Source organism: Aegilops tauschii, chromosome 2 (assembly GCF_002575655.3).
Source record: "Aegilops tauschii subsp. strangulata cultivar AL8/78 chromosome 2, Aet v6.0, whole genome shotgun sequence".
Taxonomy (NCBI): Eukaryota; Viridiplantae; Streptophyta; class Magnoliopsida; order Poales; family Poaceae; genus Aegilops; species Aegilops tauschii.
Window position 1 is genome coordinate 191,652,926 of NC_053036.3, and position 72,089 is coordinate 191,725,014.

The window sequence follows — 72,089 nt, forward strand, 5'->3', positions numbered from 1 at the left end:
GTAGGGGGTCCCGAACTGTGCGTCTAAGGCGGATGGTAACAGGAGGCGGGGGACACGATGTTTACCCAGTTTCGGGCCCTCTCGATGGAGGTAATACCCTACTTCCTGCTTGATTGATCTTGATGATATGAGTATTACAAGAGTTGATCTACCACGAGATCGTAGAGGCTAAACCCTAGAAGCTAGCCTATGGTATGATTGTTGTTGTCCTACGGACTAAACCCTCCGGTTTATATAGACACCAGAGGGGGCTAGGGTTACACAGAGTCGGTTACAAGGGAGGAGATCTACATATCCGTATTGCCAAGCTTGCCTTCCACGCCAAGGAAAGTCCCATCCGGACACGGGACGAAGTCTTCAATCTTGTATCTTCATACACTACTGGAATCAGCTAATTTGCCATCTGCCAGATCTTTGCCGTCTGCTAGCTGACGGCAAAGAAGCTCTTTGCCATCAGCTACACATAAACAGACGGCAAAGAAAAGGCTGACGGCAAAGAAGCTCTTTGCCATCTGCCAGGTCTTTGCCGTCTACCAGCGGACGGCAAAGAATCTTTGCCGTCCGCTGGTGGACGGCAAAGAGTGTGGTGGCCCCCACCCCCCGCTCGTTTGAAAAAATCCTAACGGCCCACCTCTTTGCCATCCGCTAGCGGACGGCAAAGAGGCAGAAAGGCGGACGGCAAAGGCTGGCGGACGGCAAAGAGGGCACTTGCCTAACGGCAGGTACCCCCGCCCGTTACTCACTTCGTCCTCGCCTCGCCCTTCTCCTCCCACCCCGCCGCCGCCGCCGCCGCCCGCCGCGCGCCGCCGCCACGTCGCCCCCGCCGCCCCACCGCCCCCGTCGCCCCCCCGCCCCGGCCCCCCCGCCGCCCCGCGCCCCACCGCCGCCACGGCCCCCCGCCGTCCCGGCCCCCCGCCGCCTCCTCCACTGCCCCGCCCCGGCCCCCCCGCCCCCCATCCCCCCGCCGCCCCCGGCCCCCCGCCGGCCGGGCCCCCGCCGCCCCACCTCCTCCACCGCCCCGCCCCGGCCCCCTGCCGGCCGGGCCCCCGCCGCCCCGCCCCGGCCCTCCGTCGCCGGCCCCCGCCCCGGCCCTCCGTCGCCGGCCCCGCCCCAGCCCTCCCCCACAGTGAGCCCCTCCTCCCTTTTTTCTGTTTTTTGTTTTTTTTTCTTTTTTTTTCTTTTTTTTCTGTTTAAGTTTAGGTTTAATTAGTTTAAATAGTTTAGTTTTAATTAGTTTAGGTTTTTAGTTTAGGTTAGTTTAGGTTTAGGTTAAGTAGAAGGGGGAAGAAGAAGAAGAAGAAGAAGAAGAGGAGGAGGAGGAGGAGGAGGAGGAGGAGGAGAAGGAGAAGGAGAAGGAGAAGGAGAAGAAGAAGAAGAAGAAGAAGAAGAAGAAGAAGAAGAAGAAGAAGAAGAAGAAGAAGAAGAAGAAGAAGAAGAAGAAGAAGAAGAAGAAGAGGAGGAGGAGGAGGAGGAGGAGGAGGAGGAGCAGAAAGAAGAAGAAGAAGAAGAAGAAAAGAAGAAGAAGAAGAAGAAGAAGAAGAAGAAGAAGAAGAAGAAGAAGAAGAAGAAGAAGAAGAAGAAGAAGAAGAAGAAGAAGAAGAAGAAGAAGAAGAAGAAGAAGAAGAAGAAGAAGAAGAAGAAGAAGAAGAAGAAGAAGAAGAAGAAGAAGAAGAAGAAGAAGAAGAAGAAGAGGAGGAGGAGGAGGAGGAGGAGGAGGAGGAGAAGAAGAAGAAGAAGAAGAAGAAGAAGAAGAAGAAGAAGAAGAAGAAGAAGAAGAAGAAGAAGAAGAAGAAGAAGAAGAAGAAGAAGAAGAAGAAGAGGAGGAGGAGGAGGAGGAGGAGGAGGAGGAGAAAGAAGAAGAAGAAGAAGAAGAAGAAGAAGAAGAAGAAGAAGAAGAAGAAGAAGAAGAAGAAGAAGAAGAAGAAGAAGAAGAAGAAGAGGAGGAGGAGGAGGAGACACCCCGAAGCCCCGACCCCGAAACAGCACCCCGACCCCGACACGGCACCCCGACACCTACATGACACCCCGACCCCCGACACGACACCCCCGACACCCCGACCCCGACCCCGACACCCCGACCCCGAGCCTGACCCGACACCCCGACCCCGACACCGACACGGCACCCCGACCCCGACCCGGCACCCCGACCCCCGACACCGACACGACACCCCGACCCCCGACACGACACCCCCGACACCCCGACCCCGAGACCCCGACCCCGACCCCGACCCCGACACCCCGACCCCGAGCCTGACCCGACACCCCGACCCCGACACCGACACGGCACCCCGACCCCGACCCGGCACCCCGACCCGACACCCCAACCCCGAGACCCCGACCCCGACACGGCACCCCGAGACCGACACGACACCCCGACCCCGACACGGCACCCCGAGACCGACACGACACCCCGACCCCCGACACCCCGACACCCCGACCCCGAGACCCCGACCTCGACCCCGACCCCGACACCCCGACCCCGAGCCTGACCCGACACCCCGACCCCGACACCGACACGGCACCCCGACCCCGACCCGGCACCCCGACCCGACACCCCGACCCCGAGACCCCGACCCTGAAAAGGTGTGCTTTGGCCTTCCAGAAGCCGACGGGGTCATATATTTGTGAATTATTAGTTAGGTCATATATCTTTCGATTTTGTTATGAAAAACATCATATATAATTGTGTTGATCGGGTAGTTTTAAATGTGCAGTTGTTTCATCGCTGCGAGGTTTGGTGTTCGACGACCTCGCCGTGCGTTTGACGAGCTCTGCCCCTTCGTTCGTGGGTGAGCACAAATGACATGTCCTCCTCCCCCATTAATTATTTGATCTATTCCGATGAAACTTGATAGCTAGATATATATGTGTCTTGAATCATCAGTATGCGTAACCAATATGTGTCTCCCGTTCGAAAGCGTCATAGTTATAAATATGCATGCATTTGCATATTTATAACCTTGATTCTTTCGAATTGTCCAACGCTATCCATGGACAGCCCGAGTATGTTTAGATTGGGTTCGTTTTCCCATATGCTTTGCTCCGGATCCGACGCATAAATTTCGTCAGTGCCTCCCCTGTTGTTCTCCGGGTACACATCCTCTCTGTTTATTGCAGAGACGTGTATCAGGAGAACAGCGGGGAGGTGCTGCCGAAATTTTGCGTAGGATCCGGGGCATAGCATGGGAAAATGAACCCAATCTAAACATACTCGGGTGGGATTAGGACCTATCATTACCTATTAGAGTGTAGGTTGCATGGACGTAATAAAATTGACAAAGTAGATCAACTGATGAATACATACATGGTGAATTATATATATATATTTGTTGTGTGTCTAGTAGCTCTGAAAGTCAAGATGAGTGATCGTGCGTGGATGTACACCGGTCACACTGGTCAGAACAAATGGAGCACTGAATGGTTCACAAAAACCAAGGGGTTTGTGCGAGCCGCATTTGCAAATGGCCAGAGGAAAACCTGGTGCCCCTGTTTACGGTGCGGCAATTGGGAAAAGAGGACAGAGGCTGAAATGGGCAAACACCTGCAGAAGAGTGGTTTTACGCCCGATTATACGGTGTGGACATTTCATGGTGAGTCTGCCCAACGTGACCGAGCTGAGGTGGATCGTCGTCGCACCGACGAGCATGGTACCGGTATGGAAAACATGGTGCAAGACTTTGATGATGCTCGGGATTCGGACGAGGAGATGGAGGAATCTGCAAAGGCCTTCAATGAAATGTTGGAGTCTTCAAAACGTCCGCTCCATGAGCACACTGAGCTTTGTCAGTTGGATGCCATCTCACAAGTAATGGCTCTGAAGGCTCAGTTCAACTTGGGCAGAGAATGCTACGATGCAATGATGACAGTATTTGGACGCTTTCTACCCAAAGGCCATGTAATGCCTGCAAACCTGTACCAGTCGGACAAAATCCTCCGTGCACTGAAGATGCCCTATGATAAGATACATGCCTGTGAGAAAGGATGTGTCTTGTTTAGGCTTGACTATGCGGACTTGAACTGTTGTCCCATTTGCAAGTCTTCCAGGTATGTTGTGGTAGACAACGGTATGGGTGAGAAGACACAGACCAAAATCCCCGTTAGTGTTCTTCGGTATATGCCAATCGTACCAAGACTTCAACGTCTTTTCATGGTCGAAGAGACGGCCAGACAGATGACATGGCACAAAACGGGCAAAAGAACCGAACTAGATGCAGATGGGAATCTGATGATTGTACACACATCGGATGGTGTTGCGTGGAAAAAGTTTGATGAATTACATGGTGACAAAGCGGCAGATCCGAGGCATCCTCGAGTCGGCATCAGCACGGATGGGTTCAGTGTGTTTGGTATGACGGCAGCCCAATACAGTTGTTGGCCCGTATTTGTCTTTCCACTCAATCTCCCCCCCGGACAGATTATGCAAAGAAAGAACATTTTCCTGACGTTGATAATTCCAGGGCCCAACTATCCGGGGAAAAATATGAATGTGTACATGCAACCGCTTAAGGACGAATTGCAAGAAGCCTGGGATAATGGGTTCAAGACATACGATGCCTATAGCAAACGGAACTTCATAATGCGTGTCTGGTACATGTACTCGACGCATGACTTGCCGGCGTATGCGCTATTCGTTGGCTGGTGTGTGCGTGGAAGGTTCTCGTGCCCCACATGCAAGGGAGCTCTTGAGTTTCGTTGGCTTCAGGCCGGTCGCAAGTTTTCTTGCTTCGACATGCATAGAGAGTTCCTGAATCCTCGCCATAAGTTCAGGAAAGACAAGAAGAACTTCATCAGAGGTAGAGTTGTCAAAAACTCTGCACCACATGCATTGACAGGCCAACAGACCCTGGATCAGTTAAACGCTCTCGAGCCAGATCCCGAGCGTCCAGGGTACTTCAAGGGGTATAATTCTAAGCACGCCTGGACTCACAAAACATGCTTATGGGATCTGCCTTACTTCAAAGACCTCCTTTGCCCACACAACATCGACGTGATGCACACTGAGAAGAATATCGCCGAGGCACTTTTTGGTACATTGTTCGGCATAGATGGGAAGTCAAAGGATAATACTAAGGCTAGAGTCGATCTGGAGGCGCTATGTGATAGGCCGTTACAAAACATGAAAGAACCGAAAGGAAAGCAGAACTGGACGAAGCCAAAGGCATGGTTCAATCTTGGAAGGCCGGCTATGAGGGAAATTATCTTGTGGGTGAAAATGCAGTTGATGTTCCCCGATGGGTATGCAGCGAATCTACAGAGGGGAGCCAGTCTTGATAAATTGAAGATATTTGGTCTCAAGAGTCATGATTGGCACATATGGATTGAGCGGGTAATGCTGGTGATGTTGCGTGGCTTCATCCCTGAGGATGAATGGCTAGTACTGGCAGAACTCAGCTATTTCTTCCGTGTTCTTTGTGCGAAAGAACTATCGCCTAGCGTGCTAGAAGAAATGGAAGAGTTGGCGCCGGAGTTGATCTGCAAGTTAGAGAAGATCTTTCCACCGGGCTTCTTTAATCCAATGCAACATTTGATTTTGCATCTCCCGACCGAGGCAAGATTGGGGGGGCCCGTGCAAAATCGTTGGTGCTACCCAACTGAGAGGATGCAGAAGACGCTTCGACAAAAATGTAAAAATAAACGTAGAATTGAAGCATCGATGGCTGAGGCATTCATCACTGAGGAGGCGGCAAACTTCGTGACAGCACACTACGAAGCCAAAAATCGTCATTTGCATAATCCGAAGCCTCGGTACAATGCTGACGACCCTAAAAAGGGTGGATCCAACCTCAGCCTATTCAAAGGGAATCTCGCACCAGCCAGTGTTTCAAATCCAGTATCTTTGGATAACGAACAATGGCGGACCATTTCGTTGTGTATCTTCAACAACCTGATAGAAGTGCGGCCGTACATCGAGTAAGTTCTCGGTACATAGTTTCGCAACTTCTATTTCCTTTGAACTGCTCTTATTCCTGGATATTTCATACAGTCGATACGTCGCCTTATTCTCGTATGGAGCGGTGATCCAAAAGGATTCTGTCGAAGAGTATGAGCTTCTCGCAAAGCAAGGTGGCGGCTATCCCGGTTTCATCTCTTGGTTCAAACAAACGGTAATTTCTATTAGACTTGTAGGCTAATTTGTAGGCGGCTATCCCGGTTTCATTCGCTAATTTGTGCGTAATGCAACAATCCTTTCATATTAAACTTGTAGGCTAATTCAGAGTCTATGGACGCCGAATTGAGACAAGTCGCTAATGGTTTTGACTATAAGGTCCGTTCATTTGACAAATACGACATCAACGGGTATCGCTTTCGTACCTATGGCAAAGAGCTATCTATGGCCGACCGAAAGTCTACAAATTGTTGTGTATCTGCTATCGGCGAAGGAGGTACCGAGTATTATGGGAGAGTTGAAGCAATTTATGAACTTCTATTCTATGGTGAAAACCCACCGAATGTCGTAGTCTTCAAATGTTATTGGTTTCAGCCGAAGGAGACTAGAAGAACTCATGAACATATAAGGCTAGTTGAAATCAACCAAAGCACCCATTTAGATGTTCCTGATGTCTATATTACGGCTCAACAGGCGACCCAAGTATTCTATCTACCGCGGGCCTGCCAAACTAATCCAAATCTGAAAGGTTGGGATGTCGTTTATGAAGTGCCGCCACGTGCTAGACTATCTCCCCCAAAGGAAGAGGATTATGAACCTCACATTAACCCAGACACATATGAAGGAGAATTCTTCCAAGAGACACGTCTTTCCAAAAAGCGTTTCAAGAACCGCTATACTTCACCCCAAAACATTGAAGTAGACAGTGACAGTGAATCCGACATCACCCCAGAGGAGGAACAAGAAGAGCCGGAACAAGAAGAGGTTACTGCTGCGGATGACCTGTCATTGCTTGACCGATTACGTCAAGGTGGCCTTGCACATGTTGATGCCACTGAACCCTATGAGCCCGTCATTGATTATAGTGATGATGATGATTATGCATTTATTGATGATACTGATCGAGATTATTAGTAGTGTCAGGTATTAAATTTTTTAATGTTGTACTTGATGATGATACACTTAAGTGATACACATATTATTATTCATGTCGGTCTTTTTTTTATGTTGTACTAATTTCGTTTACTGTTTGTCATGGCAGGTGTTGAAAGATGGTGGGCGCTGGTCGGGAGCGCGCCAAGGCCCCTTCTTCCTCGGCGCGTGGTCTGAGGTCTTCGATTCCAGACGTACCTCTTCGCCGAGCGTTGCTGGACAGTATGTCCACACCGCCGGGCCCTTCTTCGTCCACCGCGGTGCCCAGCAGGGGACGAGGTAGGAAGAGAGGAGGTGGGGCACGTGGTCGCGGGAGAGGAGGTAGGGTGACTGCTAGGGAGCCTTCCTCGCCGCCACCCCCAGCTGTTTCACCCGAGCACGTGACTGCTAGGGTGGACTCGTCCGAGGAGGAGGCTACACGGACTCCGGTCCACGAGCCTCCGGTCCACGGGTCTTGGGCCCACGAGCCTCGGGTCGACTGGCCTTCGGCCCACGAGAGTTCGGCCCACGAGACCCCGGAGGAGCACACGTCCGGATGGGGTACCTGGCCGGATCAGCCCGAGGAGCCGAGTGGCCATGCTGATGATGGCGGGGAGCCGACTGATCTTGAGGAGGAGGGTGGCACCGTCTACCAGCGTGGTGCTACACGGCTCCCGTCCGTGCCGGCGACCCGCGAGCAGAGGTGGTTGATCTTCCCTGATGGGGAGAGGTACGTAAGTGCATTTAATATTTTTGTACCTTCTGCATTCACGTTTCTTCAAATAACTAATGCGTTGGCCTTGTCATGCTGCAGGGGTTGGGACCACCATCATAGTGTCCGTCGGCCCAACTCCGTCCTTGGAGTTCTTTGCCGGCAAAACTTCCCGGGGTTTGTCACGTTGCCTGGTGAGGGTCGGCTTCCAGAGCTTGGGTTGAGCTGGGAGCACTACGTGGCTGCCCCGGCCCCGCCGGATGTCATTATCGACGGTGTCGTGTGCGACACGAGGGCAGACATGGTGATCAGGACGTTCTGGGTAATTTCTCCTTTACACATTTCAAAATCTTCAACTAGCTAGTTATTAATTGTACTAATCAATATTGTCTCATTTGATTGCAGACATTCTACAGGTGTGAGGAGGGATACGAGGAGGAGTGCGCAAATGTTATCGAGAACGTCTGCAAGCGCCTACTCCAGAACTTACGGCACGAGGCTCGGGTGCAGGCTGTTCGAGACTACTACGCCTTGCGTGGTATCAAGAAGACCAAGCCGGCGTGCCGCGATAAGTTCCTGAGTAAGGAGCAGTACATGAAGGTAATTCTTAAGGCCTTCTACTTAAGTTCCTTCATTTAGTAATTCTTAGCCGTAGCGCTCAAGTTTCTATTTGCTAACTTAGGCGCCTCCGAGATGGTGTGCGGATCGGATGGATTGTTGGGAGGTGTTGGTCGATGAGTGGTGCTCACAAGAATGGCTAGCCCTCCACAACCAGGCCAAGGACAAACGTGCCCAAATGGAAGGTGTGCCACACCATCAAGGCAGCTCCAACTTATATCAGTTCGGGCGCAACTGGGTATGTGGTTTGCTTCATGATTCATGCAATTCATTCATCATGCTAGCTTGAGCCCTTTAGTTACTAATTTTCATTGTTTCTCTCTTTCAGGCACGCCACAATAAGGCGGATAAGGTGCCAGAGGTGTACGACCTGTATGCCATGGCCCACACTGGCTCTTACAAGAAAGTCAAGGCTTTCTCTCAGTCTGACCTCGATGATGCAAACAACTTCACCAACATCTCCTCCCACAACAAGCTCGTGAGATATAGAGATGAGGGGAAGGCGAGGAAAGGGGAGGACTTTAACCCGAGCCAGGGTCCCATTGATCCAGAGCTGGTGATGATATCTGGTGGCGGGAGGTCCCATGGCTCCATAGCCATTGGAGATGGACTTATCCGTTGTCCTAGCACTCTCCCGGAGATCAAGGCGCGCTAGTCGAGCTCCGCTCCTGAGATAAGGCCTCGTGAACGGCCAGTGCAACTCGCCATCAAGGTTAGTGATACGTACTCAGCTATCTTTCTCCATTACATTGTGTGCGCTTCCATCAATGATTACAAATGGTCATGTGAGTGGTGTTGCAGGCTGCTATACAGAGTGAGAGAGATAGAACGGAGAAACTTCTGGCGGAGGCGGCGGAGAGGCAGCGGGAGTTGGAGGAGAGGACGACAAAGATGATGGAGGAGGAGAGGGCACGGAATGACATGCAGGCAAGGGCCATGTACGAGCTCCTTGTGGTAAGTTTCTTCTGCAGATTACTTGCTAGTCTTAACATTTGAGTCTCATTACTAACTAGTATGACTCTGTTCTGAAAACCAAATGTGCAGTCTGTGTGCGAGAAGTCCGGTCAGCCCGCTCCACCGATGCCAGTGATTGCTCCTGGGAGCACGGTGAGTTTAGTTTGAATGGACATTACTTGGTAGTCTTAACATTTGAGTGTCGTAATGCTAACGAGACATTGGAAATGATCTTTGGTGCAGCTTAACTCCAGAAACGCATCGCACGATCCTTCTCCAGGTAGCGGCACTAGCCACCCCGCTCCTACACCTCCCTGATCACGGTAAGTTTCTCTAGTGTTTTGCTTAACAAATGCATAAAGACCTAGACTTAGCTTTATTTCCTCCAATATGCTTACCATAATGACCTAGAGTTAGCTTATTTTCCTCCAAAATGACCCATTTTACCTAGGTTAGCTTATAAATGATGCAGTTCATCCAAATTAGCTCAAAAATGACCCATTTTACCTACATTAGCTCCTAAATGATCCATTTTACCTATGTTAGCTTTAAAATGGCCCATTTCACCTAGGTTAACTCCAAAATGACCCATCTTACCTAGGTTATCTCATAAACGATCCATTTCAACTAATTTAGCTCATAAACGATCCATTTGACCTAAGTGAGCTAAAAAACGATCCATTTCACCTAAATTAGCTCTTAAATGGTCCATTTCACGTAAGTTAGCTCAAAAAGATCCATTTCAACTAAATTAGCTCTAAAATGACCCATTTTACGTAGATGAGCTCCTAAATGATCCATTTTACCTACGTTAGCTTTAAAATGACCCATTTCACCTAGGTTAGCTCCAAAATGACCCATTTCACCTAGGTTAGCTCCAAAATGACCCATTTCACCTAGGTTAGCTCCAAAATGACCCATTTCACCTTACTTAGCTCAAAAACGATGCCCTTCACCTTAGTTAGCTCATAAACGACCCATTTCAACTAAGTTAGCTCATAAATGATCCATTTCAACTAAGTTAGCTCATAAACAACCCATTTCAACTTATTTAGCTCATATATGATCCATTTCACCTAAGTTAGCTCATAAATGACAGATACTTCTTGTTCTAGTCTTCTTCTTGTTCTAGTCTTCTTCTTGTTCTAGTCTTCTTCTTGTTCTAGTCACCTATTTCTAACTTTCTTATTTACCATTTTGCAGATTTCATTCACTTGATGGAAGCTAGCTTGCTATGATGGAGTGCCTTTGATGAAACTTTGCATTGTATCTAGCTTGCTATCTTCATGACACTTTGCATTGTAATATATATATGGATGGAACAATGTGAATGGATGGAACTTCCTTATGTATGAACAATGTGTATGGATGAAACTGATGTGATATGTGATATGTGCTGGATATGTGATATGTGATATGTGCTGGATATGTGATATGTGCTAGATATGTGTTGGATATGAAACTTATATATGTGATATGTGCTGCAAATTGTGGGATTTAATAAAAAACAGAAAAAACAGACAATATGCAGGCTCTTTGCCGTCTGCCACCGACGGCAAAGCACCTTTGCCGTCTGCCGCGGACGGCAAAGAAGCCACGTGGCAGCCAACTGTGCTTCCTGGGAGCTGATCCATTTGGTCAGTTTGCCTACAGTGGCAGACGGCAAAGACTTTGCCGTCCGTGGCAGACGGCAAAGAACCTGCACTTTGCCATCAGTGGCAGACGGCAAAGAACCTGCCATCTAGTGACGTGTACATGACATCATAAGGCGGACGGCAAAGACCAAAGGCTCTTTGCCGTCTGCGGCGGACGGCAAAGGTCTGCCGTTAGCCACTTAACGGACTGACAGCGCAATTATTGCCGTCCGCCCTCTTTGCCGTCCGCCGCGGACGGCAAAGAGCCTTTGCCGTCTGCCGCCAGTAAGCAGACGGCAAAGCAGCTGTTTACCGTAGCCTTCTTTGCCGGAGCCTTTTGCCGTCCGCCTTTCGAGCCTTTGCCGTCCGCCATGGCAGACGGCAAAGTAGCTGTTTCCTGTAGTGATAATCCAACAGTCCGGCTAAGGTATATAGTCCGGCTGTCCGAGGACCCCCCTAATCCAGGACTCCCTCAACGTGCACTTGCGGTAGCTCGTTTGATAGCTCATTCTTTAGTTCAATTGCGGATCCTCATTTCGAACATGGTCATTCTTTTGTGTAGGACGATGGATGCTCATTTTGGTTTTGGGAAGGCCAATACATTGATTTATTGATAGAAAGAAACTTAATAGGTGTTGGTGCACTCCTTAGTAGAATCGAAGGCAATGATGCGGCTGCATGTGCAACTAGAGGGGAAGCAACGTCTACTTCTTTCGAACCAAAGATGAAGAAAGAAGAATGCAAAATCAAGAATCCATAGATCAACAACGAATGCACGGAGAAGATATTAGTCCAACTAGTGGGAGCAGTTATGGAAGTTGGAAATCTTAAAATGCATACTTGTGGTTCTTGTTTTCTTTGGTCTTGCTATTCTAGCAAAGATTTGGTGGTGTCTTTTGTATCCAATGTTGTTGAAAAAGCAAAGAAATGCAATTTGCTAGATCAAATTAAGGTGAAAATTTAAGTTTAGCGGGCCGGGAGGAGCTGCGCCAGATCAAACGCCGCAAAGCCGACCCGTAAAAAAACATATTATGGGAATATCCTTTTTTACGGGTCCATCATGTGGGGTCTGCAACTGCGGCCGTCCGTGCCAGCCCGCAAAGGCGTTTTTCCGCAAACTGCAAACACGTTTTGCGGGCCGGGAGGATGCGGGGTCTGCTAGAGTTGCTCTTAGAGCATCTACAACCCGGCGTCACCCAAACGCCGGGCCGGATAACCAGTAAAAAAATCCGACCTGAACGGGTGCCTCAAACAGGGGCATCAAATGTCCGGACAGACCGGCATCCTTTATATGATTATATCTAACCCAAATGCAGGGCAAGCATAAAGATGGCCGGGCGCGTCCGCCACATCAGACCCGACAGGCCTACCCCCGCTACAACTTGTAACAAATCCAATCCCTTGACCTACTGAATTTATTTGCTCTCTCCTCTCTTCTTTCTCCTCTGCGCCGGACGTCTCATAGCTTCGTCGCCATCCTTACTCCGCGGCCGTTCTGAGCCTCAGGGCCGCCAGCACCGACACAATAGTCCTCTCTACCGTGCTCGCCGCCGAGGACATCGTCGCCGGCCCGAATGCCACTACGGTACGTCCGACTATTATGGGCTGCCCCTTACGCTCTATGTTTACGACACATTGTCCAACCCGAGTTTTTTTATTTATTCATAGGGAAAGCGATGGGTTCCGATGCTTCGGCGGATGAGGATTATGACCGATTGAGCTTAATAAAATGTATCAAGGTCATACCAAAGAGCACACCATCATACTGGAAGCAATGACATCACATGACTTACGGATTTGGCATGCTTTCTTTGGCCTGTCGGGTTCTCGCAATGACATCAACATGCTTCAACGATCTCCCGTGTTCAGGAGGCTTTGTAATGGGGAATCGCTGCCGTGAAACTACACTGTCAACGGCCGTGGCTGCAATATGGGATACTATCTTGCTGATGGCATATATCCTCAGTGGGTGGCATTTGTGAGACCATATCTGAACCACAAGGCAACAAACAAAGACACTTTGCAACAATGCAGGAAGCAACTAGGAAAAGCATTCGGGGTGCTTCAAACTCGTTTGGTAATTGTTCGTGGAGGTACAATGATGTGAGAATTGGAAATTTTGTGGAAGCTGATAACATATTGTGTTATTTTGCACGATATGATTGTCGAGGGTGAGGGTGATGGTGTAGCCCAAACCAATGATTCTGAAGCGTCTGGAGGACAAGTTCAAATTCCAGAAGATCAAGATGCAAATCAGCTTATGAACTTTCTACAGATGCACCAGAATCTTCGAGACGTGCAGCTACTCAGTGATCTTGTGGAGCATCTGTGACCCATAATGAAAACCAAAGAGATAATGTTTGAGTTGTGCACTTAAAATAAATTTTATATAAGAACTATGTATTTTCGCTACCAGCATTTGTTATTTACGTGTGACATTGCCGTTTATGAAGCACATGCATGGATTTGCATATATTTGAGAGTCTGGATTTGAGGTATGTGGCTGCCAGGCGCGACATATGAGGGGCGATCCGGCTACGTCCGCGTGAAGGAAATATGCCCTGGAGGCAATAATAAAGTTGTTATTTATATTTCCTTATATCATGATAAATGTTTATTATTCATGCTAGAATTGTATTAACCGGAAACTTGATACATGTGTGGATACATAGAGAAAACATAGTGTCCCTAGTAAGCCTCTACTAGACTAGCTCGTTAATCAAAGATAGTTAAGTTTCCTAACCGTAGACATCAGTTATCATTTGATGAACAGGATCACGTCATTAGGAGAATGATGTGATGGACAAGACCCATCTGTTAGCTTAGCGTAATGATCGTTAAGTTTTATTGCTATTGCTTTCTTCATGACTTATACATATTCCTTTGACTATGAGATTATGCAACTCCCGAATACCGGAGGAATACCTTGTGTGCTATCAAACGTCACAACGTAACTGGGTGATTATAAAGATGCTCTACAGGTATCTCTGAAGGTGTTTGTTGGGTTGGCATAGATCGAGATTAGGATTTGTCACTCCGAGTATCGGAGAGGTATCTCTAGGCCCTCTCAGTAATGCACATCATGATAAGCCTTGCAAGCAATGTGACTAATGAGTTAGTTGCGGGATGATGCATTAAGGAACGAGTAAACAGACTTGCCGGTAACGAGATTGAACTAGGTATGAAGATACCGACGATCGAATCTCAGGCAAGTAACATACCGATGACAAAGGTAATGACGTATGTTGTCATTACGGTTTAACCGATAAAGATCTTCGTAGAATATGTAGGAACCAATATGAGAATCTAGGTTCCGCTATTGGTTATTGACCGAAGAGGTGTCTCGGTCATGTCTACATAGTTCTCGAACCCGTAGGTTCCGCACGCTTAATGTTCGATGACCGTTTGTATTATATGAGTTATATGATTTGGTGACTGAATGTTGTTCGGAGTCCCGGATGAGATCACGGACATGACGAGGAGTCTCGAAGGTCGAGAGGTAAAGATTGATATATTGGATGATAGTATTCGGACACCGGAAGTGTTTCGGATTGTATTCGGGTACATATCGGAGTATCGGGGGTTACCAGAACCCCCCTGAGGGAAGATATGGGCCATAGGAGGGAGGCACACCAGCCCACAAAGGGGTGGCGCCCCCCCCCCCCCAAGGGAGGAGTCCGAATTCGACCAGGGAAGGGGGCAGCGCCCCCCTTTCCTCCTCCCTCTCTCTCTCCTCCCCCCTTTCCCCTTCGATAAAAGGAAGGGGGGCCGAATCCTACTAGGATCCCAAGTAGGAATCCTCCTACTTGGGGCGTGCCTAGGACCGGCCTCCTCCCCTCTCCCTCCTTTTCCTTTATATACGGGGGTGGGAGGCGCCGCTAACACACATCAATTGTTCCAAGCTGTGTGCGGCGCCTCCCTCCACAGTTTACGCCTCCGGTCATATTAACATAGTGCTTAGGCGAAGCCCTGCGCGGATAACTTCACCATCACCGTCACCACGCCGTCATGCTGACGGAACTCTCCCTCGACACTTTGCTGGTTCAAGAGTTCGAGGGACGTCATCGAGCTAAACGTGTGCAGAACTCGGAGGTGCCGTACGTTCGGTGCTTGATCGGTTGAATCGAGAAGACGTTCGACTACATCAACCACGTTAAGCAAATGCTTCCGCTTTCGGTCTACAAGGGTACGTGGACACACTCTCCCCCTCTCATTGCTATGCATCTCCTAGATAGATCTTGCGTGAGCGTAGGAATTTTTTTGAAATTGCATGCTACGTCCCTTACACCGCGGGCATGCTCGGACGCGTCGACGGACGTATAGGAAGATTTTACTAAAGATTTCACATGGCAAACTCTCTTGCGCAAAGATTTTTACTGAGAGACTCACTTGAGCAACTGTTGAATGTCACCACCTGATGTATCATTTAGGCAAGATGTTCCAATGAGGAGAAATAAAATCCTTACAAGTGACTGGTCTGGTAGTAAAAGTGTTGAATACGCCACCTCCTCGGTTGAATACATCACCTCTGAAATCAAAATGTTCTGTAATACCATCACCGATGTGTGATTCTGAGAAAGGACAACCTTACAACGTGATTGGTCTGGTAGTAAAAAGTGTTGTTTCTGCCACCACGAGGAGATGATGAAAACCCTTCTCTTATAGAGCAATTTTGGGTGCATAACACCGCCAGTCATCCGAGTCACGTCCAACTTGTGTCCACCACGCAATGCTGCCAACTAGTTTGGTCACTAGCTCGAGTATATAAAGTTTAATGGTAAAACTTCCTCTCCGCTGCAGGTTATTTTCTAGTGTACGCACTAGTTTCGTTTATGGTTTACTCTTCAGCGACATGAACACTGACAACTATTTATGGAGGTTTATACACGTTTGGACCAGGTGATCGAGGATGTTTTTTACCCGACATGGGTGGTGGAAAATCTACAAATTGTCTCTCCTCCCACTCCGCCTCATGCATAGTTTGGGTCATATTTGCTTTACTATTGCTAGCTTGATACTATGTACGCATGTGTTGGTATTGGCCGTGTGCATCCTAGCCATGCAAAGCCTAGATGTGTTCATGTTTTTGAAGTTTCTTATGCGGAACTGAGAGTTAATAAGAGACGTCCTTTATAAACACAATCAGTTAATTTGTAGTAGTTGAATTCTCATTATTTCTTTTTTCCACCCAATAATGTTGTATGTTTGTTCCTTATCACAATGATAGTGAAACCTAGTACTTCTTTTGTCATATGAATGAAAAACACGGACTTACATAGATTTGAAGTGGGGCATGTGAGGGCAAAGGGGACGGTGGAATCGGCCAAAACAGCAAGCCAATTCTTCGCGAACATATCAACAAGCATCTTAGGTACATATAAGGAAACATATATGCAGAGGCCGGGGTCATCCTCCTTTTCTAATATATATATGGAAACATATCTATATAATAAAATCCACGAGTACTGCAATGTCCAATCTTCACCACAAAATATACTTGCAAGAACAACTTACTACAATATCAATATCATAATATAATCATCAACATATGAAAGAATATCATATCTCCAATATCAACATAACCAAACTATACCAAACTTGAACAACAAATACAAATAGCAATCATTAACTTGATCCGCAATAAATATGACAAGTGAACACCAAATCAAAGGGAGACACAAGGATTTACGTGAAAACAAGGTACGGGGAAAAAAACCACGGGCCGACAAGCATGTCTTCCACTATAGAAATTGAAGGTACAAGGTGGAAGCAAACAAGGTAGGCTCAAAATTCCCCATTTTATTACTCAAATTTGGGTCTTTTTTATTATCAAATGCCCCACTTCTCTCTCCCACTCTAGAACTCTCTTAAAAATAGAAAAGTTCAACTCTCTGTTATTCTTGAGTTTGAAGAGAAGTATATTTGAGTTTGCAAATTTTGATGCAGATTAAATGCGAAGATTATAAGATACTCCTTCAACAAAAAATATTAGATTATTCTAATCTCTTATTTGATGCATTGGGAGAATAGGGATTATAATTAGTTGATCGTGAATGTCCAAAACTACTCATTTTAAGTATCTTTAAGGTTCGTGCAAACTTTCTTTGGGGGGTAGGGTGGGAGGTACCGAAGAAAATTCAGTCTATTTTAACAACTCTACATAAAGCCTTTCTTAGCTTGCTAACTATCTCAAATAGCCAAGTTTATTTTGCTGTAACTTAATCCACATGCTTCTGAACAGTGAAGTAAGAGATGCACTTCATCACATGACGTGTTACACATACCTCAATAGCAGCCATATAATTTCGTGCATTTGCTCAAGCATAGAGAAACATATTAGTACATAGGGAAAATCACACACATCACAACCGATGTCATGTTTCCTCTACAAGGCTGGACAAGGTGGTCACACTTTCCATCGATGAAGGGTAAGACATGATGTACGAGTCAAACCCTTCGTTCTGCATCAGCGCAAGAATCTGGAAGCTCTCATTCGTCAACGTAAGCTCCGGTAGTTGCACGTCTTCATTAAGGTACCTCACGACCTGTCGCATTCCTGGCCTTGAATTGGAGAGAGGATGCGAGCATAATAATCCTAGCTTCAATGCTAGGCAAGCCTCACCGGCATCGTAGCTATGAAGCTTGGTATCCACGGTTTCAGCTAGTGATCCTCTGTGCCAATGCTCAAGTACCCAGTCGACCAGCATTAGTTGTTCGCCCTGTGAATTTTGCCTAATGGGCCTTTGTCCACATGTGACCTCAAGAAGGAATATGCCGAAGGCGAACACGTCGGTCAGGGGGGTTGCCTTGCTAGTGCGACCGAGCTCTGGAGCTAGGTATCCTATGGTTCCAACCACATGTGTGGTTTGTGGGTTGGCGCCGCGGTCATACAACCTTGCCAGTCCGAAGTCGCCGAGTCGACCATTCATCTCACTGTCGAGGAGCACATTACTGGCTTTAATGTCCCGGTGTATGATTACTTTCTCACACTCCTCATGGAGGTAGAGCAACCCCGAAGCAATTCCCTTGATGATCCGGAACCTTTTGTCCCAATCTAGAACCGGCTTCTCACCATCGCCATACAAGTGCCTATCAAGGCTCCCATTTGACATGTACTCGTATACCAAGAGCAATTCACCTTTACGCCTGCAATAACCATGTAACTGAGCGAGATTGCGATGTTGTAGTCGCCCAATGCTCACAACCTCGGCGATGAACTCTTTCATGCCTTGTTTCGAGTCATGTGACACCTTCTTCACGGCGATCTCCAGTTTGGGCGCCGGTAGCACCCCTTTGTATACCCTCCCGAAACCTCCCACACCCAGCAGATTCTTCTCCTTGAACCCACCGGTGGCGCGAAACAGATCCTTGTAGGAGAACCGGTGCGGCCCGAACTCGACCTCCCAATCTTCCCGGAGCTCGCTGTACTTGAGCCGCCGTCGTATTAGGAGGACGATGAGGGTGCCCGCGGCAAAGATGAACGCTGTCGTCGCTACGGGTGGAATGATCTGTGCGAGCTTGGGATGGCGCTTCAGGCCGAAGCGAGGGAGCTTTGGCAGCTTGGAGATGTCGATGGCCGGAGCAGGTCCGTCCATCGCGAAACTCCAGCCAAGAACGTAGTGTTGCGAGTTGAAGGAACCCGTGGCCGACGAGAAGCCCACGTACGCCGTGTCCGTGAGCACCGTTGAGAGGTCGCAGGTCTTGGAGAGCAGCGGCTTCACGGGTTTGGCCGTTCCCAGGGCAGCCATGGCCACGGTGATCAGTTTCTCTTCGCCGTCGTAGTCCACCCACACCTGCATCGCCGTGCCGCTTGCGAGCGTCAGGTTGTGGAGGATGCCGTCGTCGCCGAAGTAGCCGGCGCTGCTGGACGCGAGGGATGTGAGCCCGTTGACGTCGATGCCGACGTGGTTGCCGTCGATGTCGCGGAACTCGTTGTTCTGGTCGGTGTCGAGTTCGACGCCGAAGATGTGGTTCGCGGCGGCGCCGTTGGTGCTGTTGTTAACAAGGCCGAGATATTGGCTCGGGAACGCGGCGGAGAAGTTGAAGCCCCCCGGGGCGACGAACAGGACGATGCCATGGCCGCAGTTGTTGGTGTCGGGGCAGAGGATGCCGAACACGAAGGAGGCCGAGAACGACCGCACCGTCCGGTTCCGCGCCGCCGGCTCGCGGAAGCGGAACGGCGCCGGGTGGATGGCGTGGGCCTTCTGGCGGAGCGTGCCGTTGGTGAGCTCGAGAAGACCGGTTGTGGTGACCGCGGCCGCGCCGCCGAGGGTGATGTTGGCGCCGGCGAAGCTGGAGTAGACGAACTGCTGGCCGACGCTGCAGATAGCAAGGCTAACAGCGACGAGGAGGAGGAGGAGGAAGCAGCTGAGCTTCATGTGAGCCTGAGGCATAGCCGGTATTGCTCGTACGCGGAGGAGAAAGGCGAAGCCTGCGAATGAATTGACTGCTGACTGCTCGGCTGCTCGACCAATTACGCAGGAAAATCATGCGGGGGCCGGGGGCAGGGGTGGTTCCTCACCGTTTCCTCCACGGAAGAAAATCCTATACGACCGGGTCGTATCGTTTCAGCCGGGAGACCCACTCAATCGAGTGCCACGTGGCTGCGCGAATCTTGACGCAACAAGGTAACTTCTTCCCCGATTCCCTTTGCCAAATCTCGATTCTCACCTTGCCGCGCTCGTTCCTGACGGCGAAGTCATCGCAGCAAGACGGCAATGACATAGCCAGAGGGCAGCAACCAACCAGCAAACTCCATTGGCGTTCGTCTTCTTTGACTAGATTGATTTTCTTGGACTGCACCGGTGCCCAGCCCCAGACAAGTGAGAGGGCTCATGACGGCGGCGAGCAGTGGAGTTACACCGGCGGCGAGCAGCGGACTTGCTCCGCGCCAGGAGCCTGCCCTCGGCCGGCGGGGCTGAGCAGTGTGATTGTGCCGGCGTCGAAGAGTTTGGACGCGGCCAATCGGGCAAGCAGCCTGGACGCACGATGTGAGCGGAGGAAAACCACGCCGGCGGCGGCGGAGCTAGCACCAGCGGCAGGTTGGGAATTGGGATGGTCTGGGAGTGGCCACGACGTTCGATTTCATCGCTAGGCATTGGGGAAGAAGGTAGCATGTTGCTTTGAGATTCACAATGCCACATGTCGCGCAAGTGAGTGGGTCTCGCGACTGAAACGATACGACCCGGGTCGTATAGGATTTTTTTTCCTTCCTCCACCGCCGTGAGTCGATCAAATTGTACAACTTCTTTGACCCATCAGCCGTACAAGATGAAAATTAGTTTTTTTTTTTGAGGGATAGATGAAAATTAGTGATTGCGAAAGTAATTGGGGTAACTGTAGTACTTGTGGGCTTGAAGTATTCCTTAGCGATTGCTCCAGTTCTTTTTCTTTCGCTTTAATATTTGACGAAATGAACAGTAAGCGTTGAGCAAATTTCGGTGCACTTTTTTTTAGTCATTTGTGTCGCCAATGTTGGTGCTATCAAATTTTATGAGGGATGAAAACATGACCGGGCAGCACAAGCCTTTGTTACCAAGATTGTTGCAATGAGACACGCACCCTCATATCCTCCTCAAATGTTTGGGGGGATAATACCATCATTGCTCGAATAAAAGAGAGAAGAAGAAAAAAGTCACCGAAGCGGACCTCTCACTTCGCCCCATATGTTTGGGTTGTCCGCAAATCCCCACACCGAGGCCAAAGATAGGAGGATATGGAGATTTTTTAGGGGACCTTCCAGTCAGTGCTCATAGCGCCCGCGAGCGAAACTAGCGCTCAAGCACGCCCTTACATGGGCCGGCCCAATGACACGAGCAACATCATTCGTTCGAGCAGTCAAAATTTGTCGTTTGTTCGATAGCTCGGTCAAATTGGTCGACTGGTCCACCCTTGACTGATTGACCGTTGACCAGTGCTCATTGACTGTTGACTCTTTAGAAAAAAAAGGTCACAAAATTCAAAACCGATCGCGGAAATAAAAAAGATCAAAGAAAATAGTTCCTGCAGTTAAAAAATACAATCAGAAACATATATTTGAAAAAAGGTGAATCAGAAAAAAAAAACACGGATTTGAAAAAAGTTCTTTAACATTTGAAAAACTTCACCAACAAAAGTGCACGGATTTAAAACATTCCCGAAAAATTGGAAAAGATAATGAATTTTATGAAAAAAAATCACTATACCATTAGAAACTGAAAATGATTCATGAAAATTTTAAAAAATCACTGATTTGAAAAAATATCAGTAACAAAAGTCCGTGGATTCTAAAAAAGTATGTAACCATTTGAAAAAGCTAATGAATATGAAAAAGTTCAATAAAAAAGTTTATGGAAAACTCAAAATAAAATCATATATTTGAAATAAGTTCACTAATTTTTTTGGCAAAACTGAAAAGTTTAAGAAAGTTTAAAAAAAGTCAGCAAAAACTAAAAAAATGCATGGATTTTAGAAGAGTTAAGAAATTTGAGAAAAAAAGTTCGCGAAGTTGGAAAGTTGACAAATTTGGAAAAGTTTTTGGATTTTAAAGAAGTTCATGCATTTGAATAAAATCACAGAAAAGAAAAGGTAAAAATAAAAGGAAAAGAAAAATGGAAAACCGAAATAGAACATAATGAACACCGTTCAGAAAAAAACAAAAAAAACATACTAGAAGCTTCCAGAAGCCTCCCAAGACCGCACCCGAAGTTTTGGAAGCTTCCCAAAAATGGTGAAGAATTTACGTTATTGCGCTCTTAAATGGGCTGGCCCATTTCATGCGATGTCACTCGGAGGGGGTGTGCACCATTTTGCGATTAAACCAATAATTGGCACTAAGGGCACCAAATAAGGATCACGGTTTTGAAGCGTGTCCGGACAGTCCTCCATGTAGAATGCGGCCCGTCCCATACCACCTATTCTCTTTCTTTATTCTTTCTTTTCTCTCCGCACACCCCCACCATTCACATACATGCGACAATTTGAGGACAAAGTACGGGACATGATTGCATGCATGCATAAATGAGGGCTTACAATGGACATGCCCGGATACTGACCGGACGCGTCCACAGATGTTTTAGGGGCCAAATTTGCCAATTTATGGTTGTAGATGCCCTAAAACCTAGACACATGCAGAGTGAGGACAACTTGAACCTAGGTGCATATGCACCTATTTTAATAAAATGCATTTTAAAAAAATTTAAAATACCCCAAAAAAATCTGAAACATGATTTCACGTGTATATCTCCTAAAAAGCATATGCATGGCATAAAGTTTTGCGAAAAGCAAATATTTTGCCTCCACATAAAAACAAATTTCTGTGTTGAAAATTAGCGTTTCACGAGATTTTTTTTAATCTTTTTTCCATGGGCCAAAAAAGTCGTCTTTTGTGAAACTTTGTGCGTATACATATAACATGGAGACGTACGTGTGAACTTTTGGGAATAAAATTGGCATTTAGAAATGTGTTTTTCGAAGTGGGTGCAGTCGTGAAAATGTACCAGGGTTCATCCAGTCATTTTTCGCGATAGGAAAACCATTTAAACCCATCATCCACGCATCACCGGCTCACCACTGGCAAGGGATGGCACCCACTAAGTTTGGGTACGGGTGGAGCCACCCATACCCTTACCTATTCCACCTAGAGCTTATGCATCACCCATACCCATATCTGCCAATGGGTACAATTTTTCTTTATACCCGCCACTTGACAGGGTAAAAGGGTACCAGTAGGCAAAATATTGACTTTTGCAATACATCAACATGAGCATCACATTGTCACAAAAAACAATATATTATCATAATTTATAAATAACAATGCATCATAACGACATTGCATACTTGTAAAGAGCAACATATCATAAAAATACCACAATCTCATAAACAACATCATTTACTCGTAAACAACAAGATATATATATATATTGAGTTAAAGAACTTACGATAAAGTTCGGCGTAATTTTGTCTCATGCCCCTACCTTAATAGGGTGTTTAACCGCCGGTACATGGGTAGTAGGTATCCATTGCCATCCCTTCTCGCGCTCACTCTACGTGCCCATGCCGTGGCATGTGACCTATATGAGTTGGTCCATTTATGACCTTTACTGTGTTTTCTCGACCATCTTTTCTCTTTTTTTGTTACTTTCTTTTCGGTTTTACCTATTTTTGATAATTTTATCTTCAGGTACTTATCTTACAACTCTTCAATATATTTTTGAAGTTCGGGAACATATTTTTAGAATCCCTTAACGTGTGTGAGATATTTTTAAATTCCTAACATTATTTGAAATTCAAGGATAATATTAAATTTCATGAAATTTTAAAAATCATGAACATTTTTTAAAATTCTAATATTTTTATAAATTCATCATTCTTTTTTAAATTTGCAGTTTTTTAGTTCCAGATCATATTTCAAAATCCGAGAATATTTCTTGGATTCATGATTTTGAACTCAGGATCATTTTTCCTAAAATTGGCAACAATTTTTTTTCATTCTTGTCGTTTTTATTAAATTAATGGACAATTTTTACATTTTTAGAAAGTATTTTAATAAGAAATCAACCCAAAGAAAAAAAAAGGTGATCGCAAAAACCTTTCAAAAACAGAGAATGCCTATGTCCATTAGACTTTTTATTCCTTGACTGGGAAAGTCCAGTAGCATTGGTCGGGGGGAGGGGGTGCGTGTTTCATCGCCTTTTTGTGCCCTACGCAATGACTAGAATGTCTTAGCCGAGATGGGCACCCTCTTGTCAATCGACCTCAGAAATTGTTTGCTCGGCTTTCAGTTTTTTGCCATGATTTATTTCGCTTTGCTCACAATCATTTTAAAATATCATGATTTTTTTTGGAGTTGAGAAACATTTTCTAGATTCATGATCATTTTTTAGGTTCATGATTTTTAAAAATTCACATACACTTTTTTAATTTGTGACTATATTTTGAAATCCAATAACTTTTGTGGATTCATGGACACTTAAACTCAGGGACATTTTTTAAAAACTTATCTAACATTTTTAATTTTTGTGTCTTTTAATTCATGAATTGTTTTAATACTTGAACATTTCTTACATTTTTGAAATGTTCTAATAAGAAACCTACCCGAATAAAAAAGTTGGTTCAAAAAACCAATCGAAAAAGCAGAGAATATCTATGTCTGGTAGTCTTGCTATCCCTTTATTGGGTTGGCTCCGTAGAGTTGGCATGGTGAAGAGGGTGTGTTTCATCGCCTCTCCACGCCCTACACGCTGACTAGGAGGACTCAGCTGAGATGGCGCCCTCTTGTCAATCGGGGCGTGAAACTATTGATGGCGCCTTCATTCTTGCGTTCATTTAATTATGTTATGCTCATGAACATTTATTAACAATCATGAATATTTTTTAAAATTCAGATTTTCCCCCTAAATTGTTGATTATATTTTAAAGTTCATGATTCTTTTAGTTCCCACACTTTTTTTATTTCATGAACATATTTTCAAATGCAATAATAGGTTTTCGAATCGCAAACGTTTTTAAACTCGTGAACACTTTTTTTTTAATTCAAGAACATTTTAAAAGTTTGAGTTTTAAATTAAGAAACATTTTTAGAAATTATTTAACAAGAAACCTACCTAGATAAAACAACCCGACTAAAGAAACCAATTGGAAGAAGTAGAGAATGGGAGCTCCAGTTCGGCGCCTGTTGCCCCCGAACAACTCCCCGTTGGGCCGGCCCGTGAAGGCGCAGCGAACCTATACCGCCAAAAGAGTGCCTTGTCTAGGATTCGAAGTTGCAATGTTGCATCCTTGTCCAAGCTTAGCTGACCACTAGAGCCATTGGACACTTATGATTGATAATATATAGCACCAACAATACAAGAACAAGTGTGCCTGTGCTATTTATCTGCACAATATCATCTATTATATCACTTAGAATTTTGAATTATCTGAAAAGAAGTCATGAATTTGAAAAGGCTCATCATTTTTAAGAAAAAATCGCAAACTTAAAAAAGTTCATCGATTTTGAAAATAATTCATGAAAAAAGTTTAATGCTTTTGAAAAAAATCATCGAGTTTGACAAAAAGTTCATCGATTTTAGAAAAATTCACAAATTTGGAAAAAAATATCATCAAATTTGAAGAAAAAATCTTCAATTTTGAAAAAAAAACCATTGAATTCGGAAAAAAGTTCATCAATCTTGAGAAAAAGTTCATCGATTTTGAAGAAAAAATCACAAATTTAAAAAAAGGTCATCAAACCAGGAAGAAGAAAAAAGAAAAAGGAGAAGTGGAAAGAAGAAAAGAAGAAAAAAGACGTAAGTAATCACGTGAGGTTTGGTGTCAGGGTGGCTAGTGTGTAGTACTTCAAAGCAGGACGTCGCAAATTTGATTCACACCACATGTGCACTTTTCTGCATTTTGAAAAACAGAAAAAGGTAGATGGCCGGCCCAGCATGGAGTGTGTGTGTGTGTGTGTGTAGGGTGGGGGGTATGTGTCCATGTGTGAAAACACCTATAACGGGAGCTAGAGGCGCCAAATAGGGTTTACCATAGAGAATACCTTCGTTTGCTAGCCTCGTGGTCCCTTTATTGGGTTGGCCCAGTAGCCCTGGCGTGGGGGAGAGTGCGTGTTTCGTCCCATGTATGCGCCCAAAGCGCTGACTAGGAGGTCTCTGCCAAGTTGGGTGCCCTCTTGTAAATCAGGACGCGAAACTATTAACTCGTGCTTCATTCTTGCATTGCTTTGTTTCCGCTCTGCCCACAAATATTTTTTAAAAATCATGATTTTTTTTATAATTTGGAACATTTTCTAAATTCATGATCATTTTTTAAGTTCATGTTTCTTTAATTGACTGACATTTTTGAATTTCTGAACATTTCTCAAAATCCGAGAAGATTTTTTGGATTCCAAATATTTTTAAAGTCAGCAACGCTTTTAAAATTTGATATTTTTTTTAAGATTTCGTTTTTTTAATTCATAAACATTTTTTACAATTTTAGAAATTATTCCAATAAGAAATCTTCCTGAATAAAAAAGGCGACTGAAAAAACCCATCAAAAAAAGCATAGAATACTTATGTCACAAGTCGTGAGAAGCCATACTGAATTAGGGTCTACATCCATGCTTGTAGGAAAGCTGGGCCATTGTTGGTGCTAGAGTAGTAGGTTGCCTGCTTAGTTGGTTCCTTGGGTATAGAGGTATGCCTTGAGAAGTATTATTATTTTACTGTGTTGTTGATGAGAATATTGTTAGCTAACATCATGTTTGCTCAAGGAATTGCAGCCCTCAAAACTTATTGAATACAATGATGAGGTCAGTAGATTGGTTTGTTTGTGGACAAAATGAAAGAAGCGTGGTAGAAAGGAGAAAAAAGTCTTTTGTTGCTGTCTGATGTATGTCGTTGCTAATCCCTTGAACGTGCACGCTTTTCTTTTCTCATCTGATAGCTAAGAAAGGAGATGCGAGAGAAGTATGGCTTATGTAATCTTCAGAGGATGCATGATCAAGTAGCAATTCAGTTTTAAAATCACTTACATTACTTTTGTACTTGATCCTTAGTTTTTCATCTGATTGTTACATTACATTTAGTTGTAGGAGTTGCATGCTCTATTTTGAAGAGCATGGAGAAAATGAAAGCAGACAAGCAATGAGCGAGGTGCTTCTTTCCTCTCTACTTTTATCTATTTATTTATTAATAGGATTCTGAAAAGCAACAAGATTCATAGGAAGCATCCATAAAAAAATCACCATTTTAATTGGAAATCCAGCAAATCAAGTCCAGTTCATAGATATTTGTGTGTTTAGTTTTTTTAACTGAAAGGGGTTTCCCCCCGCCCCAACATTTATTAAAGCCAAGGCAAACCACAGCAACAGACAGTTAACAGCGCTCAGCGGCAACCGGAGAGTAGCTGCCACAGAAGGAACATCCAGGTTTAAAGACTACCTTATTACAACAGTTTTAAGGAGTTCTAGGGGGGATACGTAGCCAGGTAAACACACATGCCAGCTCACAAATAGATAAAAGAAAGGACAGGTAAACTAGCATATGCAACCCAACGACGCTCCGGTGTTCATTGGTTCCAAGCGATCCTAAGCAACTCCCCTCTTCAGTGGTCCAACAGCCTTAAGCACTGGAGAAGAAGCGCACCCTGAGCCTTTGAACATAAGATTTTCCATTGTCTGATCATTGCACCCAACAGATCCAAAGCACAGCGTATACTTCGCCATCTTCGCCCCTGGAAAACAAAGTCATTTCGCAAACACCGTAAGCTCCACAAGGCAGCAGCAGTAGTGATGTTCAAAGCTTCACAATGTTTTCTTCTCTTCCAAAAGGAAGAAATCAGAACAAACAAAAGAATCAGGTGCAATAATGTTAAAGCTTTCAGCCACCAGCTCCCACACTTGTCTAGCTACAATACACTCAAAAAAGAGATGTTGAATTGTCTCTGGTTCGTCACAAAAGACACAAGTCTTGTCCTCTACATGTCTGTGCTTGGCTAGATTATCTCTGGTCAAGCTCTTATTATAGTATATCAACCACAGAAAACATGGATGTTGGGAGGGATTTTAGTTTTTCCAAATATCATCTTTAATCTCAGCAAGTATCCCCCCAAAGTTGATTAATTTGTAAAAGGACTTGACAGAATATTTGCTGGAAGAATCCAGCATCCACACAGGTTGGTCTGGGGAGTTAGACAGAACAACCTGCTTAACTATATTGATGAGATCATCCAATCTAACCATAGCCCCCTCATCTACACATCTCCTAAATGTAAGTTGGAGTTCACCTCCCATCTAGACCTGTGCAAGAGTGGCCTCTTGCTGTTGACATATATCAAACAGGTCCCAAAATGTAATTTTTAGTGAACAGTCCCCAATCCATATATCATGCCAGAAGGCAATACTTTTGCCGTCCGCAGGGATCCACATGTAGAAGTTTTTAGCTGCTGCAAGTGCCCATGATAAGCTTTTCACGAAAGGGGAACCCAAGGTTGCCCTAGTACTGAAGAAATTGGGGCTGTTAATATTATATTTGTAGGCCAAAATCTTTTTCCAATCACTATTTCTATCATCATAAAATATTTTCCCCCAAGAAGCCAAAAGGGCCATGTTGAAATCTCTAAGGTTGGGAACCCCCATACCACCAAATTCTTTCTTTCTGGAAATCAGCCCCCAGTTAGCAAGGTGATATTTATGGTTTTCACCCACATTACCCCAGAAAAAGTGGGACATTTGAGATGTAATCATATCAATAGCCCATTTGGGAAATTTAACAACAGAAATTAAGTAGGCAGGAATACTAGCAATGCAAGTAGTAAGAAGGATCAATTTGCCCCTGTAAGAGAGAAATCTCCCTAGCCAGCCAACTATATTCTTAATAATTCTGTCTATAATGGGTTGAAGATCTTCCCTTCTAAGATTTTTAAAATGCAAAGGAACTCCTAGGTATTTAAAGGGGAAATCACCAAGCCGACAACAGAAAACTTGAGCAAAATCTTTAGACATTTGATCAGAGACATTAATAGTATGTAGATCACTCTTGTGAAAGTTAATCTTCAAACCAGAAAGTTTCTCAAAGCAAGTTAGAATCCATTTCAAATTTTTGGCACATTCTAAAGAATTGTCAAGGAAGAGAATAGTATCATCAGCATACTGCAGACTGACCCCCCCCCCCCCCCCCCCCAGGAATGGCATGGGGTAAGAGCCCACAAATCAGGCCTCTGTTGACAGCTTTATGAAGCATCTTAGAAAAGACATCAGCCACCAAGTTAAACAACAAGGGCGAATGAGGATCACCTTGCTTCAAGCCTTCCCCCCCCCCAGCGAAGTGGGGGCCATTGGTGTCATTAATTCTGACCTGAAAGGTCCCTTCGTGAATAGTAGACAGGACCCAACCTACCCATTTACTGCCAAAGCCTCTAGAAAGAAGCATTTCCTCCAAAAAATCCCAACTAACTCTATCATAGGCTTTCTCATAATCAAGCTTAAGAATCAGACCACTAGATCCAGACCTGTGATTTCATGAATAACCTCATGGGCCATAACCACACTTTCTAGAATAAATCTGCCTTTAATAAAGGAAGTCTGATTGGGAGAAATAAGCTTGACACAAAGAGGGGAAACCCTAGTGGTCATAGCCTTAGAAAAAATCTTGACAGCACAATTACTCAAACTGATAGGCCTAAAGTTCTTCATGTCTCTAGCCAGAGGCACTTTAGGTATGAGGTAATAATGGCATAGTTCAGTTTATACATATCTAAAGCACCATTCTCAAAATCTCTAACCATCCACATAAAATCCTTTTTGATCAGCTCCCAGAAGGTTTGGTAAAATAAAAAGGAAAGGCCATCAGGGCCAGGAGCACCACTAGCATAAGAGCTCATAATAGCTTGTTTAATTTCCTCTTCAGAAAAAGGTCTCTCTAGAAGTTCTCTCTCCTCATCACTAACCATCTCATCAATGGACCAAAAATCAGCATCCAAATGGATGTCGGGTTTAGGTTCAAAAGCAAACAGATCTTTATAAAAAGGAGGTAGCTACCTCAAGCATATCATTGGTAGAAGTAACTGCACCATTAGGGCCATTCAACTCAGTAAGATGATTCTTCCTATGCCTATGATTAGCAAGGGCCTGGAAGTAAGCATTGTTCCTATCTCCCTCTAGAATTTTCCTGTCCCTAGATCTCTGCCATAAGGCAGTTTCCTCTTTTTTCCAAATCTCATCAAGTTCCCTTAATATCCTTCATCCTATCAAAATCAACAACAGAGAGTTGCTGAGATTCAGATAGGACATCAAGGGCATCAAACTCCATAAGGAGTGCCTTCTTTTTTTTCAAAGTTGCTTCTCTGTTAATACTCCACCCTTTTGTTTTCTTCCTAAGAACCCTAATCTTAGCCATCCAGTTATCAGTTGAAGAGTTAGATGAGGACACATAATTCCAAGCTCCTGTGACCATTTGATGAAACCCTGGCTGAGAGAGCCACCATTTTTCAAATCTAAAAGGTTTAGGATTAGCTGGGGCTCTAGCTCCAGTGTCAAGAACTAAAGGTGTGTGATCACTCCCCACTCTAGGGAGTGCCGACAAAGTTGAGAAAGGGAAATGGGCATCCCAGTCCACAGAAGTGAACACTCTATCAAGAACAGCAAAAATAGGAGAAATCTGGTTGTTAGACCAGGTAAAAACTCTATTAGAGATAGAAATCACCATCAGGGCCCATCTGTTAATCCAGTTTTTGAAAAGAAATACAGTCTGTTGGTTAATCAGACCACTACTTTTTTTAGCTTCATTCCTAACCAAGTTAAAATCCCCACAAATCATGATAGGATAAGATGCATTTGTCAAAGTATCATGCAGTTCAGCAACAAAATCCATTTTAAACTCACGATATGCAGAACCATAGACCAACACCATCTGCCAAACAAAACCATCATTCTTATTTTAAATAGTGGCAACAATAGAGAATCTTTGGTTAATAAAACCAACAACCTCAAAGATGTTTTTCTTAAACCCCAAGAGGATCCCTCTAGCAGTATTATCAGCAGGCAAAAAGTGTCAAACAAAATTATCAAATCTATCAATAGCTTTGAGGAAACCCTCAGAAATGATTTCTCTCTTACTCTCTTGAAAACTAATAAAATCAGGATTAGTCTTAGCAATAGTATCACAAAGGCACTGAATTTTTTCAGGTTGTCCAAGACCCCTAATATTCCAAATAAGACCTATCATGGATTAAGCAATTTTAAAAGGATGAGATAAGCCACAAGGCTTGGCCTTAGTTAGGGCAGTGGGTGTTTTCCTAACAGCAACAGCAGTGCCCACTGGCTCAAAGGAAAGGTCACTCACATGTGTACTAACTACTTCATAGTTTTCAATATCTAGGTTATCAGGAAGAACTATTTCAAGATTATTGCTGGCAAAAACTAGGCATCTCTCTTTCTCTTCAGCTACCATCTCATCAATGGTATAATTCTTTTGAGTTCCATCCCCTCCAATTTTTAAGTTCATTTGTTCCATTTGATCAACAATAATGGATTTATCAATGGCAGAAAAAGATTTACCTTTAAATGTTTTTGGGATCTCCAGATTTTTCTCCCTCTTGTACGCAGCAGCTTTCTCCATGATGTTGACATTTCCATGTCCTCTGGTAGCAGGTTTCTGTGTTAGAACAGGTCCCCATTTAGATTTCTTCTCAGGAATAGTGCCATCTTTCTGGGCTTGATTGAGTGATTCCAGTAAGGATCTCTTCAAGGTATCACTTTGCAAAATATGGATGGCCTCAGGGGGGAGAACCCCCAGCTCCTCTTCTTTAGGTTCTTCATTTTCAGAGTCAGACAAGTCCACAGACCTAAGCAGGTCCTCACAATACTCCATACTACTAGATCTCTCCCCAGATATAATCATACTGTCATTCCTTCCAGAAGGAGCAGGGTTTTTTTGAACCAGACTCTCTCCAATCACTGTATCATCCTCTCTCTCATTTTCATCATCATTTTCGCATTGTTCCAGGAGATTGTCTTTGTGTTCAATCATAACCTCAAGTCCATCATAAGATGGGGCATCATGATCCACCTCAATCATTGCACAATTCATGATAAAATTTTCCTGATCAGAATCAGGGTATAGCTCCATAGGTGAAATCACCAAACTCTGAGCCACATGCTTGCTGGTAGACCCATGTTTGGCTGAAAAGTTGGCTTTATCTAGCTCATCAATAGCCAGACCACCATCTCCTGATCCATCAGATGTATGTTCTCCATGGGTCCCTCTGTCTTCTCCTACTTGATCTTCCTCAGCTCTTTCTTCTTCCTCATCACCATCCTCATCATCATTCACATCAATGACAGAGTCTACTCCACCCACCTGTTCAAAGCTCTCAATAGTAAAACCTAGCAGGAAGAGTTTCTTCTTCATCTCAATCAGTCTCTCAAAAGGTATCTTAGTGGGATCTCTATAGGCAATTTTTATCCTAACATTCTCAAAGAAAGTCCTGAACATGTCATTCCAATCTACATCTATAGGCACCCCAAAGAGTGAAGCAATTTGAGCAAATACTTTCCATGTGCACCATTTGGGAGGAATACCTTCAATCAGAACCTAGGTTTCAATCAACTCCCCAAAAGGGTCACAACCACCCTTAGATTCAGTCAAAGTGACATTCACATCCTGTGGGAGAGAAAACCCAGGCAGTTCAATGAGGTCCTCTACTTTCTTCCAAGGGGGAAATCTGACCAAGAAGGTCTTGCTGGATAGCCCTCTAATCTGCCATGGCCATTGCCTAGTCTTGCAAAAAGTTACAGTAAGAAGTTCCATCAGCTTAGTCCAGTCCACCTCTCCTTTTAAAATGTTCACCACAACGCAATTCTGGAAGTTTACCATTTTGACTCACACTAGTAGAAAACAGGGCTTTGGTCACAGGGCAGTATTCACATTAGTCCCGGTTCAGTCATGAACTGGGACTAATGTGAGCATTGGTCCCGGTTCGTGCGGCTAAGGCATTAGTCCCGGTTCACCTGGGCCCTTTAGTCCCGGTTGGTGCCACGAACCGGGACTAAAGGGTGCGATGCCCATTAGTACCGGTTGGTGCCACCAACCGGTACTAATGGGCTTTGAGGCATTAGTACCGGTTCATGGCACGAACCGGTACTAAAGGTCCCATTTTCAAACTCTACCACCCCCCCCGGTGGACCGCCTTTTCAGTTTTAGAAAAAACAAAAGAAAATGATGGAAATGTCAATAAAATAAAATAAAATAAGTTTCCCATGTGATATGTGGTCTAGTTGTTGGGAAAATTTACAAATATGAATTTCAACTTTATTTGCAAAATCTCTCTGGAATTTGTAAAATGGGCATAACTTTTGCATACGAATTCGAATTAAAAAAATTTATATGAAAAATCATCTACTCGAATAGTTACATCCGAATTTAACGGGGGGAACCCCGTTAAACATTTTCAAAATCCTCAAAAACCTAAAAGAAAAAAAGTTATGGGGCTTTTAAGATCTAGAGTGGAAAAAAACCGAAAAATTTTCAAACTTACTAGTGGCGCACCATTTGCTAGGTGCGCCACTAGTAACAGAAAAAATATAGTTTCAATTTTTTTTTGGAAAAAATGTGGTCAAATCTGGTCAAACTAATTATTATAGAATATTAGTGCTACTAAATAATTATTTCAGTTTTTTTAATTGTGGTCAAATGTGGTCAAACTGTGGTCAAACTAATTATTCAAGAAATATTAGTGTTACCAAATAATTATTGTTTTTTAAAACTATAGTTTCAAACTCAAACAGTGAAATGTGTCACTTCATGCTCAAGCTAAATCCTGAGGGTTAATAGGATTGACAACTTACTAATGTCAGGAAAACAACAAGTGCAGACTTGGAAACGAGGGAGAACAGAACCCGGAAGTTAAGCGTGCTCAGGCTGGAGTAGTGAGAGGATGGGTGAGGGAGAACAGAACCCGGAAGTTAAGCGTGCTCAGGCTGGAGTAGTGAGAGGATGGGTGACTGTCCGGGAAGTTAGATGATTTGGAATGATGAGGGGTGATTAGAGATTAGAGGATAAATTGAGGAGTGATGAGGGGTGGTGATTAGAGATTAGAGGTTAAAATAATTCAGAAATTTGAAAATAAAAAAATTCAAAAAAAATTTCAAAAAAAAATTTCAAAAAAAAATCATAAAATTTCTTTTAGTCCCGGTTCGGCCTTTAGTCTCGGTTCATGTAAGAACCGGGACTAAAGGGGAGAGGCATTAGTAACGACCCTTTAGTCCCGGTTCAAAACCGGGACTAAAGGGCCTTACCAACCGGGCCAAAAGCCCCTTTTTCTACTAGTGTCATTAGCTACAGGAACATCAACATGGTAGAAACCAAGCCCTCGAGCTTCGCTGCCAAAGAAAGCAGTGGTAGGTTGCACCTTTGACCACGCGGCACAATTGTTGACGTTGTGATTTTGCTGGCAAATAAAGCATGCCTTCGGCTTCACGCAATTTCCAACATAATGACCAGGCCCCCCACAGTTGAAACAGATCATGTCTTTATACCTAGGATCAAGGACTTGTTCCACTTCAACTTCGCCAGATTGAAATGACTGTACCTGGGTCGAGCCCATGGTCGAGGCCGTGGATCTGGTTGGTTTGGGCGCAGGGGCTTGCTCCTTCGCAGGCGGAGCAGATGGCTGCTTACGCCCAGCGAACGAGCTGGTCTTCTGCCCCGCCACCTTGGATTGACCAGCAGCAAGATTGCCGCTCCCTCCTGCACGGCGATCGGCCATTTCTGATCCACGCTTCACTACTTCCGTAAAGGAAAGCGAGCCGGGACCAAGCCCCTCCCGCGAGACTTTGATGTTTTTTGGTGGTGGATCGAATGGGCGAATTGAGGCAGGGAAGCGATCAGCAGCCGTGAAAGAATTGCTCTCAACTAGGTCTTTCCGGATGCAACAGAGAAATCCGGATTTTGGGTTGGTCTGAGGCTGCGGGTAGTTAGTTTTATGATTGCGGCGGCGCGGGGGGGGGGGGGGGGGGAGGAGGAATAAGCCAGAGCTGGCCAAAATGCTCCTCCACACTTTCTAGGGTTTCCACTTTACGTAAACGACTTGCTCTACCCGCTTTCTCACCCAGGACACATATTTTGAAGGTGGGACCAGTCAACGCTGGGTTTGAAGGGGAGGAACGGCAAAATGTCGTCGTTCCCAAATTGGCACTCATGCCTGGGTCTAGAACGAGCCCCTCGCCGGAACCCAACTCCGACGAGGTCTCACCGGCTGTAGAAACAGCACCATGTTCCTTAGCACACACAGATTTGTGAGGGAGAACCCTCGAATCCACTACCGTTTCCTCACCCCGAATATGAACAATAGAATCAAGTTGGTTTGCAATCCGTCTCCGGCGCAATCGAAAATCCCGCAACCGAGCTTTCAATGATAAATCTGCATGAATGTAGTGCATACCTATCTCACCAGGCCAAGGCGGGGGTTCGATGGGTCGTCGCTGAGCTCGAATCAGTCAGGGCAGTCGATCTACTGACGGCATTGGGGCCAAACGATCCCCGGCGGAAGGAACTCCGGCGGGATGTTGGCAATGCCCTCCCACGAAGGCGGTCGGATGTTGAGCCCGAATGGGTTCGCCGTCCTGAAGTTCTCCCACCGCGCAGCTTGACGCGGATCCGTCGACTCGGCCTCCTGGATCGCCCAGAAGTGGAGCTCCAGATCCTCGCAGCCGTCGTCTCCGATGAAGCGCGCGCGCTGGACAAAGTTCGCGTGGCGGAGGATGTGCAGGTGGATCTCCCCCCACTCGTCCCGGTCGGGGAAGCGTTCCAGCACCACCCGACTCATCTCGTTGCGAGCCTCCGGCGAGTTCGGGTCGATCTCGGGCAGCGGCACCGCTGCAGGAGGTGGGAGCGCCCGCAGTTCCGCTACCCGCGACACCGGTGCAAGCCGGCGAACCCGAACGCCGCGGCGACACGCTCTAGCCATGCGAGATCTCCGATGGGGATTTGGGGCGAGGAGAGCTCGATAAGGTGCGGGGGTGGGTGGGAGGTCGGGGATTAACTCGCTTTAATGGCGCCTCGTTCGCTTCGCCCGAGGGGGAGGGGAGGGGAGGGAGAGGAAGCCATCAATCTTCAATCTTCCGCTTCTGTAAGACTGAAATAAACTTCAGGGGAAAAGGGGATAATTACTCTTCAATCTTGTCCAGGTTATGATCACCTGGTAAAATTGATTATGGATAAAGGGAGAAAGGTTAATGAAGAATGTGGTTAAAAGCATGTTAGTTTAGCACTCTGGAAATGTGATGAAACTATACAGTGTTGGTCGTATTGCACAATTTTTCTTTATCTTCAGTACAACATAGCAGAAAAGGTGCCCCCTGTACATATTTTCTGCCACGTTACATGGATCATAGAAAAGCATCCTATGTTCATCTGTTGTGCATCTAACTGAAGGCCATTTTGTTTGTTTTCGTGGTTGAAAGGAATTTCTTCATTTTTGTTACTTGCACTTCCCTGCACCCTATTGTATTTCCTTGATTTGCATGTGTTATACAGTGAGCATTACAGCACAATCATTTACAAGTGCAAGGCGGGTTGCGAATACGCACAGGTGGAGATCAGAATTCTCATGGTCGTCTTACCAACGGAGCAAAGCTTAAATGCCACAGACATCTCCCGTTGGCACAACAAAAGCCTAGTGGGAAAATCAAAGCATGTGAATTATGCCACCATTATCATTTTATCATCATCGTCGTTATGGTACAGGTGAATATGTGAGGTAATAACCAATACAAAGTGGCCATCATCAGGCCAGGTAACAACTGTTCTTTTATTATCCAGATGAGATGCGACGGTTTATCTAGCTGCCTGTGGATAAGTTCTTTTTCAGCACACAACAACAACTATCAAGAGATGGCGTCCTCACTTGAGCTTGTGGATGGTTTCCATGTCCACGGCCTCCGCGAGCGTGCCTTTCTCCAAGTGCTCCCACCAGCCCATGAGAAAGTTGTCCACCACCAGCCTGAACCAAGGGGACAGCTTCACGCCGCCCTCGCCGGCGTCCGCCTGCTGGATGAGCTCCCGCAGCTGCTCCCGGCTCACGTACTTCACGTCGGCCACTTCGTCCGGGTTCGGGACCAGCTTCACCTCGCGCACGATGAACAGCAGGTAGTCCACTGAGGACACGAGAAAACACACAAGTTAGCAACTCTTGCATTTCGGGCTACAGCGACAATGTTTCAGATCACGAATCACTGTTAGAATGTACTCCCTCTGACATAAATGTAAGAACAGAGGGAGTAGCAGATACGCAAGTGATGCACGACACCCCGATGACGACTTACGCTCATGTTCGCCCCATTTCCCATCAGATGGTGCCTTGTAAAGCATCCGACCGAGAGGGGTGAACTGGTCAACGGGCACATCTTCAGCTGGGATGCCCAGCTCATCGAGGAGCTTCCTCTGAGCAGCATTTCTGACACCTAGAGAATGACAAGTTGCTAATCGTAAGTGAAACCCAATAAGAAATGGAAGCAACATTGACTATATATCCTATTAACCAGGGCACATACCAAGAAAGTTTTCCTGAATAAGCTCAGATTCACGGTACAGAGGATGGCTGCAGCAGGTGTTGGTCCATACTAAAGGAAACGTAACCTTCGTCGCAGATCTTTGCTGCAAGAATACAAACATAATACGACAATGAATAAATGCATAATGGAAAGCAAGTTCAACCAAAAGACCGATCACAAAAGATATTTCACAAACTGACCGAAAAATAGATAGAAAATAAGATGAGGTAAAGGGAGGATGCTAAACAGATTTTGATCCATGCTTAATAGGTCCTACCAATTTCAGCTGGGCCAAGGAAATAGTTATATCATGGTAAGCAACAAGAGTAGGTTAAGTTAAGGCTAGGCAGAGATGGATACATGTTTCAGTCTCTTCACGCTATTAATGTGAAGCAATATAAGTCTGATATTTGATTATCAGACAAGTCAGGCTGACAAAATTGTAGCAGCTACTGATCATGTATGAAGGTGGAGCAGAAAAATTAATCATGTTCTCTTTTCTTTCCAACTTTACAGTACTTTTGCCACTTAAAAATCAGACATCAAGAGCTCTGTTCGTTTGGAAGCTTCTACCCAAGACACTTAAGGCGTACCATGGTAGGTTGCATCTTAAATCAAGGACCAGACAGTTAACTGGCACCACTCAGTATTTCTACTGAGCAGGTAGCAATTCTGTTTATGACTATAATATTATAAATAATTATATATAATCTACAGGCTACAGAGAGTTAGAGAAACTAATGCAATTTCAGATCTAAACATCGTACTCATACCAAGAAAGAAATAACATCCAAATGTTTCATAACGGTGTCCCTAAGTGACCTAAGTCACCATCCACTGAAACAACGTTAGCTAGTTCTATGATACTCGAGGCAAGAACCTACTTTCAGCTGGAGACATTCTGTTACTATCTGTCAGAGCTACTTGTTACTTCAGAAAAATAAGTGTTCACCTATGATATGAGGTAGAATAGTATAGAACCCAATCACTGAAAGCCTACAACCTTTGACAGATGGAATACAACATGACAAAAAGGAAAAACAGTAAGTTTCAAATGAAAGACTTCTCCAAACCTGAAGTAGCAGCTCATGTTTTGAGTTGAAAAGGAATACGCTGAATGCCCTGTGGAGCAGGTTCTCAGATTCAATCTTCTCCATCAGATGGCCTACACACCATACAATGACAAGTCATATTTTGCCAATTGATCTTAATCAACATTAACAACACAGAATTTAACAATATATCCAAATGATAATAGACATGAACTTACAGGTATATTTTGATTCATGGCCGACAACGTTGTCCTGTTCATCTACCAAAATGCATCTGTGAAATGATAAGCCAAGCACAGCAAACAAAATGTTAGTGAATACCTATCTCCAGATGGCATAGATTTTGCGGAAGTCATGTTTACAGTTAAGCAATTCATATAATTAAAGGATTACATAAAAACCAATGGTAAGCAACTAGACCAGAGGCTTATTTTGCTTACATGGCATAAGTGCAGTCAATCTTGCTGCGTTGCAGACAAGATCTGGACAAATTTGTTATATCTCTTTCGGGGTTTTTTTAAATGATTAAGTTGCTACTTGCTAGTAATACAAAAGGCACCATTACAAATTACTGAATGCAATATATATTTGTGTCACGGTGAGTACTTGAAGGAAAAGGCTCTTTTTTAGAACCACAGGCGTTACTTTTATCTTCTGACTGAACACCAGCATAAATATTGCACTATGTTAAAACGACTGCAGGCCTTGTGCTAAATTCACCCAAATGTTTCCCTCAAAACAAAATAATTCCACCCAAATGCTTATAAAAATAAAAAGAAACTTGCAACTTGCAAATTCGGTCCTTCATATAATTATCAGTTTCATATAATGCAATATGAAAATGGGAATGTGAGCTTCTTATTGAAAAAACAGAGCGAGGCTTTTATAAGCATGCGTATACCTACACCTGTTAACTCTTTGGATATTTATGGTGCACAAAAAAACCCGATTTTTTTTTCTGAACATGTGGTACTAAATTGATGTTCACATCTGAAATTTCATGGCCATATGCTGTGCCGTTTGGGAGAAACAAAAAATAGCAAGTTCGAGAAATTATATATTCACATATATATTTCGTACCAATTACATTTATATGTCCCACATAAGATTGGTTTTCATTCCAAATATTGGTGTGTAACATTGTATACTCTAGTCACGATTTTTTGAGATTTTTTTGCTACAATTGTAATACCACAAAATCATTCCCAAAGTTAATGGTGTGCTTATACCCCAGCTTAGCTGAAATTTTCCATAAAAAGGGGAATTGTACAGTACCACATCCACAACGTCACTAATTCACAAGGAAATTTATCTTCGATCCACGCTCGCCTATTCACCACCCCTGATTGGTGGTAGTATACTAGCTGTTTCTTCCTGGTACGTTGCTATGCTGTACATGTACTTTGTAGCCAAATCGCAGGGCTGCACTACAGTGCCCTCGTCGCATGGCAATGGCATGTCCGGATTTTCCGGGGCAGCGGTCTCCCGCACCGTATATACAGGACGAGATCGATATCCCCGAACACTCAAGTCAACCGCGGATGCAAAGCCATCACTGCAAGACGAGTACGTGGACCCAGTATCCAGAATTCAAATCCCGCACCCTCCCGTCCTGATCCCCGACGAGATCCAACGGAGCAGCCAAACATATACGAGACCGAAAGCTCAAAACCCAGACGTGAAACCCGGCCGACAAATCCAGATGCGCGCATCTCGGCACAACTCCGACGAGATATTCGAACTTAAAAAACAACGAGAGTCGGAGGAGAGAGAGAGAAAGGCAGGACAGGGACAGGATGCGGGCGCTCACTCGTCGTCGAACATGAGGCGCCTCTGGACCTCGTCCATCCCGGCGTCGTCGCCCGTGCCGGCCATGTCTCGCGGCGGAGGAGTCCGGGCGGGCGGGCGGCGACCTGAGAGCTCTGCGGCCGTGCGCAGTGCGTATGCGCTGCGCAGGGGTGGGGGCGAGGACAGGTGAGGACTGAGGCGGGGGGCTGATAAATAACGGGGAGGGGGGCCGGCGGCGCGCCGTTGTGGGCCCGGTGTGTCAGCGAATATATCCACGCGAGCAAGCGGGGATTCCCTGCGGTCCGGAAGCGTACACTGCTGCGAGGGGGGCGTTTCCATATCCGCTCGGTCGCTGAGCGATGGGCCCCGGGCTGCGTTTCCTATGTATGGGTCTGTTCTTTGACTGCTCTGCCGGTCACAAGCGGAAAAAATTTATATGAAACCAGGTCTCACGGTTAGCAGGTGAGACCCGCCCGGATGAATGACAAGTGACATTCACAAATCTCAAAGTATCTAATCTCTCCCTCCTGATTTCAAGTGAGGGATGGATGGATGCTTTGTAATTTGTAAATGCTACGTGTCATTCATTAGGACGGGTCTCACGTGAGACCTGGTCTCATAGAATTCTTTTCTGTCACAGGAGTGGTGTCGAGTTGGACTTGGATCGGATCGGTTTAAATCGAAAGACATGCCATACGAGGGACCATACCAAATACTCTGTATAAGTTCAAAGGCAACTTTATAAAATGACATTATTTTATGGTAATCATACTTGCGTGCATGTTCAGGGCAAAGCCTTGCCACGCGACGGGCTTCAGATGTGAGATGGCCCTTGAGGCCATGTGATGGGTGCATGCGATGTAAGCATGGCCAATGGGCCACCGGCAGCTGATGTTGCGGGGTATGGCATCTCTTATTTTAAGGTGTATATACATATGACCATCGATTTCAGTTGAGTTTGTATGGCTAATCCCTTCGTCCAACCGGACGTGATGTATTTGAGCCCGAGCTCAAATGAGCTCGGGTGAAGAGTAACCCTGAAAACAATTTAAAAATAATTCAAAAATTTCTGATTTTTTTGGGTGCAAACATTGACAAAAGTTCTCAATACTCACAAAATAACATTCGTGAAAGTCGCAGCAAAAAAAATTGATGCTCCAAAAATGTTATTTCCAAAAACATTTTGGAGTACTGATTTTTTTTTTGCCACGACTTGTACGAATGTCATTTTAGGATGAAATTTTGCAAGCACTAAGAATTTTTGTCGATGTTTTCACCCAAAAAAATTCAGAATTTTTTGAAATGTTTTTCATTTTTTCCGGTTTTACTGTTCATCCCGAGCTCAAATGAGCTCGGGGAGTAGAACATGACTTTCGCGTCCAATCTCTCTATATACATTCCCTTTTTTTTTCTTTCGTTTGATTTTTCCCACCATTTTTGTTTTTTTTTCTCCCACCGGTTTTCCTTAAATCGATTCACATTTTATCAACTTACCAAAATAAACTAATATTTTCTTTGGTAAGTCAATAAATTCGTACCAAATAAGTGCTTAGCAGTAATATGATAGGTAAATCATGATGATTGCATACAAAGATCTGCTAAGATTTTAGCACACCAACGTAATAATAGACGTGCAGTCACATACTAATATATTAGAATGATTATACTCTATTGCGACGCACAAACAATTATCTAGTATAAGATGAAACATGGTGTGGACGGATGTCTTCTCTTTTTTGTAGGCTTCAAGGGTAAAATTCATGTTTTTTAAGTTGCCATTTTTTCTTGTTTGCTAGGAATTGAAGGGCGGAAAAATGGCCATCTAACATCTTGGTTGGACCGTGCGGCAGGCATGGTGAGCAATCTTCAAATCATTCAAATTAAAAAAAACATCTTTGATGGTAGACAGACTATTCTTCACACACAAATTGCATCTCCTTCATTTCAACGAAAAAAAGATTATCCCTAACTTTGTGTTGGCATATCAATTTGTAGCGTACAACCACACATACATGCGATTATTCCATAACAAACATATACGAGTCAGAAATCAAAACCCACACACAACTAAGGCCGCAATTTGTGATCACTCATGAGAGTGATTTTTTCCAACGATGGTTGAGTGTCAGTCTTTCGCTAGTCTTTCTCTCACGAGTCACCTCTTGTGCTTGTCCATTTACTCCACTTCACTTGCCTCATATGAGTTGTCGGGTAGTGCCGCCTCCGCGGCACATCATCCCTGCTCGTAGCGTCACGTTACCTGCACTAGCACCCCCACCCCCCGCGCGCGCCCTCACCTCTCTGTCATCACACTAACTCCAACATTTTGTGATGAACAACTCTCCTTCATTCCCATGTCTATTTTGAACCACTGGTCTTTGAATATGTAGGCCTAGGTTTTTGTTTGCAAGGAAATATCTTTATGTCATGAGTCATCTCTCGTGGTTGTCCCTTTCCTCCACCTAACTTGCCTCACATGAGTTGTTGGGTAGTGCCGCCTTAGGCGCACATCATCCCCACTCGTACTGTTCACGTTACCACAACCAACCCCCCCCCCCCCCCCCCCCGCAGCCCTCATCTCTTCGTCATCACGCGAACTTCAACATTTTGTGATGAACAACCCTCCGTCATTCTCATGTCTGTTTTGAACCCCTGGTCTTTGAATATGTAGGCCTAGGTTTTTGTTTGCAACGAAATATAGGGCATAAATACAAAAGTACAAGATCATTGTAGACAAATAGAGTATTTTTATAAACAAGCCGCATATCTTTCCATATTATTCCCGTCATTAATTGTCATTACTCACATGTCTTGGTGTAGTGACATATTATGTGTCACTGCATGGACCATGGCTAGTCTCTAACAAGGACACACTCTGGTGATCAAATCCTAGGTGCGAATATCAAAGTATGCCATAGGTGATGCAACTTCTAGTGACTCGCACGATGTAATTCTAGCTGTGGAGGTAGAGGCTCTTTATTATAGTGTAGCATCATTTCTTAGCTCTTTATGTCATGTACCATTTCTCACATATGTCCCTCTGCCACCTCCCTCTTCTACACAAGTTACCTCGTGTCGCTTTAATGCCCCTTCACCCTAGCCCATCTCATCTGTCATCACTACTGAAGTGTTGTCACCTCATGTCTTTAGCAAGTATGAACTTATCTCCAACACCATTCATCGATTTGTATCCTCTTCCTACCTCCACTCTAAATCCAACATTCAGGCGAAATACACTATCCCCTCTCACCCACCCACTCTAAACCTTAACCTTAGAATATCTAGCATTAGGTTCTATACTCATGCACATCTCATTGTAGATAATGATTTTCGTATAGTGGGATGAACATGCGTTGGTATCCTACTATAATAAAAACGTTGAAAATTTTCATTTGCAGAATTGAGGTTGTATTACCCATTAAAATGACCTAGATGTCTCCTAAAGGTGAATGAATAGGCATTTTAAAGCAAGTATGAATTTAGCTTAATCCCGATGTGGAGTTTATAATAGTGGGGCCCTTTTCATGCATAAATTGTAAGTGCGTTAGGCTCAACTATGCAGACCAACAACCTATGCCCAAATAATATTTTAAAATAAAGAAAACATGCAAGAAATTTGAACTCTCCACAAGATATATCGATAGTAGCAAATACAAATTGCATGATGTAAATATGACATAGACAAAACATAGTGTCCCTAGTATGCCTCTACTTGACTAGCACGTTAATCAAAGATGGTTATGTTTCCTGACCATAGACATGTGTTGTCATTTGATGAACGTGATCACATCATTAGAGAATGATGTGATGGACAAGACCCATTCGTTAGCTTAGCATAATGATAGTTTAGTTTTATTGCTATTGCTTTCATCATGACTTATACATGTTCCTCTGACTATGAGATTATGCAACTCCCGAATACCGGAGGAACACCTTGTGTGCTATCAAACGTCACAACGTAATTGGGTGATTATAAAGATGTTCTACAGATGTCTCCGAAGGTGTTTGTTGGGTTGGCATAGATCGATATTAGAATTTGTCACTCTGTGTATCGGAGAGGTATCTCTGGGCCCTCTCGGTAATGCACATCACTATAAGCCTTGCAAGCAATGTGACTAACGAGTTAGTCACAGGATGATGCATTACGGAACGAGTAAAGAGACTTGCTGGTAACGAGATTGAACTAGGTATGATGATACCGATGTCGGGCAAGTAACATACCAATGACAAAGGGAACAACATATGTTGTTACGCGGTTTGACCGATAAAGATCTTCGTAGAATATGTAGGAGCCAATATGAGCATCCAGGTTCCGCTATTGGTTATTGACTGGAGATGTGTCTCGGTCATGTCTACATAGTTCTTGAACCCGTAGGGTCCGCACGCTTAACGTTCGATGATGATTTGTATTATGAGTTATGTGATTTGATGACCGAAGTTTGTTCGGAGTCCCAGATGAGATCACGGGCATGACGAGGAGTCTCGAAATGGTCGAGAGGTAAATATTTATATATAGGACGATGGTATTTGGACACCGGAAGTGTTCCGGGTGATACCGGGTCACCGGAAGGGGTTCCGAGCAACCCCCGGCAATGATATGGGCTTAATGGGCCAAGTAAGGGAACACACCAGCCCACAAGGGGCTGGTGTGCCCCCTATAGGGCCAGCCATGTGGGGAGAAATGGAAAGGAGAGTAGGAAAAGGAAAGTATGAAGTAGGACTCCTACTTCCTTCCCATCCCCCCTCCTTCCTTTCCCCCTTGTCCAAATATGGTAGGGGGGCCGAATTGGACTAGGGGCCCAAGTAGGATTCCTCCTACTTGGGCGCACCCTAGGCTGCCTCCCTCCCTCTCCCTCCTTTATATACGTGGGGAGGGCACCCCTAGAACACACATCAATTATTCCTAGCCGTGTGCGGCGCCCCCCTCCACAGTTAACACCTCGGTCATATCGTCGTAGTGCTTAGGCGAAGCCCTGCGCCGGTAACTTCATCATCACCGTCGCCACACTATCGTGCTGACAGAACTCTCCCTCGTCCTCAACTAGATCAAGAGCTCTAGGGACGTCATCGTACTGAACGTGTGCTGAACACGGAGGTGCCGTACGTTCGGTACTTGGATCGGTTGGATCATGAAGACGTTCAACTACATCAACCGCGTTACTAAACGCTTCCGCTTTCGGTCTACGAGGGTACGTGGACACACTCTCCTCGCTCGTTGCTATGCTTCTCCTAGATAGATCTTGCATGATCGTATTTTTTTTTCAAATACTACGTTCCCCAATAGTGGCATCCGAGCCAGGTCTATGCGTAGATGTTATATGCACGAGTAGAACACAAAGAGTTGTGGGCGATAATAGTCATACTGCTTACCAGCAACGTCTTACTTTGATTTGGCGGTATTGTTGGATGAAGCGGCCCGGACCGACATTACATGACCACGTTCATGAGACTGGTTCTACCGACGTGCTTTACATACAGGTGGCTGGCGGGTGTTTGTTTCTCCAACTTTAGTTGAATCGAGTTTGACTACGCCCGGTCCTTGTTGAAGGTTAAAACAACACACTTGACAAAAAATCGTTGTGGTTTTGATGTGTAGGTAAGAACGGTTCTTGCTAGAAGCCCGTAGCAGCCACGTAAAACTTGCAACAACAAAGTAGAGGACGTCTAACTTGTTTTTGCAGGGCATGTTGTGATGTGATATGGTCAAGACGTGATGAGATATAAATTGTTGTATGAGATGATCATGTTTTGTTAAAGTTATCGGCAACTGGCAGGAGCCTTATGGTTGTCTCTTTATTGCATAAGATGCAAGTGCCATATAATTGCTTTACTTTATCGCTATGCGATAGCAATAGTTGCAAAAGCAATAGGTGGCGAGACGACCATGTGACGGCACGTTGATAAAGATCAAGATGATGGAGATCATGGTGTCATGCCGGTGACGATGGAGATCATGACGGTACTTTGGAGATGGAGATCAAAGGCACAAGATGATGATGGCCATATCATGTCACATATTTTGCTTGCATGTGATGTTTATCTTTTATGCATCTTATTTTGCTTAGTACGACGATAGCATTATGAGATGATCCCTTACTAAAATTTCAGGGTACAAGTGTTCTCCCTGTGTATGCACCGTTGCTACAGTTCGTCGTGCCGAGACACCACGTGATGATCGGGTGTGATAAGCTCTACGTTCACATACAACGGGTGCAAGCCAGTTTTGCACACGCAGAATACTCGGGTTAAACTTGACGAGCCTAGCATATGCGGATATGGCCTCGGAACACTGAGAATGAAAGGTCGAACATGAATCATATAGTAGATATGATCAACATAGTGATGTTCACCATTGAAAGCTACTCCATCTCACGTGATGATCGGACATGGTTTAGTTGATATGGATCACGTGATTATTTAGATGACTAGAGGGATGTCTATCTAAGTGGGAGTTCTTTAGTAATATGATTAATTGAACTTAAATTTATCATGAACTTAGTCCTGATAGTATTTGCATATATGTGTTGTAGATCAATTGCTCGTGTATAGCTTCCCCATTTTATTTATGATATGTTCCTAGAGAAAACTAAGTTGAAAGTTGATAGTAGCAATGATGCGGACTAGGTCCGTGATCTGAGGATTATCCTCATTGCTGCACAGAAGAATTATGTCCTGGATGCACCGCTAGGTGACAAAACTATTGCAGGAGCAAATGCAGACGTTATGAATGTTTGACAAGCTTGGTATGATGACTACTTGATAGTTTAGTGTACCATGCTTTACGACTTAGAACCGGGACTTCAAAATGTTTTGAAATGCCATGGAGCATATGAGATGTTCCAAGGGTTGAAATTGGTATTTCAGACTCATGCCCGAGTCGAGAGGTATGAGACCTCTGACAACTATTTTTGCCTACAAGATGGAGGAGAATATCTCAACCAGTGAGCATGTGCTCAGAATGTCTGAGTACTACAATCGCTTGAATCAAGGGGGATTTAATCTTCCAGGTAATATAGTGATTGACAGAGTTCTCTAGTCACTATCACCAAGTTACTAGAACTTCGTGATGAACTATAATATGCAAGGGATGACGAAAACGATTCCCCAAGCTCTTGGCGATGCTGAAATCAGCGAAGGTAGAAATCAAGAAAAGCATCAAGTGTTGATGGTTGACAAGACCACTAGTTTCAAGTAAAAGGGCAAGGGAAATAAAGGGAACTTCAAGAAGAATGACAAGCAAGTTGCCACTCCCATGAAGAAGCCCAAAGCTAGACCCAAGCTTGAAACTGAGTGCTTCTACTGCAAAGGAAATGGTCATTGGAAGCGGAACTGCCCCAAATACTTGGCGGATAAGAAGGATGGCAAAGTGAACAAAAGTATATATGATATACATGTTATTGATGTGTACTTTACTAGTATTCATAGTAGCCCCTGGGTATTTGATACTAGTTCAGTTGCTATGATTAGTAACTTGAAACAGGAGTTATAAAATGAACAGAGACTAGTTGAGGGCAAGGTGACGATGTGTGTTGGAAGTGATTCCAATGTTGATAAGATCACCATCGCACACTCCCTTTACCTTCGGGATTAGTGTTGAACTTAAAATAAATGTTATTTGGTGTTTGCGTTGAGCATAATATGATTGGATCATGTTTATTGCAATACAGTTATTCATTTAAGTCAAAGAATAATTGTTATTCTGTTTACATGAATAAAACCTTCTGTGGTCATACAACCAAGGTGAATGGTTTATTGAATCTCGATTGTAGTGACACACATATTCATAATATTGAAGCCAAAAGATGCAAGGTTAATAATGATAGTGCAAATTATTTGTGGCACTGCCATTTAGGTCATATTGGTGTAAAGTGCATGAAGAAACTCCATGCTGGTGGGCTTTTGGAATCACTTGATGCTTGCGAACCATGCCTCATGGGCAAGATGACTAAGACTCCATTCTCCGGAACAATGGAGCGAGCCACTGACTTATAGGAAATAATACATACCGATGTATGCAGTCTGATGAGTGTTGAGGCTCGTGGTGGGTATCGTTATTTTCTGACCTTCACATACGATTTGAGAAGATATGGGTATATCTACTTAATGAAACACAAGTCTGAAGCATTTGAAAAGTTCAAAGAATTTCAGAGTGAAGTTGAGAATCATCGTAACAAGAAAATAAAGCTTCTACAATCTGATCGCGGAGGCGAATATTTGAGTTACGAGTTTGGCCTTCATTTGAAACAATGTGGAATAGTTTCGCAACTCACGCCACCTGGAACACCACAGCGTAATGGTGTGTCCGAACGTCATAACCGTACTTTATTAGATATGGTGCGATATATGATGTCTCTTACTAATTTACCACTATCATTTTGGGGTTATGCATTAGAGACAGCTGCATTCACGTTAAATAGGGCACCGTGTAAAAATCCGTTGAGACGACACCGTATGAACTGTGGTTTAGCAAGAAACCTAAACTGTCATTTCTTAAAGTTTGGGGTTGCGATGCTTATGTGAAAAAGTTTCAGCCTGGTAAGCTCAAACCCAAATCAGAGAAGTGCGTGTTCATAGGATACCCAAAAGAAACTATTGGGTACACCTTCTATCACAGATCCGAAGGCAAGATCTTTGTTGCTAAGAGTGGATCCTTTCTAGAGAAGGAGTTTCTCTCGAAAGAGGTGACCAGGAGGAAAGTAGAACTTGATGAGGTAGTTGTACCTTCTTCCGAATTGGAAAGTAGTTCATCACATAAATAAGTTCTAGTGATTCCTACAAAAATTAGTGAGGAAGCTAATGATGATGATCATGAAACTTCAGATCAAGTTACTACCGAACCTCATAGGTCAACTAGAGTATGGTCCGCACCAGAGTGGTACGGTAATCCTTTCTGGAAGTCATGTTACTAGACCATGACGAACCTACGAACTATGAGGAAGCGATGATGAGCCTAGATTCCGCGAAATGGCTTGACGCCATGAAATCTGAGATGGGATCCATGTATGAGAACAAAGTATGGACTTTTATTGACTTTCCCAATGATCGGCGAGCCATTGAGATTAAATGGATCTTCAAGAGGAAGATGGACACTGATAGTAGTGTTACTATCTACAAAGCTCGAATTGTCGCAAAAGGTTTTCGACAAGTTCAAGGTGTTGACTATGATGAGAGTTTCTCACTCGTATCTATGCTTAAAGTCTGTCTGAATCATGTTAGCAATTGCCGCATTTTATGAAATTTGGCAAATGGATGTCAAAACTGCATTCCTTAATGGATTTCTTAAAGAAGAGCTGTATATTATGCAACCAGAAGGTTTTGTCGATCCTAAAGGTGCTAACAAAATGTGCAAGCTCCAGCGATCCATCTATGGACTGGTGCAAGCATCTCGGAGTTGGAATATACGCTTTGATAAGTTGATCAAAGCATGTAGTTTTATACAGACTTGCGGTGAAGCCTGTATTTACAAGAAAGTGAGTGGGAGTACTACAACCTTTCTGATAAGTATATGTGAATGACATATTGTTGATCGGAAATGATGTAGAATTTTCTGGAAAGCATAAAGGAGTGTTTGAAAGGAGTTTTTCAAAGAAAGACCTCGGTGAAGCTGCTTACATATTGGGCATCAAGATTTATAGAGAAAGATCAAGACGCTTGATAAGATTTTTGAATGAGTACATACCTTGACATTTTTTTGAAGTAGTTCAAAATGGAACAGTCAAAGAAGGAGTTCTTGCCTGTATTGAAAGGTGTAAAGTTGAGTAAGACTCAAAACATGACCACAACAGAAAATAGAAAGAGAATGAAAGTCATTCCCTATGCATTAGCCATAGGTTCTATAAAGTATGCTATGATGTGTACCAAACCTATTGTGTACCTTGCCATGAGTTTGGCAAGGGGATACAATATTGATCCAGGAGTGGATCACTTGACAGCGGTCAAAATTATCCTTAGAAGACTAAGGAGTTATTTCTCGGTTATGGAGGTGATAAAGAGTTTGTCGTAAAGAGTTACGCCGATGCAAGCTTTTACACCGATCCGGATGACTCTGAGTCTCAATCTAGATACATATTGAAAGTTGGAGCAATTAGCTAGAGTAGCTCCATGCAGAGCATTGTAGACATAGAAAATTTGCAAAATACATACGGCTCTGAATGTGACAGACCCATTGACTAAGCTTCTCTCACAAGCAAAACATGATCACACCTTAGTACCCTTTGGGTGTTAATCACATAGCGATGTGAACTAGATTATTCATTCTAGTAAAACCCTTTGGGTATTAGTCACATGGCGATGTGAACTAATCACATGGTGATGTGAACTATTGGTGTTAAATCACATGGCGATGTGAACTAGATTATTGACTCTAGTGCAAGTGGGAGACTAAAGGACATATGCCCTAGAGGCAATAATAAAGTCGTTATTTATATTTCCTTATATCATGATAAATGTTTATTATTCATGCTAGAATTGTATTAACCAGAAACTTAGTACATGTGTGAATACATAGACAAAACAAAGTGTCCCTAGTATGCCTCTACTTGACTAGCTCGTTAATCAAAGATGGTTATGTTTCCCGACCATAGACATGTGTTGTCATTTGATGAACGGGATCACATCATTAGAGAATGATGTGATGGACAAGACCCATCTGTTAGCTTAGCATAATGATCGTTTAGTTTTATTCCTATTGCTTTCATCATGACTTATACAGTTCCTCTGACTATGAGATTATGCAACTCCCGAATACCGGAGGAACACCTTGTGTGCTATCAAATGTCACAACGTAACTGGGTGATTATGAAGATGCTCTCCAGATGTCTCCAAAGGTGTTTGTTGGGTTGGCATAGATCGAGATTAGAATTTGTCACTCCGTGTATCGGAGAGGTATCTCTGGGCCCTCTCGGTAATGCACATCACTATAAGCCTTGCAAGCAATGTGACTAACGAGTTAGTCACAGGATGATGCATTACGGAATGAGTAAAGAGACTTGCTGGTAACGAGATTGAGCTAGGTATGATGATACCGACGATCGAATCTCGGGCAAGTAACATACCGATGACAAAGGGAACAATGTATGTTGTTACGCGGTTTGACCGATAAAGTTCTTCGTAGAATATGTAGGAGCCAATATGAGCATCCAGGTTCCGCTATTGGTTATTGACAGGATATGTGTCTCGGTCATGTCTACATAGTTCTCGAACCCGTAGGGTCCGCACGCTAAACGTTTGATGATGATTTGTATTATGAGTTATGTGATTTGATGACCGAAGTTTGTTCGGAGTCCCGGATGAGATCACGGGCATGACGAGGAGTCTTGAAATGGTCGAGAGGTAAAGACTTATATATAGGACGATGGTATTTGGACACCGGAAGTGTTCCGAGTGATACCGGGTCAACAGAAGGGGTTCCGAGCAACCCCCGGCAAAGGTATGGGCTTAATGGGCCAAGTAAGGGAACACACCAGCCCACAAGGGGCTGGTGCGCCCCCTATAGGGCCAGCCACGTCGGGAGAAAGGGAAAGGAGAGGAGGAAAAGGAAAGTATGAAGTAGGACTCCTACTTCCTTCCCCTCCCCCTCCTTCCTTTCCCCTTGTCCAAATATGGTAGGGGGGGTGAATTAGACTAGGGGCCCAAGTAGGATTCCTCCTACTTGGGCGCACCCTAGGCTGCCTCCCACCCTCTCCCTCCTTTATATACGTGGGGAGGGCACCCCTAGAACACACATCAATTGTTCCTAGCCGTGTGCGGCGCCCCCTCCACAGTTAACACCTCGGTCATATCATCGTAGTGCTTAGGCGAAGCCCTGCGCCGGTAACTCCATCATCACCGTCGCCACGCCGTCGTGCTGACGGAACTCTCCCTCATCCTCAACTAGATCAAGAGCTCGAGGGACGTCATCGTACTGAACGTGTGCTGAATACGGAGGTGCCGTATGTTCGGTACTTGGATCGTGAAGATGTTCGACTACATCAACCGCGTTACTAAACGCTTCCGCTTTCGGTCTATGAGGGTACGTGGACACACTCTCCCCGCTCGTTGCTATGTTTCTCCTAGATAGATCTTGCATGATCGTAGAATTTTTTTGAAATACTACGTTCCCCAACAACTCGTGCACTGGATGGATTGGAGTGGAGGAGTTCAAAAAATTACTCAAAGATCTTTGGGTTATTTACTCTCACTTGTATGGTAGATTGGGGCCTTGGGGAGAATGTTAGAGCTCAAACCAATTAGAAAATTCTTTGGGGGAAGCCTAGAGTTCAGTAAAGAGGGTAAGGGATATAAACAGAACCCCCATAATAATTTTCATTATTGTGGCTTAACGACCTGCTTGGAGGCTCTCTAGGCGGTTTGGAGTTCCAGGACAATTCCGAAGAAATGCCCGGGCCATTATGGTGGCCTCTAAAATCGCCTAGAAGTCCATCTAGAATCCATTCAGATATTTTCCCGGAAGTTATGGACCACTAGAACACCCAACACGAAAATAGCTTAGCTTTATCTTTCGAACTCCGCTTCTGGTGATCTCGGGCTCATTGGGAAGCTAACAACAAGCTCTAGGTCCTCACATAGGGGAACCACACAAGATCGATAGAAATGAAGGATTCAACACATGTGTCTCGCCCCAGATTTTACCCAAACCTGGTATGTTAAAAATTCACAGGGAATTAAAAAAAATCTAGAAAAGACCCAGGAATGCCTAGGATTGCTTGTGATTGACCCTGTTTTGCTTGATAGTTGTTTGAATATGCTTAGGGAGGGATAGAAATCCCAATGCCTAGTTAAACCTAGCTAGCTTCTGGTAGGAACCAAATCATTTTGTAATATTATTGCGCATAAGGCTATCCCTAATAAGTCCCAAGAAATATTGAAGCCAAAGTAATCTTCCCAAAATTTGAATTGGATTCATTTTGAAATCAATTCAGAAGTCAAAGGGAATTATTTAAGAATTGCTCCGCATTTATTTGGCAGGAAAATGAATTTCATAAGTCCAAATAATGGCCTCGACCTTCAGCTAGATTTTCAAAATGGATTTGAAACACATTTGGTTTTGAAACCAAATTCAAATTCGAAAGTGAAAACATAAGTGTACAAAATGTTTGTCCAAAAACCCAAACTAAAAGTTGACATAGTCACAAATATTCCATTGGAATTTAGAGCCAGTTCACTGCTGAAAGAAAATTTAAAACAGAAATAAAACGATAAGAAAAAGTCGAGCGAGCCAGCTAGCCACCCTAGCCGACCCAGCGCCCACTCTCTCTCTCTCTCTTCCTGAGCCGCTGCTAGGCAGGAGCCACCTGGCAGGGTCAGCTCCCTCCTTTCACCTCATGCACGCACCAACGACCCGACGTGCACGACTCCCATAATCTCCACCCCGCGAGCTCTCCGGCCACGTCAACTCCCGTGGCCATGCCCCTATAAATTCCCTCCTCCTGCTCGTCATTTTTTCCCACACCATGAAGCCCTCGCTGTCAGGCTGGTATACCGTGAGCTCGCCGTTGTTGTTCTTACCTAGCAACTCCGGCGTCGATTCCGACCACTACAAGCCACCCAAGCCCCGACGCTGCCACTACTGCAGTCACCATACGCCAAATAATCCCATGGACATCCTCTCCATGCCCAAAGCCCTCTAGAACATCGACTTCATCAACAACCAAAGCCCTCCGCCGCGCCGCCATCAACTTCGGCGATGTAAGGTCGCATCTGAGCCGTGCATCTTCCATCATGATCACCGTGATCTTGTGCATCCCTTGACCGCACTTGTTCATCTCCAAGTGCTTGTTTTCTTTGCGTGCGTCCACACCCAAGAAGCCTCGCCGCTGTAGCAACTCTGGCGAGCCCCTCCCGCTTGTCTCCGTCGTGCCCAACCACACCCGAGGCCATCGCCGACCTCCCCGTCGTCTCCCGCACCCGTACGTGCCCTCGACATAGCCCAAAACCCCCTGCATTGCCAAAAACCATCGCAGCTGATCGCAGCGCCATCTTCCCTGTGTTTTTCGATGACCTCTCCAGCGAGGAACTCCGGTGAGCCCAAAACCCTAGCCCTCCGATCTATTTCTAGCTGTTGGATTTAGATCCAACAAATCGATACCAGCCAGCCAGAAGCTGCCACATGTCCCAGCCATATCCAAAACATTATCCGTTCAATTTTCTATTAATTCCTTTAAATGGAAAATTTGCAAAAAAAACCTTGGACTTAAAATACTCACAACTTTTAATTTAAAAATCCAAATTGAGTGGAACTTTTTGCAAAATGACCTTCATGAAATGCACTACCACATAGGCTAATAAAATTTAGAATTTGAATAATTTAAAATTCAAATTCAAATTCAAGTAGGACATTGCAAATTATAAACCCAAATTAATTGATTCCTTTTGCACTTTGAACCTAGTGAAATATAGTTTCAACTTAGCTACTATGATGTAATTTTGAAATAATTTAAATTTGAATTTGAATGTAGTTAAACAATAATTATAATTTAAATAATATCCAAACCTAATTTGGTCTAACTTTGAATTAAAAATATTAATGGAATAATTAAGTTGCAACTAGTTCAGAAACTTAGAATGAACTTTAGAAATATTTTTGGATTATTACTTGACTTCAGGAATTTAATTAATTTGAATTATATTCAAACTGGATAGTTATAACCTTGAAACCCTAGGTTTAATTTGAATACAACTAATGCAATATGGTTTAGTGAATTGAATTAAACCTAGTAATTATTTTAGAGTTAATAATTGAGCACTTTGGCCTGTGCACTACAACGTCTTGGATCAGAGCCAGCTTGCTCTTGATACATCTTGGCATCATGAGCCACGTTGACACGAATTTGGAGTCTCCCCTTTGTTCTCTAGCCTAGTTTTGTTTGTTTTCATCCCAATTTTAAAATCCCCACCAAAAATAGCATTCCCAATTTTTTTTACATTTTGTTGGTTCTTTTGAGATTTTGTTATGTTTGATCCATGATTTTGTTGTTTTGCAACTGGATCTTGGCATTCCCCACCTCCCCACCATGAAATCCATACCGAAATTTCTTTTTCTCCATCAATTTTGACCCCCGTAATAAAAAGATCACCCAAATCACGATCTAGAATTGTCGGGCCGGGCATCCGGGGCTATCGGTCCGGACATCTGGGCTACGGGCCGGACATCCGGCACCTGGAGCATCAAAACGAATGAGTTTCTGGATACCGGGCCTCAGAAATCCGGCCTCCCCCAGATGTCCGACCCCTGGAGATTTCAGCCAACAACATTTCAACATTTTCACCATAACTTTCACATCTGAAGTCCAATGTTGGCATTCTTTAGCTCGTTGGAGATCTATTGACATCACCATACATCTAGATAGATTCCAACACCATTTGAATCCATCGAAATTTGTCCATTTGGAATCTTTGTTTAGCCCTCCACCTTAACTTCCGCATAACCTTGCCCACAATGCTCTTCCGCCAACTTAACCCAATTTTGCCAGTTTTGTTTGCGATTTTGAGTTGTGATTTCTGTTTCCTGAGTTGTTTCAGCTAATTAGGAATAGTTCAACATCAACAACACCGCCGCTCATCATCGGCACGGACTCGACACCGACAACGATGTTACAGATGATGATGGCATCCTTGTGACCTAGTCACCTGTGTCTGGTCAGACGATGATGGATGCCATCACACCGAGACTGACCTAAGAATCTATCTCCATTGATGGAGGAGCAAATCCCACTCTTGATCTATCGAGCCCATTGTCATACTTTACGATAATCATGTAAGTTGTCGTTATGATCACCATGTTATAGATGATGTAGGAACAACCCCAAAGTTTCTCGTCTAGTATGGAGTGACTATGATACTCTCATGGTCTAGGGAACTTAGCATACATTAACTCTCCATTTCATAATTATAGACTTGTGATGATAACATCTCAAAGTATAACAAACAAGTTTGGTCAATTTAGTATGATCATTTTGCTAACATCATACTCTCAATTTTGCTTGGTGTCCTCGTTACACTTAACCAAATGCCCATGATCAGGACAACATAATCTCACACATCACTTGAGCTAGTCCTAGAGGCAAGACTAGGAATCAGGTTTTACCGTTTATCATTCTACACGTGCTCATGAGTTTTCCTCTGAATCACATATTTAAGAACAATATCAGTTATATCATAGAACATAAACTCTTAATTATAAATGTGGAAATAAATATTACAAGTATTATTGCCTTGAGGGCATATTTCTAATAGTTAAGATCTGAAATCATGACACTCTGATCCTAGTGACAAGCATTAAGCGTAGCAAAGTCATATCAACATCAGTCTCAGAACATAGTGGATTCTAGGGATCAAGCCCTAATTAATTGACATGATTACATATGGAATATCATCCAATCCCATCTACCTCTAGTATGCCTACAAGGGGATTGTTGGAAATATGCCCTAGAGGCAATAATATTGTATTGTTATATTTCCATTATTCATAGTTAAGAGTTTATATTCCATGCTATAACTGATATGATCCTAGAATATGTGATTCAGTGGAAAACTCATATGCACATGTGGCATGATAAACAGTAAACAATAGGTTCCCGGTCTCGCCTCTAAGACTGGCTCAAGTGTATGGTGATCATGTTTTCTGGATCTTAGGATATCGTTAAGTTAACGATAGTCCTAAAACAACATTGAGGGTATGACGTTAGAAGAACAATCATATTGAATCGACCTAATACTTGTCTATTATACCATGTGATCATATCATGTGAAATCATCTGTTATAACATGGAGTGTTAGCATGTGTTTTAGTTCCTTAGACCATAAGAGTGTCTCGGTCACTTCCTACCGGACGGTGGGCTTTGGGGTTGCTCAAACGTCATTTGTAACAAGGTGATCATAACGACAACTTTCAGGCTCACCGAAAAGTTTGACAAGTGAACGAACAGCTCGAGAGTGGGATTTGCTCCTCCGACGATGGAGAGATATTCTTAGGGCCCTCTCGGTGTGAAGGCATCCATCATCATCTGGCCAGACACAGGTGACTGATTCCGGAACACGTCAACCAGAAAGAAGAACAAAACCGGTAACAGGAGCAACGGTATAGTGCGCATGGTGATGACTGAAGAGGATAACGATGCACACCGGGTTTTTAAAGTATCGTGAAGCAAAGGGAACATCACATGATAACCAAAGGTTCACTCGAATATCATTCGTGTAATCATAGGGACCGATATAGATGTCCACGGTTCCGTTGTCGGTCATTGAACGAAGGGGTTTCATTCATGTCTATGGTTTACCGAAGCTACGGGGTCACAAGCTTAAGGTAATCATGATCTGCTTGAAGGAAATATGCCCTAGGGGCGATAATAAAGTTGTTATTTATATTTCCTTATATCATGATAAATGTTTATTATTCATGCTAGAATTGTATTAACCGGAAACTTAGTACATGTGTGAATACATAGACAAAACAGAGTGTCGCTAGTATGCCTCTACTTGAGTAGCTCGTTAATCAAAGATGGTTGAGTTTCCCGACCATAGACATGTGTTGTCATTTGATGAATGGGATCACATCATTAGAGAATGATGTGATGGACAAGACCCATCCATTAGCTTAGCATAATGATCGTTAAGTTTTATTGCTATTGCTTTCTTCATGACTTATACATATTCCTCTGACTATGAGATTATGCAACTCCCGAATACCGGAGGAACACGTTGTGTGCTATCAAACATCACAATGTAACTGGGTGATTATAAAGATGCTCTACAAGTGTCTTCGAAGGTGTTTGTTGGGTTGGCATAGATCAATATTAGGATTTGTCACTCCGAGTATCGGAGAGGTATCTCTGGGCGCTCTCGGTAATGCACATCACTACAAGCCTTGCAAGCAATGTGACTAATGAGTTAGTTGCGGGATGATGCATTACGGAACGAGTAAAGAGACTTGCCGGTAACGAGATTGAACTAGGTATGATGATAGCGACGATCGAATCTCGGGCAAGTAACATACCGATGACAAAGGGAATGACGTACGTTGTCATTATGGTTTGACCGATAAAGATCTTCGTAGAATATGTAGGAACCAACATGAGCATCCAGGTTCCGCTATTTGTTATTGACCGGAGATATGTCTCGGTCATGCCTACATAGTTCTCGAACCAGCAGGGTCCGCATGATTAACGTTCGATGACAATTTGTATAATGAGTTATGTGTTTTGGTGACCGAAGATTGTTCGGAGTCCCGGTTGAGATCACGGACATCATGAGGAGTCTCGAAATGGCCGAGAGGTAAAGATTGATATATTGGAAGATGGTATTCAGACACCGGAATGGTTTCAAGTGGTTCGGGTATTTTTCTAGAGTACCGAGGGGTTACGGGAAGCCCAGGGGGGAAGTCATGGGCCTCATGGGCCACGGGAGAGAGAGAGAGGACAGCCCACAAGGGGTGGTGCACTGGATGGATTAGAGTGGAGGATTTCAAAAAATTACTCAAAGATTTATGGGTTATTTACTCTCACTTATATGGTAGAGTGGGGCCTTGGGGAGAAGGTTAAAGCTCAAACCAATTGGAAAATTCTTTGAGGGAAGGTTAGAGTTCAGTAAACAGGGTAGGGGATATAAACAGAACCCCCATAATAATTTTCATTATGGTGGCTTAGCGACCTGCTTGGAGGCTCTCTAGGCGGTTTGGAGTTCTAGGACGACTTTGAAGAAATATCCGGGCCATTATGGTGGCCTCTAAAATCGTCTAGAGGTCCATCTAGAATCCATTCAAATATTTTCCCGGAAGTTATGGACCACTAGAACACCCTACACGAAAAATAGCTTAGCTTTATCTTTCGAACTCCGCTTATGATGATCTCGGGCTCATTGGGAAGCTAACAACAAGCTCTAGGTCCTCACATAGGGGAACCACACAAGATCGATAGAAATGAAGGATTCAACACGTGTGTCACATCCCAGATTTTACCCAAACCTGGTATGTTAAGAAAATCACAGGGAATTAAAAAAATCTAGAAAAGACCCAGGAATGCCTAGGTTGCTTGTGATTGACCCTGTTTTGCTTGATAGTTGTTTGAATATGCTTAGGGAGGGATAGAAATCCCAATGCCTAGTTAAACCTAGCTAGCTTCTGGTAGGAACCAAATCATTTTGCAATATTATTGCGCATAAGGCTATCCCTAATAAGTCCCAAGAAATATTCAAGCCAAAGTAATCTTCCCAAATTTTGAATTGGATTCATTTTGAAATCAATTCAGAAGTCAAAGGGAATTATTTAAGAATTGCTCTGCATTTATTTGGCAGGAAAATGAATTTATAAGTCCAAATAATGGCCTCGACCTTCAGCCAGATTTTCAAAATGGATTTGAAACACATTTGGTTTTGAAACCAAATTCAAATTCGAAAGTGAAAACATAAGTGTAGAAAATGTTTGTCCGAAAACCCAAACAAAAAGTTGAAATAGTCACAAATATTCAAATTGGAATTTAGAGACAGTTCACTGCTGAAAGAAAATTCAAAACAAAAATAAAACGATAAGAAAAGGCCGAGCGAGCCAGCTAGCCACCCTAGCCGACCTAGCGCCCACTCTCTCTCTCTCTCTCTCTCTCTCTCTCTCTCTCTCTCTCTTCCTGAGCCGCTGCTAGGCAGGAGCCACCTGGCAGGGTCAGCTCCCTCCTTTCACCGCATGCACGCGCCAACGACCCGACGTGCACGACGCCCATGATCTCCACCCCGCGCGCTCTCCGGCCACGTCAGCTCCCGTGGCCATGCCCCTATAAATTCCCACCTCCTGCTCGTCATTTTTTCCCACACCATGAAGCCCTCGCTGTCAGGCTGGTCTACCATGAGCTCGTCGTTGTTGTTCTTACCTAGCACCTCCGGCGTCGATTCCGACCACTACAAGCCACCCAAGCCCCGACGCTGCCACAGCTGCAATCACCACACGCCGGATAATCCCATAGACATCCTCTCCATGCCAAAAGCCCTCTAGAACATCGACTTCATCAACTACCAAAGCCCTCCGTCGCGCCGCCATCAACTTCGGCGATGTAAGGTCGCATCAGAGCCGTGCATCATGTCCATCGTGATCATCGTGATCTTGTGCATCCCCTGACCGCACTTGTTCATCTCCAAGTGCTTGTTTTCTTTGCGTGCGTCCACACCCAAGAAGCTTCGCCGCTGCAGCAACTCTGGCGAGCCCCTCCCGCTCGTCTCCGTCGTCCCCAACCACACCCGAGGCCACCGTCGACCTCCCCGTCGTCTGCCGCACCTGTACGTGCCCTCGGCTAGCCTAAAACCCCCTGCATTGCCAAAAAGCACCGCAGCTAATCGCAGCACCGCCGTCCCCATGTTTTTCGGTGACCTCTCCAACGAGGAACTCCGGTGAGCACAAAACCCTAACCCTCCGATCTATTTCTAGCTGTTGGATTTAGATCCAACAAATCGGTACCAGCCAGCCAGAAGCTGCCACATGTCCCATCCTTATCCAAAACATTATCCGTTCAATTTTCTATTAATTCCATTAAATGGAAAGTTTGCAAAAAAATCTTGAACTTAAAATACCGATAACTTTTAATCTATAAGTCCAAATTGAGTGAAACTTTTTGCAAAATGACCTTCATGAAATGCACTACCACATAGGCTAATAAAATTTAGAATGTGAATAATTTAAAATTCAAATTCAAATTCAAATAGGACATTGTAAATTATAAACCCAAATTAATTGATTCTTTTTGCGTTTTGAACCTAGTGAAATATAGTTTCGATTTAGCTACTATGATATAATTTTGAAATAATTTGAATTTGAATTTGAATATAGTTAAACAATAACTATAATTCAAATAATATCCAAACCTAATTTGGTCTAACTTTGAATTAAGAATATTAATGGAATAATTAAGTTGCAACTAGTTCAGAAACTTAGAATGAACTTTAGTAAATATTTTTGGATTATTACTTGACTTCAGGAATTTAATTAATTTGAATTATATTCACACTGGATAGTTATAACCTTGAAACCCTAGGTTTAATTAGAATACTACTAATGCAATATGGTTTAGTGAATTGAATTAAACCTAGTAATTATTTCGGAGTTAATAATTGAGCACTTTGGCCCGTGCCCTACAACGTCTTGGATCAGAGCCAGCTTGCTCTTGATACATCTTGGCATCATGAGCCACGTTGACACGAATTTGGAGTCGCCCCTTCGTTTTCTAGCCTAGTTTTGTTTGTTTCGTCCCAATTTTAAAATCCCCACCAAAAATAGCATTCCCAATTTTTTTTACATTTTGTTGGTTCTTTTGAGATTTTGTTATGTTTGATCCATTTTGTTGTTTTGCAACTGGATCTTGGCATTCCCCACCTCCCCACCATGAAATCCATACCGAAATTTCTTTTTCTCCATCAATTTTGACCCCCGCAATAAAAAAATCACCCAAATCACGATCTGGAATTGTCGGGCCGGACATCCGGGGCTATCGGTCAGGACATCTGGGCTACGGGCCGGACATCCGGCACCTAGAGCATCAAAACGAATGAGTTTCTGGATACCGGGCCTCGGAAATCCGGCCTCCCCCCGGATGTCCGACCCCTGGAGATTTCAGCCAACAGCGTTTCACCATTTTCACCATAACTTTCACATCTGAAGTCCGATTTTGGCGTTCTTTAGCTCGTTGGATAGCTATTGACATCACCATACATCTAGATAGGTTCCAACACCATTTGAATCCATCAAAAAAAAATTCCATTTGGAATCTTTGTTTATCCCTCCACCTTAACTTCCGCATAACCTTGCCCACCATACTCCTCCACCAACTTAACCCAATTTTGCCAGTTTTGTTTGCGATTTTGAGTTGCAATTTCTGTTTCCTGAGTTGATTCAGCTAATTAGGAACGGTTCAACATCAACAACACGGCCGCTCATCATCGGCACGGACTCGACACCGACAACGATGTTACAGATGATGATGGCATCCCTTTGACCTAGTCACCTGTGTCTGGCCAGACGATGATGGATGCTGATACGTCTCCAACGTATCTATAATTTTTTATTGTTCCATGCTATATTATATTCTGTTTTGGATGTTTAATGGGCTTTACTATACACTTTTATATTATTTTTGAGACTAGCCTATTAACCGGAGGCCTAGCCCGAATTGTTGTATTTGCCTATTTCAGTGTTTCGCAGAAAAAGAATATCAAACGAGTCCAAACAAAATGAAACCTTCGGGAACGTGATTTTCGAAACAAACGTGATCCAGAGGACTTGGAGTCTACGCAAAGCAATCAAGTGGAGAGCACGAGGCAGGGGGGCACGGCTACCCCCCAGGCACGCCCTCCACCCTCGTGGGGCCCATGTTGCTCCACCGATGTACTTCTTCCTCCTATATATACCTACGTACCCCCAAACCATCATAGGCATCCACGAAAACCTATTTCCACCGCCGCAACCTTCTGTACCCATGAGATCCCATCTTGGGGCCTTTTTCGGCGTCGTGCCGGAGGGGGCATTGATCACAGAGGGCTTCTACATCAACACCGTAGCCTCTCCGATGATGTGTGAGTAGTTTACCTCAGACCTTCAGGTCCATAGTTATTAGCTAGATGGCTTCTTCTATCTTTTTGGATCTCAATACAAAGTTCTCCACGATTCTCGTGGAGATCTATTCGATGTGATCTTCTTTTGTGGTGTGTTTGTTGAGACCGATGAATTGTGGGTTTATGATCAAGTTTATCTATGAAAAATATTTGAATCTCCTCTGAATTCTTTTATGTATGATTGGTTATCTTTGCAAGTCTCTTTGAATTATCAGTTTGGTTTGGCCTACTAGATTGATCTTTCTTGCAATGGGAGAAGTGCTTAGCTTTGGGTTCAATCTTGCGGTGTCCTTTCCCAGTGACAGCAGGGGTAGCAAGGCACATATTGTATTGTTGCCATCGAGGATAAAAAGATGGGGTTTATATCATATTGCATGAGTTTATCCCTCTACATCATGTCATCTTACTTAAAGCATTACTCTGTTCTTTTGAACTTAATACTCTAGATGCATGCTGGATAGCGGTCGATGTGTGGAGTAATAGTAGTAGATGCAGAATCGTTTCGGTCTACTTGTCGCGGACGTGATGCCTATATACATGATCATACCTAGATATTCTCATAACTATGCTCAATTCTATCAATTGCTCGACAGTAATTTGTTCACCCACCGTAATACTTATGCTCTTGAGAGAAGCCACTAGTGAAACCTATGGCCCCCGGATCTATTTTCCATCATATTAATCTTCCAACACTTAGCTATTTCCATTGCCGTTTATTTTACTTTGCATCTTTATTTCTCTTTATCATAAAAATACCAAAAATATTATCCTATCATATCTATCAGATCTCACTCTCGTAAGTGACCGTGAAGGGATTGGCAACCCCTTTATCGCGTTGGTTGCAAGGTTCTTGTTTGTTTGTGTAGGTGCGTGGGACTCGCGCGTGGTCTCCTACTGGATTGATACCTTGGTTCTCAAAAACTGAGGGAAATACTTACGCTACTTTACTGCATCACCCTTTCCTCTTCAAGGGAAAACCAACGCAGTGCTCAAGAGGTAGCAAGAAGGATTTCTGGCGCCGTTGCCGGGGAGTCTACGCACAAGTCAAGACATACCAAGTACCCATCACAAACTCATCTCCCTCGCATTACATTATTTGCCATTTGCCTCTTGTTTTCCTCTCCCCCAGTTCACCCTTGCCGTTTTATTCGCCCTCTCTTTTCCATTCGCCCTCTTTTTCGCTTGCTTCTTGTTTGCTTGTGTGTTGGATTGCTTGCTTGTCACGATGGCTCAAGATAATACTAAATTGTGTGACTTTACCAATACCAACAACAATGATTTTCTTAGCACTCCGATTGCTCCTCTTACCGATACTGAATCTTGCGAAATTAATGCTGCTTTGTTGAATATTGTCATGAAAGATCAATTCGCCGGCCTTCCTAGTGAAGATGTCGCTACCCATTTAAATAGCTTCGTTGATTTGTGTGATATGCAAAAGAAGAAAGATGTGGACAATGATATTGTTAAATTGAAGCTATTTCCTTTTTCACTTAGAGATCGCGCTAAAGCGGGTTTTCATCTTTGCCTAAAAATAGTATTGATTCATGGAATAAGTGCAAAGATGCTTTTATCTCTAAGTAATTTCCTCCCGCTAAAATCATCTCTCTTAGAAACGATATTATGAATTTTAAGCAACTTGATCATGAACATGTTGCACAAGCTTGGGAGAGGATGAAATTAATGATACATAATTGCCCTACACATGGTTTGAATCTTTGGATGATTATACAGAAGTTTTATGCCGGATTCAATTTTGCTTCTAGAAATCTTTTAGATTCGGCCGCGGGAGGCACTTTTATGGAAATCAATTTAGGAGAAGCTACCAAACTCCTAGATAATATTATGGTTAATTACTCTCAATGGCACACCGAAAGATCTACTAATAAAAAAGTGCATGCGATAGAGGAAATTAATGTTTTGAGTGGAAAGATGGATGAACTTATGAATTTTTTTGCTACTAAAAGTGTTTCTTCTAATCCTAATTATATGCCTTTGTCTACTTTGATTGAGAATAATAACGAATCTATGGATGTGAATTTTGTTGGTAGGAATAATTTTGGTAACAACGCGTATAGAGGAAACTTTAATCCTAGGCCGTATCCTAGTAACTCCTCTAATAATTATGGTAATTCCTACAACAATTCTTATGGAAATTTTAATAAGATGCCTTCTGAATTTGAGACTAGTGTTAAGGAGTTTATGAATTCACAAAAGAATTTCAATTCTTTGCTTGGAGAAAAATTGCTCAAGGTTGATGAGTTGGCTAGGAACGTTGATAGAATTTCTCTTGATGTTGATTCTTTGAAACTTAGATCTATTCCACCTAAGCATGATATCAATGAGTCTCTCAAATCCATGAGAATTTCCATTGATGAGTGCAAAGAAAGAACCGCTAGGATGCGTGCCAACAAAGATTGCTTTTGTAAAAGCATGTTCTTCTAGTTTTTTATGAGAATAAAGATGAAGATCTAAAAGTTATTGATGTGTCCCCTATTAAATCTTTGTTTTTCAATATGAATCTTGATAATGATGGGACTGAATATGAGCCACCTTTACCTAGAAGGCGTTCCAAAAATTCGGAGTTTTTAGATCTTGATGCTAAAATTTGTAAATGTGGGATTGAAGAGGTCAAAACTTTAGATATCAATGAACCCACTATTTTGGATTTCAAGGAATTTATTTATGATAATTGCTCTTTGATAGATTGTATTTCCTTGTTGCAATCCATGCTAAATTCTCCTCATGCTTATAGCCAAAATAAAGCTTTTACTAAACATATCGTTGATGCTTTGATGCAATCTTATGAATTAAAACTTGAGTTGGAGGTTTCTATCCCTAGAAAACTTTATGATGAGTGGGAACCTACTATTAAAATTAAAATTAAAGATCATGAATGCTATGCTTTGTGTGATTTGGGTGCTAGTGTTTCCCCGATTCCCAAAACTTCGTGTGATTTGTTAGGTTTCCGCGAATTTGATGATTGTTCTCTAAATTTGCATCTTGCGGATTCCACCATCAAGAAACCTATGGGAAGAATTAATGATGTTATTATTGTTTCAAATAGGAACTATGTGCCCGTAGATTTTATTGTTCTTGATATAGATTGCAATCCTTCATGTCCTATTATTCTTGGTAGACCTTTCCTTAGAACGATTGGTGCAATTATTGATATGAAAGAAGGAAATATTAGATTCCAATTTCCGTTAAGGAAAGATATGGAACACTTTCCTAGAAAGAAAATAAAATTACCTTATGAATCTATTATGAGAGCTACTTATGGATTGCCTACCAAAGATGGCAATACCTAGATCTATCCTCGCTTTTATGCCTAGCTAGGGGCGTTAAATGATAGCGCTTGTTGGGAGGCAACCCAAATCTTTAAACTTACACCTTGCGGATTCCACTATCAAGAAACCTATGGGAAGAATTAATGATGTTCTTATTGTTGCAAATAGGAATTATGTGCCCATAGATTTTATTATTCTTGATATAGATTGCAATCCTTCATGTCCTATTATTCTTGGTAGACCTTTCCTTAGAACGATTGGTGCAATTAGTGATATGAAGGAAGGGAATATTAGATTCCAATTTCCATTAAGGAAAGGTATGGAACACTTCCCTAGAAAGAAAATTAAATTGCCTTATGAATCTATTATGAGAACCACTTATGGATCGCCTACCAAAGATGGCAATACCTAGATCTATCCTTGCTTTTATGCCTAGCTAGGGGTGTTAAACGATAGCGCTTGTTGGGAGGCAACCCAATTTTATTTTAATTTTTATTCTTTTTGCTTCTGTTTAGGAATAAATATTTGTTCTAGCCTCTGTTTATATTTGTTTTTATGTTTTAATTAGTGTTTGCGCCAAGTTAAACCTATAGGATCTTCTTGGATGAGAGTTATTTGATCTTGCTGAAAATTGCAGAAACTTTCTATTCACAAAAACAATTGTTAAATATCACCAGAACGTGATAAAATATTGATTCCAATTGCTTCTGATCAATAAACAAATTTTCTAGGTCGTACTATTTTGTTAGATTTTTTTGAGTTCCAGAAGTTTGCGTTAGTTACAGATTACTACAGACTGTTCTGTTTTTGACAGGTTCTGTTTTTCGTGTGTTGTTTGCTTATTTTGATGAATCTATGGCTAGTAAAAGAGTTTATAAACCATAGAGAAGTTGGAATACAGTAGGTTTAACACCAATTTAAATAAATAATGAGTTCATTATAGTACCTTGAAGTGGTGTTTTGTTTTCTTTCGCTAACGGAGCTCACGAGATTTTCTGCTAAGTTTTGTGTTGTGAAGTTTTCAAGTTTTGGGTAAAAGATTTGATGGATTATGGAACAAGGAGTGGCAAGAGCCTAAGCTTGGGGATGCCCATGGCACCCCAAGATAATCTAAGGACACCAAAAATCCAAAGCTTGGGGATGCCCCGGAAGGCATCCCCTCTATCGTCTACTTCCATCGGTAACTTTACTTGGATCTATATTTTTATTTACCACATGATATGTGTTTTGCTTGGAGCGTCTTGTATGATTTGAGTCTTTGCTGTTTAGTTTACCACAATCATCCTTGCTGTAGACACCTTTTGAGAGAGACACACATGATTCGGAATTTATTAGAATACTCTATGTGCTTCACTTATATCTTTTGAGCCATATAGTTTTTGCTCTAGTGCTTCACTTATATCTTTTAGAGCACGGTGGTGGATTTGTTTTATAGAAACTATTGTTGTCTCATGCTTCACTTATATTATTTTGGGAGTCCTAAAAAACCGCATGGTAATTTGCTTAAATTGAGAAATTAGTCCTAAAGTGATAGGCATCCAAGATTAGTAAAAAAGTTCTTATGAGTGTGTTGAATACTATGAGAAGTTTGATGCTTGATAATTGTTTTGAGATATGAAGATGGTGATACTAGAGTTATGCTAGTTGAGTAGTTGTGGATTTGAGGAATACTTGTGTTAAAGTTTGTGATTTCCGTAGCATGCACGTATGGTGAACCGTTATGTGATGAAGTCGAAGCATGATTTATTTATTGATTGTCTTCCTTATGAGTGGCGGTCGGGGATGAGCGATGGTATTTTCCTACCAATCTATCCCCCTAGGAGCATGCGCGTAATACTTTGCTTTGATGACTTGTAGATTTTTGCAATAAATATATGAGTTCTTTATGACTAATGTTGAGTCCATGGATTATACGCACTTTTCATCCTTCCACCATTGCTAGCCTCTCTAATACCGCACACTTTTCGACGGTATCATACACCCACCATATACCTTCCTCAAAACAGCCACCATATATACCTACCTATTATGGCATTTCCATAGCCATTCCGAGATATATTGCCATGCAACTTACCACCGTTCCGTTTACTATGACACGCTCCATCATTGTCATATTGCTTCGCATGATCATGTAGTTGACATCGTATTTGTGGCAAAGCCACCGTTCATAATTCTTTCATAGATGTCACTCTTGATTTATTGCATATCCCGGTACACCGCCGGAGCCATTGACATAGAGTCATATTTTGTTCTAAGTATTGAGTTGTAATTCTTGAGTTGTAAGTAAACAAAAGTGTGATGATCATCATTATTAGAGCATTGTCCCAAGTGAGGAAAGGATGATGGAGACTATGATTCCCCCACAAGTCGGGATGAGACTCCGGACGAAAAATAAAAAAAATAAAAAAAGAGGCCATAAAAAAGAGAAAAGGCCCAAATAAAAAAATGAGAGAAAAAGAGAGAAGGGACAATGTTACTATCCTTTTACCACACTTGTGCTTCAAAGTAGCACCATGATCTTCATGATAGAGAGTCTCCTATGATATCACTTTCATATACTAGTGGGAAGTTTTCATTATAGAACTTGGCTTGTATATTCCAATGATGGGCTTCCTCAAAATGCCCTAGGTCTTCGTGAGCAAGCGAGTTGGATGCACACCCACTTAGTTTCTTTTATTGAGCTTTCATATACTTATAGCTCTAGTGCATCTGTTGCATGGCAATCCCTACTCACTCACATTGATATCTATTGATGGGCATTTCCATAGCCCGTTGATACGCCTAGTTGATGTGAGACTATCTTCTCTTTTTTTGTCTTCTCCACAAACACCATTCTATTCCACATATAGTGCTATATCCATGGCAAACACTCATGTATTGCGTGAAGATTGAAAAAGTTTGAGAACACCAAAAGTATGAAACAATTGCTTGGCTTGTCATCGGGGTTGTGCATGATTTAAATACTTTGTGTGGTGAAGATAGAGCATAGCTAGACTATATGATTTTGCAGGGATAACTTGCTTCAGCCATGTTATTTTGAGAAGACATAATTGCTTAGTTAGTATGCTTGAAGTATTATTATTTTTATGTCAATATTAAAATTTTATCTTGAATCTTTCAGATCTGAATATTCATACCACAAATAAGAGAATTACATTGAAAATTATGCTAAGTAGCATTCCACATCAAAAATTCTGTTTTTATCATTTACCTACTCGAGGACGAGCAGGAATTAAGCTTGGGGATGCTTGATACGTCTCCAACGTATCTATAATTTTTGATTGTTCCATGCTATATTATATTCTGCTTTGGATGTTTAATGGGCTTTATTATACACTTTTATATTATTTTTGGGACTAACCTAGTAACCGGAGGCCCAGCCCGAATTGCTGTTTTTTGCCTATTTCGGTGTTTCGCGGAAAAAGAATATCAAACGGAGTCCAAACGGAATGAAACCTTCGGGAACGTGATTTTCGGAACAAACGTGATCCAGAGGACTTGGAGTCTATGCAAAGCAATCAACGTGGAGAGCACGAGGCAGGGGGCGCGCCTACCCCCCAGGCGCGCCCTCCACCCTCGTGGGGCCCACGTTGCTCCACCGACGTACTTCTTCCTCCTATATATACCTACGTACCCCCAAACCATCAGAGGCATCCACGAAAACCTAATTCCACCGCCGCAACCTTCTGTACCCGTGAGATCCCATATCTTGGGGCCTTTTCCGGCGTCCTGCCGGAGGGGGCATTGATCACGGAGGGCTTCTACATCAACACCGTAGCCTCTTCGATGATGTGTGAGTAGTTTACCTCAGACCTTCGGGTCCATAGTTATTAGCTAGATGGCTTCTTCTCTCTTTTGGGATCTCAATACAAAGTTCTCCACGATTCTCGTGGAGATCTATTCGATGTAATCTTCTTTTGCGATGTGTTTACTGAGACCGATGAATTGTGGGTTTATGATCAAGTTTATCTATGAACAATATTTGAATCTCCTCTGAATTCTTTTATGTATGATTGGTTATCTTTGCAAGTCTCTTTGAATTATCAATTTGGTTTGGCGTACTAGATTGATCTTTCTTGCAATGGGAGAAGTGCTTAGCTTTGGGTTCAATCTTGCGGTGTCCTTTCCCAGTGACAGCAGGGGCAGCAAGGCACGTATTGTATTGTCGCCATCGAGGATAAAAAGATGGGGTTTATATCATATTGCATGAGTTTATCCCTCTACATCATGTCATCTTACTTAAAGCATTACTCTGTTCTTTTGAACTTAATACTCTAGATGCATGCTGGATAGCGGTCGATGTGTGGAGTAATAGTAGTAGATGCAGAATCGTTTCGGTCTACTTGTCGCGGACGTGATGCCTATATACATGATCATACCTAGATATTCTCATAACTATGCTCAATTCTATCAATTGCTCGACAGTAATTTGTTCACCCACCGTAATACTTATGCTCTTGAGAGAAGCCACTAGTGAAACCTATGCCCCCGGGGTCTATTTTCCATCATATTAATCTTCCAACACTTAGCTATTTCCATTGCCGTTTATTTTACTTTGCATCTTTATTTCTCTTTATCATAAAAATACCAAAAATATTATCCTATCATATCTACCAGATCTCACTCTCGTAAGTGACCGTGAAGGGATTGACAACCCCTTTATCGCATTGGTTGCGAGGTTCTTGTTTGTTTGTGTAGGTGCGTGGGACTCGTGCGTGGTCTCCTATTGGATTGATACCTTGGTTCTCAAAAACTGAGGGAAATACTTACGCTACTTTACTGCATCACCCTTTCCTCTTCAAGGGAAAACCAACGCAGTGCTCAAGAGGTAGCAGATGCCGTCACACCGAGACTGACCTAAGAATCTATCTCCATTGATGGAGGAGCAATCCCACTCTTGAGCTATCAAGCCCATTGTCATACTTTACGATAAACATGTAAGTTGTTGTTATGATCACCATGTTACAGATGATGTAGGAACAACCTCAAAGTTTCTTGTCTTGTATGAAGTGACTATGATACTCTCATGGTCTAGGGAACTTAAGCATACATTAACTCTCCATTTCATAATTATAGACTTGTGACGATAACATCTCAAAGTATAACAAACAAGTTTGGTCAATTCAGTATGATCATTTTGCTAACATCATACTCTCAATTTTGCTTGGTGTCCTCGTTACACTTAACCAAATGCCCGTGATCAGGAAAACATAATCTCACACAACACTTGAGCTAGTCCTAGATGCAAGACTAGGAATCAGGTTTTACCGTTTATCATTCTACACGTGCTCATGAGTTTTCCTCTGAATCACATATTTAAGAACCATATCAGTTATATCACAGAACATAAACTCTTAATTATAAATGTGGAAACAAATATTACAAGTATTATTGCCTCGAGGGCATATTTCCAATAGTTAAGATCTGAAATCATGGCACTCCGATCCTATTGGCAAGCATTAAGCATAGCAAAGTCATATCAATATCAATCTCAGAACATAGTGGATACTAGGGATCAAGCCCTAATTAATTGACATGATTACATATGGAATATCATCCAATCCCATCTACCTCTAGTATGCCTACAAGGGGATTGTTGGAAATATGCCCTAGAGGCAATAATATTGTATTATTATATTTCCATTATTCATAGTTAAGAGTTTATATTCCATGCTATAACTGATATGATGCTAGAATATGTGATTCAGTGGAAAAATCATATGCACATGTGGAATGATAAACAATAAACAATAGGTTCCCCGTCTCGCCTCTAAGACCAGCTCAAGTGTTTGGTGATCATGTTTTCTGGATCTTAGGATATCGTTAAGTGTAACGATAGTCCTAAAACAACATTGAGGGTATGACGTTAGAAGAACGATCATATTGAATCGACCTAATACTTTTCTGTTATACTATGTGATCATATCATCTTAAATCATCTGTTATAACATGGACTGTTAGCATGTGTTTTAGTTCCTTAGACCATAAGAGTGTCTCGGTCACTTCCTACCGGACGGTGGGCTTTGGGGTTGCTCAAACGTCATCTGTAACAAGGTGATCATAACGACAACTTTCAGGCTCACCGAAAGTTTGACAAGTGAACGAACAGCTCAAGAGTGGGATTTGCTCCTCCGACGATGGATAAATATTCTTAGGGCCCTCTCGGTGTGAAGGCATCCATTATCGTCTAGCCACACACACGTGACTGATGCCGGAACACGTCAACTAGAAAGAAGAACAAAACCGGTAACAGGAGCAACAGTATAGTGAGCATGGTGATGACTGAAGAGAATACCGATGCACACGGGGTTTTTAAATGTCGTGAAGCAAAGGGAACATCACATGATAACCAAAGGTTCACTCGAATATCATTCATGTAATCATAGGGACCGATATAGATGTCCACGGTTCCGTTGTCGGTCATTGAACGAAGGGGTTTC

At 43.3% G+C, this 72,089-nt stretch overlaps 2 protein-coding genes across 2 annotated transcripts; both read right to left on the reverse strand.

Annotated features, from left to right (window-relative positions):
• Window positions 1-17,123: 17,123 nt before the first annotated feature.
• LOC109738355 (L-type lectin-domain containing receptor kinase SIT2) lies at window positions 17,124-19,549 on the reverse strand. The gene has a single exon (XM_020297454.4). The coding sequence runs from the start codon at window positions 19,327-19,329 to the stop codon at window positions 17,311-17,313; it is 2,019 nt and encodes a 672-aa protein (XP_020153043.1). The 5' UTR covers window positions 19,330-19,549; the 3' UTR covers window positions 17,124-17,310.
• A 16,519-nt stretch (window positions 19,550-36,068) lies between these two features.
• On the reverse strand, window positions 36,069-40,016 carry LOC109738366 (isopentenyl-diphosphate Delta-isomerase I). The gene is made up of 6 exons (XM_020297466.4): window positions 39,804-40,016; window positions 38,212-38,267; window positions 38,015-38,106; window positions 36,942-37,044; window positions 36,714-36,851; window positions 36,069-36,545 (listed from the first exon to the last, which is right to left on the reverse strand). The coding sequence occupies exons 1-6, from the start codon at window positions 39,866-39,868 to the stop codon at window positions 36,292-36,294; spliced, it is 708 nt and encodes a 235-aa protein (XP_020153055.1). The 5' UTR covers window positions 39,869-40,016; the 3' UTR covers window positions 36,069-36,291.
• Between the last annotated feature and the right edge of the window lie 32,073 nt (window positions 40,017-72,089).

Excerpts from the sequence above, each read along its gene's own strand:
- LOC109738355 (XM_020297454.4), bottom strand. The coding sequence starts at position 19,329 with ATGCCTCAGGCTCACATGAAGCTCAGCTGCTTCCTCCTCCTCCTCCTC.
- LOC109738366 (XM_020297466.4), bottom strand. The coding sequence starts at position 39,868 with ATGGCCGGCACGGGCGACGACGCCGGGATGGACGAGGTCCAGAGGCGC. Across the intron at positions 36,852-36,941 it reads TATTCAGGAAAACTTTCTTG|GTGTCAGAAATGCTGCTCAG; the intron begins GTATGTGCCCTG and ends GTCATTCTCTAG. Across the intron at positions 36,546-36,713 it reads GAAATGGGGCGAACATGAGC|TGGACTACCTGCTGTTCATC; the intron begins GTAAGTCGTCAT and ends TCGTGTCCTCAG.